Source organism: Myotis lucifugus, unplaced genomic scaffold, assembly GCF_000147115.1.
Source record: "Myotis lucifugus unplaced genomic scaffold, Myoluc2.0 scaffold_124, whole genome shotgun sequence".
In the NCBI taxonomy this organism is placed as follows: domain Eukaryota; kingdom Metazoa; phylum Chordata; class Mammalia; order Chiroptera; family Vespertilionidae; genus Myotis; species Myotis lucifugus.
The window spans coordinates 1,371,115-1,441,895 of NW_005871172.1; the positions used below are offsets into that span (position 1 = coordinate 1,371,115).

The 70,781-nt window shown below is 41.3% G+C and overlaps 4 protein-coding genes and 1 non-coding gene across 6 annotated transcripts; 4 read left to right on the plus strand and 1 right to left on the minus strand.

Moving 5' to 3' along the window:
- Positions 1-1,678: 1,678 nt before the first annotated feature.
- LOC111822965 (serum amyloid A-2 protein-like) lies at positions 1,679-4,358 on the plus strand. The gene is made up of 3 exons (XM_023758176.1): positions 1,679-1,769; positions 3,557-3,695; positions 4,121-4,358. Exons 1-3 carry the CDS (start codon positions 1,679-1,681, stop codon positions 4,281-4,283), a joined length of 393 nt encoding a protein of 130 aa, XP_023613944.1. The 3' UTR covers positions 4,284-4,358.
- Positions 4,359-14,651: 10,293 nt separating this feature from the next.
- Positions 14,652-17,691, plus strand: LOC102418045 (serum amyloid A-2 protein). The gene is made up of 4 exons (XM_006093816.3): positions 14,652-14,698; positions 15,131-15,225; positions 16,846-16,984; positions 17,406-17,691. The coding sequence occupies exons 2-4, from the start codon at positions 15,135-15,137 to the stop codon at positions 17,566-17,568; spliced, it is 393 nt and encodes a 130-aa protein (XP_006093878.1). The 5' UTR covers positions 14,652-14,698; positions 15,131-15,134; the 3' UTR covers positions 17,569-17,691.
- A 1,750-nt stretch (positions 17,692-19,441) lies between these two features.
- On the plus strand, positions 19,442-36,590 carry SAAL1 (serum amyloid A like 1). Of its 2 annotated transcripts, none has more exons than XM_006093818.2 (12): positions 19,442-19,621; positions 21,322-21,435; positions 23,945-24,028; positions 27,079-27,158; positions 29,019-29,078; positions 29,212-29,327; positions 30,278-30,458; positions 32,335-32,417; positions 32,506-32,694; positions 33,491-33,687; positions 35,633-35,725; positions 36,392-36,590. In XM_006093818.2, the coding sequence occupies exons 1-12, from the start codon at positions 19,487-19,489 to the stop codon at positions 36,482-36,484; spliced, it is 1,425 nt and encodes a 474-aa protein (XP_006093880.1). In that variant the 5' UTR covers positions 19,442-19,486; the 3' UTR covers positions 36,485-36,590. The 2 variants fall into 2 exon arrangements, with proteins under 2 accessions (XP_006093880.1, XP_006093881.1); XM_006093819.3 differs by having other exon boundaries at positions 19,453-19,621; positions 33,494-33,687.
- A 13,810-nt stretch (positions 36,591-50,400) lies between these two features.
- TPH1 (tryptophan hydroxylase 1) lies at positions 50,401-68,724 on the plus strand. The gene is made up of 11 exons (XM_006093820.3): positions 50,401-50,491; positions 54,276-54,412; positions 57,608-57,791; positions 59,974-60,074; positions 61,586-61,653; positions 61,785-61,981; positions 63,488-63,623; positions 64,241-64,367; positions 65,105-65,200; positions 66,158-66,291; positions 67,651-68,724. The coding sequence occupies exons 2-11, from the start codon at positions 54,296-54,298 to the stop codon at positions 67,823-67,825; spliced, it is 1,335 nt and encodes a 444-aa protein (XP_006093882.1). The 5' UTR covers positions 50,401-50,491; positions 54,276-54,295; the 3' UTR covers positions 67,826-68,724.
- Positions 68,725-69,461: 737 nt separating this feature from the next.
- Positions 69,462-69,593, minus strand: LOC111827053. The gene has a single exon (XR_002830508.1). It is a non-coding gene; the product is annotated as a small nucleolar RNA SNORA76 (small nucleolar RNA).
- Positions 69,594-70,781: the final 1,188 nt, after the last annotated feature.

A 70,781-nucleotide genomic window follows, 5' to 3' on the forward strand; every position in this document is an offset into this window, starting at 1 on the left:
GTGTGAGCAGGGCCCGTCCTAGCATGGACCAACTCAGTGGCACGGTGTTGGGATGTAGTATCCAGTGAGGGGGACCATGTGAGTGGCCACCGTGGCCGAGAGCAGATACCACCACTATCCAGATGACGACACTCATAGGCTGTTTCCAGGCCATTTGGTCTCCTTTACCACCTCCCTAGCCCTGCCCCTTTGCAAGATGTCTTGTTGGTATTGTAAATGCCTGACCCTCTGGGTGTGAAGATGGATTGGGGAGGATGGAACCAGCAGGCACTGACATGTTCCCCAGCCTCAGTTCCTACCCTGGCCTCACCCCTGCTGGACCCCAGCACTGACCCCTCTCCACCCCCTGGTTCCTCCAGCAGCCCCTGAGGAGCTGTGCTGACCTGCTGACATTCCAGACTCATCATGACCAGGGGCAGACAGGGTCCCCATAGGGTAATACTGGGCACAAAGAGCACGCCCCCTCCTTTCCCCTGACTGGGAGCCTGGCACTTCCCAGGCGGCCTGACAATTCATCATACAGCATCTCACTCCCACTGTGAGGGGTCTCCAGGATTGGGGGAGGGGAAGCAGAGGACAGCCATCCACTGACCCCAGTCAGGAGCCAGCTCAGATAACACTCTTCCTTGTGGCTGAGCCAGCTGAGTAGGCCTTTCTGTGCCCTGGAGCTGAGAGCAGAGCATATATAGTAAGAGTGATGGAAGCACCTTCCAGTGCACCTGGGAGATTTGGTGAGCTAGCCTGTCAGCTTTGAAGCTCAAGAGCTTTAGAATGAACTCAAAGGGATTTCATTTCTGGCACATCTGCCAACTGGCCCAGCAGGGACCATCCTGAGGGAATGGCCAGTAAAGCAAGGTCCTGACTGGAGGAGACGGCCCCTAACTGCACACCTTCCAACAGCCTGGGTGCCCCATGCTGGAGCCCCTCACCCTTCCTCTCCACATCCAGGGGGCCCTGCCTTGGCCCCTTCAACTCTGACAGCAGAGCCACCCCTGACATGTGGCTGCGGGGAAGAGCAAGTCTACTGTGTTTCTTCAGGGTTACACAACAGGGAAATGACCTGTGCATGAGACTGGTCACTGCCGTCCAGTAAGTGTCCTTTGCACCTTTTTAGGAGAAATGATCCAGAGGGACTTTCCCCAGGTACCAAATCTGGATGCTCTCCTGCCCCCTTCCTCCCCCATGATCCAGCAGGGAGGGCTCAGCATCAATAAATAGCAGCCAGCTGTCCCCAGCAGGCAGGGACCAGCAGCACGGCTCCACCAGAGACCAGGTGAGGGGCCACTCCCAGCAGGGCCTGCTCTACAAACCTTACTCTGTTTTCTCTTTCCAGCAAGACTGTGCATTCATTTAAAATAATTACTCTCTTCTGCATTTGTGCTGCATGGGGTCTGTGCCGGCCAAGTGCACAGGGTAATGCTTCCGGTCTCATTACAGGCTGCTCAGGGGGTTTGGTCCTAATTGGCCTGTTGCTCCCTCAGTGCCACCTTGGTGACTCCTAGACAGTCTTGGGTTCAGGGTTGATGGGTTCAGCATTGTGGCTCTGAGTGAGGTCCTACTGCAATGTTTCCTAGATGGGCAGCCAGCGTCTCATGAGAACAAATGGAAATGCACAATCAAAAAGAGGTGTGCCAGTCCTGCCTGTGTCTACCTGACCCTCCCCTTTCATTTCAGCACCATGAAGCTTTTCACGGGCCTCGTGTTCTGCTCCTTGGTCCTGGGAGTCAGCAGCCAGGGCTGGTTTGAATTCCTTGGCCAGGCTTTTGACGGTAAAGGCACTGGAGGGAGTGGGGGTGAGGGGTGGAACACATGACCACTAGGATGCACCCTGAGTGCCCTTCAGGGTTGGAGCTACTGTGTTAGCTTGTGTTGCCCAATGTGGTGGAATGTGCCGGGTGTTTTGGGAGCTTTTCATCGAACAGATGGAAAAACCATAGGTCTTACTTCAATCAGTTCATAGAGAAAGAACAATCAGCTGAAAGGTAAGTTTGACTAGTATACACAGACTAAGACTTGAAATGGTATACTATTCCCCTCAGACCAAACTGCACAAAGTGTAATTAAAGCCACCCATCTTTTCTTCCCCTTCTCCCCTCCCTTTCTCTTGCTTCCTTTCTCCCTCCCTTCCATTTCCTAACTGGGTAGTTTAGTGAGACCTGCAGCTTAGCTCTTGCTGGGGCTTCCAGTAGTTGGTGACAGTGTCCCTGTTTTAGTCCGTTTCCTACCCTTTTCCAGCTTTTTTAACTGACCGAAGAGAACATCCATAGAGCCCCCTCTAGGAAGTCAGCACTTCCATGAAATTTAGGGCGCCCAACTCTCCTGGTGTCCTGGCTCTGGGGAGTTTTCCATGACGCTTTCAGTGCTAACTGGGACACTTCTAGGCAAACAGGGACAGTTCTGGTCAACCTGGGACAGTTGGTCAGCAGTCTAAGTGGAGAATAACTTGGTGGGCAGGCATCCTCCCCTACTTTGAAGCTGAGAGCAGCTGACTCAGGGGACCAGGGACTACCTGCCAGTCAGCACGTGGCAGGGCAGAGTGTGAACCCAGCTGTGCAGGAGGCCACAGCTCTTGCCAGGCAGATGTGTCTGAGCACCGCTTCCTAAAGCTCAGGGGTCACCTTCCCATCTACCTGCTGGAATCACCTGGACACATTAAAAACGACAGAGGCTTGCGACCCACCCCCACAGAGTCTGAGGTGATGGGCCTGAGATGTGGCATTGGCCTTCCACAGCCTCCCCAGGCATGAGAAGGTGCAGCCAAGGCTGAGATACAGGCCTCTGCTCTGGCACTTGCCTGCTCACAGCCTCAGTCCAGTCTATGTAGGCGGTTTCCAGGATGCCACGTATGCCCCTCACACTCAGAGGGACTCATGTCAGGATTCCCTGCATTCTGTCTGTGAGACTCCAATTCTTAGGCGTCAGGCAGAAGTGCTGTCCGCCTGTGCCTTTCTCACAATCTGCTTTCCATGTCACCACCAGGCTCACTGAGTCCCCTGAACACTAGCCTATGTAGCTTTGCTCCATATACCAGAGGTTCTTGATCCTGAGCCCTTGGTGCCCGGGGACATGTGGCCATGTGGGAAACACTGCTGGTTGTCACATGGGGATAGGCTGCTGCACCTACTGGGCAGTGATGTGGGGATGCTGGGGAGCCTCCCACCTTACTCAGGAAGGCCCTGAACACAAAGAGTTCTCTGGCCTTAAATTTCAGCAGCGCTGACATTGAAATCCTGTTCTGTAATGTGGCCTCCTTGTCTCCTTTAAACATATGCCCCAGAGACCTCAGTGAGCTGGAGCCCACAGATAGCATGACAGGCATCAGACCACCAGGTACAACCTAGCTGTGCCCCCACCAAAATGTCTCTCCTTAAAGTCACCTGGGGAAGCCAACTGGTTCTGGAGAATGTTCTTCTCAACCTGTGGACTCCAGGGTGCTTAGACCACAGGGTGAAACTGAGTCAGTGGTCCATTTTCATTCCTTGATTCTTCTCTAAGGGATGTCACGGTTCTCGGATATTTCACCCGATGTCTCAGTGCCATGTCCTTTCCTTTCCAGGAGCCAAAGACATGTGGAGAGCCTACTCTGACATGAGAGAAGCCAATTACAAAAACTCAGACAAATACTTCCACGCCCGGGGGAACTATGACGCTGCCCAAAGGGGACCTGGTGGTGTCTGGGCTGCTGAAGTGATCAGGTAACCTGGCTCCTGGGGATGCTGGATGCGTGAGCAGAGCTTGGCTGACATTGGGAAGTGGAGGGTAAAGGCCCTAGAGAAGGACTCTGTTGGGTCTGTGGGCTCCTCCTCATGTTCTTCCTTCTACCTTCTCCATCCCTGCCCAGCACAGGGCCTGGGCTGTCAGCAGAGCCAGAGAATGGCTTGTAGGCCTGTCCCCCAAAAAGAGAAACCAAGGGCCCAGAACTGATTCCCGCCTTCCCCTCCGGTGCTGTTCTCCCAGTGGGAGGGGGTCACCCAGGGCTGAGTGGGCTGTGCCCAGGCAGGGTCAGTGCTTAGCCTCATTCCAGGCTCCTCTCAGAGTCATTAATCCCTTGGAAAGGGGAGGGTGGGGCTGTTTCTCCTCAGCCCCTGATTCACCTCCTACCTGCCCTCCTCCATTCCAGTGATTTCAGAGAGGCTTATCCGAGACTCACTGACCTTCTTAAGCATGGAGACAGCGGCCATGGATTGGAGGACTCACTGGCCGACCAGGAAGCCAATAGATGGGGCCGGAGTGGCAAAAACCCCAATTACTACAGACCTCCAGGCCTGCCTGACAAGTACTGAGCTCCTCTCTGCTCTCAGGAGATGGGGCTGTGAGCCCCCTAAGGGCAGGGACCCCAAGTCATTGAGTTCTACATCCCCAGATGCTGATAGAGGGCACACATATGTGTTTAATAAAAGCTGAATGTTGAAAATGGTGTGTTATTCTTTGTTGTAAGGACTGGTCATTGATACCATGGGGTGATGGATGGACAGCCATGGGAGGATCATGCCTGTGCCTGGGTGTCTGGGTGTAGGGAACACAATCTCAAGTCAACTCTCCCCAAATCAGACCCTCTCCCCTCTGCTTTGTGCTATTTCAGGCCCTTTCATGTCCAGGTCTCTGAACTCCCTGTCAATTTTGTCCAGTGACTGTCTCTGCCCCCAGGGTGTGAATTTCATTAAAATCAAGTCGCTCAGTGGTCTCTGTCTGGGGGGCGGGAGACACAGCCATGGGAGATTAGACCACGGGATCCTGTTCTAGCAAATGCCACCTTGATATTCTGTTCATTTCTGAGCAAATCCAATTGTTAATCAATTTCTGTCCTTGCCATCTACGAAATGCCTCCATAGCAGTTTTCCTCCACGGTATTTTTATTGCGTCATTTCAAACCTAAATGCAGATATAATGCCACCTCACTTGTGAATATTTCCTCCCAGCTTCTGCATATTAACCAGCTCAAAACCACGGAATTGGTAGTGAAGAGAGAGCAGGATAGAGAAAACACCTCTTATCTGTCAGGGTCCATTCAGGAGACAGAAACCAGGTGGTCATTTGAAGAGGGAAATTTTCATAAGAGGATTTTTAACTGATAATAGGATTCCACTGCTAAGGGGTTAAAGCAGTGGTCGGCAAACTGTGGCTCGAGAGCCACATGCGGCTCTTTGGCCCCTTGAGTGTGGCTCTTCCTAAGCCTTAGGAGTACCCTAATTAAGTTGATAACAATGTACCTACCTATATAGTTTAAGTTTAAAAAATTTGGCTTTCAAAAGAAATTTCAATCCTTGTACTGTTGATATTTGACTCTGTTGACTAATGAGTTTGCCGACCACTGGGTTAAAGAATACACCAGGCTGGAAAGTCTGTAGCCCATTGGAAAGCTGATAATGATTGCTGGGAGTCAGAAGTCAGAGCTGGTAAGCAAGAACTCCTCCAATGACACCTGACAGGAAACTGCCCTGGGTTGCAGTTGAACCCACAAACCACGTGTGGGCAGGGACTAGAGAGCTTCTGAACTCCCTAGAACAGGGGTGGGCAAACTTTTTGACTCGAGGGCCACAATGGGTTCTTAAACTGGACCCGGAGGGCCGGAACAAAAGCATGGATGGAGTGTTTGTGTGAACTAATATAAATTCAAAGTAAACATCATTACATAAAAGGGTAGGGTCTTTTTATTTTTTAGTTTTATTCATTTCAAACGGGCCGAATCCGGCCCGCGGGCCATAGTTTGCCCACGGCTGCCTAGAAGCTAGCTGTGAAAGGGCCAGTGCTCTGAATTGAATTATGTCTCTGCCTCCTCCCCCAACCCCCCAGAAAAATGTATATGTTGAAAGCCTAACTTCCTCTGTGGCTGTATTTGGATTAAGGAAGTAATTAAGGTTACATGAGGTCACCAGTGTGGAACTCTTCACTAGTATTTCTCAGGTTTTTTATCCCCCTGGAGTGGAACAGGATAACTAGAGTGGGCTGGAGTTGGTTATTTCCCTTCCCCAGGTCAGTTAGACACATCATACAGTTTCCCCTGAGGGCAGGTCTGGTTAAGATCAGAGTGCACCCCCTGCTGGAAGACAGAGGGTTTTTTTCTAAGATATTTTTTTGTGAGAACCTCGTTGAGCTCCTGAAGGTAAATCTCACAATATTGTAGAGAACCCCCGATAACTGAGTCCCCTAGAGGTTTTAACTCTCAGAGTTATCCCCACTGAGCTCCAGCAATTCACCAATTCTAGTTCAGGTTCCCCAGCGGTTTCAGCTACCAAACTCCAGTGAGCCTGGATCCCTGGATCCATCTGTCTCCAATTACAGGGGCAGTGCCCTGTGTCCTCACCTCTCATATGAATCCAAGAAGATCTGATTTTTCATTGTGTTCAGCTTTTCGCTGTTGTTAGGATGAAGTGGTGACTTCCAAGCTCCTTACATGCAGAAGTGAAGCTGATCTTATTAATTTGGCAATTGAATATTTTATCAATTTTCCATTGAAATTTGACAAATTCAATTTTTCTGCACTTTCAGCTTCATGTGTTGTTGCTCTTTATGATATTCTCTGTGTACTAGTTTCGAAAAAGGGTTGTGGGGCAGTGGCCCACCCACATTTCAATTTGCTGGAAAGTTGTAGAAAGGGTGCATTCCTGAGCCTCCTCTCATAGTTGTATGGCCCACCCACATTTCACTTTGCTGGAAAGTTGTAGAAAGGGTGCATTCCTGACCCTCCTCTCATAGCTACTGAGCCAGGATCTCGGAGGAGGAGTGGAGCTAGGAATCAGCACTGAACAAGCCTCAGATTATTTTGTGCATAATACCAATGAGAACAGCTGTCTCAGGTTTCTCTACCACCTAGTGAGAGGTACTTGGAGAAAACGCCCCATCTATCAGGGAAACATGGAATGAATGTCAAGCAGCCATCACAGAAAGAACAGTCCTTATGCCCTGACACAGAGAGACTATTCCATAGAATCATCAAATACTAAGCATATGAAATTATTAGGAAAATCTCCATAGAACAAAGCACATAAAGAAAAATTAAGACATCATGATCTTTCTTTTTTCCAAATGAGTTAGTTTAAAGAAATCCTTGACATGTAAGTCCTAGCAGGACTCAGTAAATATTTATTGATTGAGCAATTTAGGCACTGGCAGCTCTTCCTGACTTACATGTGCTTTCAGCATCTATTTTCCCACTAATCTTATCCTCACTCATGATATTTTCTGCATTGATTTTTAGAGAGAGTAGAAGGGATGGGGAGAGACAAAGAGAGAGAGAGACATCCGTGTGAGAGCAACACATCGATCGGCTGCCTTCCGCACCCACCCTTACCATGGCAGGGGATTGAGCCTGCAACTGAGGTATGTTCTCTGCACCAGAATTGAACCCAGAACCCTTCAGTCCAAAGGCTGATGCTCCTTCCACTGAGTGAAACCGGCCAGGGCCCACTAATCTCATTTTTAAACTTTTTTTTCATTGAAATATAACTTACAGGCTCAGTGAACTTTTGTATGTCTAAAAGCCCATGTTCCTACCATAAGATGAAGATGTATTATATTTCCAGCACACCAGAGGATGCCTCCTGCCCTCTGCCATGTAAGATCCCCCACCAAAAGCAAGACCCATTCTGACCTCCATCACTATAGATTAGTTTTGCCCGCTTTTGATCTTCAAATACAAGAAATTAAAAAAAAATTTCTTTTGTATCTGGCTTTCTTCCACTCAACATTATATCTATTAGATTCGTTCATCCATTTTGCTTATATCAATAGTTTGCTCTTGCTCATTGGTGCATAGTATTCCATTGTATAAGGATACCATGCTTTATTAGCCCATTCTATGTGGTTGGATAGTTAGGCTTTTTAAATTTAGACTGTTATGGGTAAGTCTGTAGTAACGCCGGTGTACATGTACTTTGGTGGACATAGCACACATTAATGTTGGGGGAATGTCATGTAAAATAAAACATTTTTAAGTCCTGTAAAATGAAAGCTTAATCTTTAAATCTGTCATTCTGATCGGTAATCTTATTTATTAATGTATTAATAATGTGTTACTGTAATAACACATAATTACTCTTTCTGACTTCTGCAAAGAATAAATTAAGAATTTTCTTGGTTAAATCACAAGAACTAAAATTTGTGGTAACATTACTTGTGCCCAGAACAGATCCAAACTCCTTTCAGCATTAATCATTTCATCCTGACCACAACCCTATGAAGCCAGTAACATTACTTTCCTCATTTTATATTCATGGAACTGCTCACCTTTCTTCCTACTGTACCCAGTCTGGGTCTTAGTCCTCAGGTGCCATTCTTGGTCATGGAATCTTGTGGGACTCTTCAATTTTTTTCATTTAGTTTTCCTGACACTTAGTAGCCTTGGTAATCTATTCTTTAACTTTAATTAATTGTATCAGGTGAATGGAGGTCTCTTGGGCCTCTCAACTGCCTGGTCACACATGATTATTAGAGGAGGGGTACTGTCTAATTCACTGTATAAACAAGGTCATTTTTGAGAGTGAAAAAGGGGTGTCACTATTAACAATTAGGCTGGGACAATAGTCACTGAGACTGTCCCAAAAAGCAGGACTCACTGACTCACAGAGTCTCTTGGGACATCCATTTAAGGGCTGGAGATTCGATATCACCATGACAGGATGGCTTTATTGTACATCAGAAACAAGTGAAAATAGCTGGCTGCCACTACTGTCTATTGTTCTAAGAGTGGCCCTTCCCAGAAGACAGAATACGTAAGTGACAAAGGAAGACGACTTGTGAAAGTCCCTATGAGGAGTTGGTTCCTCTTGGTGTCTACAAATTGTACTTGCTTTCTCTCCAGTGATTCTATCAAAGAAGAGAATGAGTAGAATTCATTTTAAAAAAAAGGAGGTGGGGAGTGCATATCTAGCATTGATTGGCGTCAAAGAATTATAACAGAATGTAATCACTGGCCCACCATTTCTGCCCTGAGGAAAGCAGGAGAACAAGGCTGTGGACACCACATGCCCTCCTTTAGGAAACAGTCCCCCAAACACACCCATGACCAATGACTGTGCAGGGCTGACAACTGCCCCCTTTCTCCATCATGTCTACTCCTAGGACCAAGTGAGCCAAGGCAGCTCAGGTACCTGGACTACCCGGACCTCAGGAACCTACCTTTCCCAGGAAAGGAAGTTGTGCGGGGAATATCTGAATGTTGCTTAGATTGATTTTGATAAGGACCAAAGGCACAGTGAAGCCCTCAACAGCTAGCTTCCTTATAATTTTCATCTCATTTTACCTATTAGAATTAAAAGATGACCCAGCCCTAGCTGGTTTGGCTCAGTGGCTAGAGCGTTGGCCCGTGGACTGAAGGGTCTCAAGTTTGGTTCTGGTCAAGGGCACATGTCCAGGTTGTGGGCTCAATCCCCAGGAGGGAACATGCAGGAGGCAACTGATCAATGATTTTCTCTCATCATTGATGTTACTATTTCTCTCCCTTCCTCTCTGACATTAATAAAAATATATATTTTTTAAAATGACTCAGACCCAGAAAGAGGCATCTTTTCTAATTTTGGAGGCTCAAATCTAAAAACAAGGATTTCCAAACACTAGTGTAATCTTGGCCTCATTTGTTTCATCTTGGGTCACCACTGCTCTTTCTATCGTCCTACTTATAATCCTTCTAGTCTTGTGCAAACGTTGGAAGTCCTCCCACCTTCTTCTTCTCTGGGTCATTGGTGGAGCACAAGTCCCACCTGTTTCCTGGCTGCTGTTTACCATATTCCACATCTCAGTGCTATACTGTCCATGCCTTCTGTTATTTAAGCTGTAGAGAAAGTCTTTGCAGTTCTCAGTTGGAGAAACCGAGGTTTAGAGATACCTGCTTTGGTCATAAAAGGGGCAGAGTTAGGTTGCAGGCTGGTATGTCTGACTCCAGAACTTGAATGTGCTGTATAAGGCCAAGAGGATGGGCTGTGGAAACTCCCTCCTTCCCGGATCTCCAGCACTCGGTGTAAATGGTCAAGAGAGCACTTACACCGGGAGATGCCTGACTTGTTAAAGGACAGGCAGCACAGCTCATTCATCCTTGTGTACACAATGCCAAATCCAGGCACTCAAGAACTGCTTTCTCAAATGACCGCACAGAAAACCCTGACATTAATCCACATCACTCTTCACTCTTGACATTTTCCTCTTCTTAAGAGTCAAACATCTTGAAAGAGCTGCCTTTTTTGGTTCCTCATTTGTGACTCACGATTGAACCCACTCCAGCCTGGCCTCTGCCTTCACCACTCCAGCTAAATAATTCATGTCACCATTGACCTCCATGTTGCCAAAAACAATAGACGTATTTCTCTCCTCTCATCAGTAGGTCTCTGACCAACTTTCAACAGTTGCCCTCTCCCTCCTTCTTAGGAGGTTCTCTGTCTTGGCTTTATAATATCACACTCTCCTGGTGTTTCTTTTTTTTCTATTTTTTGTGGGTTTTTTTGTTAATCTTCACCTGGGGATATATATTTTTTAAAATATGTTTTTATTGATTTCAGAGAGGTAGGGAGAGGGAGAGAGAGATAGAAACATCAATGATGAGAGAGAATCATTAATTGGCTGCCTTCTGCATGCCCCCTACTGGTATCAGGCCCAAAATCCAGGCATATGCCCTGACCGGGAATTGAACCCTGACCTCCTAGTTCATGGGTTGACACTCAACCACTGAGCCACACTGGCCAGGCCCAAAGATATTGATTTTTAGGGAGAGTGAATGAAGGGGGTTAAGAGAGATAGAGAGAGAGACATCAATGTGAGAGAGACACATCTATTGGTTGCCTCCCGCAGAGAACCTGACTGGGGCCAGGATCGAACCTGCAACCCGGGTACATGCCCTTGACCAGGAATCAAACCTGAGACCCTTAGGTGCCTGGGCTGAATCTAACCACTGAGAAACACAGGCCAAGGCTACTTTCCTTCTCATCTCCTTAGCTGGGTCTACCTCATCTCCTCCAAACTCTAAGTGTCCTCAGACTTTGTTCTGGGCTCTCCCTTTTTATTTCTCTATACACTCAAACAAATGTAAATAGTATCTATATGCTGGTGGCTCTTCAATTATATCGCCACCTCAGAACCTCCTTTCTGAGCTCCATGCTTGTATATCCAATGGTCCTCTTGACATGTCTGGTTGGACAGCTTCCAGAGATCTCAAACTTAACATGTCCTAAAGTGAACTCTCATTTCAGTCCAGAGCTTTCACCTAGTAGGCTTCTCCACTTCAGTAAATGACAGGACCATTCTCCCTGTTGCTCACTCCAGAAATTAGAGAATGTGCTTGATGCATCCCTTTTCTTCAGCCTCATATCCAATCCACTGGCAAGTCCTGATTCTACTTACAAAATTCATCTCTGATCATCGGCACTATCCCATGTACATCCATGCTACTGGCCACATCATTTCTCACTAGGCTTAATGCAGTAGCCGCCTAACCAGTCATATAATATATCATCCAAACCAATTCCTTTTCCAGAATGAAAAGGGGCATTATTAATAATTAATCCATTCTAGATTAAGCCCACAGGGGTTAATCTAGAATGTCCTTGCAAAACAAAACATGTAGTTAACCTACCTCTCAGTCTAGCATACAGTAATAATCAGATCACTTCTCTGAAAATTCTTGCTTAAAATCCTTCAGTGGATTCCAATTTCCCGTACAATAAAATCCAAGTCCTTATCTTGGCCTACACAGCACAGTGTTAGCTGTTCTTGAAACCCTTCAGCATCACTTGATGGCACACCCACTCATGCTTACAATCCTCAAATCCCACCAGCAAACCAAGCTCTTATTTGCCACAGAGCCTTGCACATGGCATTTCCTCTACCCAGGACACTCTTCTGCTTGCTCTTGACATGGCTGGACCTTTCTCGTCTTGTAGGTCTTTCCTAAGTCACTCTTTCTTAAGAGATACCTTCCCTGATCACCCTGGCAGGCTTACCCTGTGTAGTCTTTCCTTAACAATTTCTGTAAGTGGGATTATTTTATTAATTTTTTTGGTTATTCTTCTGATTTTTGTTTAGATTACCTTCTGGTACACCTTCTTCCCTGGAGTATAAAATCAATGAGAGAAGTGACCATTTCTGTCTTGTTCACCCATAAATATCCAGTACCGTGCCAGTGCCTGGCATATAATGAATCTCAACAAATGCTTATTGAGTGAATGAATGATTGGATTAATTTGTTAGTTACTAATAAAATGGTTTTCTTTCCTAATAGGTCAATATAGTTATAAGGAGCTAATAAAGAGGGAGACACTAAAGATAAAGAAGGGGGAATAACACCAGCTTCAAGGGGACCCAAGAGGCAGTAGGTTTAAGCCCACAGGGGATGGTTAACCCCAAAGCAAGCAGGAACGTCTCTTGCTCTGAGAAAGGGAAAAGGATATTGAGAGTGAGGTCCTGGGATGAGACCATTTGAGAGGGAGGACAGGAGACCTGTGGGAGTCCAGCTGTGCTTGCTGTTGCTGTACTTGATGTCCCTGAACTCGTCACACTCCACTGCGTTGGCTCATTTGCTTGTCTGATTTTAGGGCACGTAGGCAGGAAACCCAAGGGAAAAGGAACGTCTGTCTTTTTGTGTGTCATCCCTGTATCCACAGTACCTGTCACAGCACCTCGAATGTAGTATATACACTTACTAAATACTTGTTGAGATGAATGAAGTAGAGAAGTATAGCTCAGAAGTTGACAGATCAGGGTGGACGATTTGGGAGTTGGAGAAAGCATGCATGATTGATACAATTTTTGATTTGCAGGACATGGTAATGAGTCACTTTATAGTAGTGATGTAAATCCATATCAAAATATCTACTACTATACTAACAAAAATAACGTAATTTTATTTTATCATATAAATTTATGCTTTACATGTCCTCTCATAGAAAAAAAATTAGGACCCTAAAGTGTAATAAAGTACTGTATTAGTTATCATGGTATACGATGAAAAGCCTTGGGAGAAAATAAATACTTGGAATTTCCACTGTGCTGACTATCAGAGGGGTAAGTTAGCACAAAACACTGGGAAACTAGTGGAGGGAGAACAAGGACAGACACACGGTATTTCTCTAAAACACCAGGACTAAAAAACGCATCATTATTTACATACCACCAAGGAAAAAATTGCTGTTAATTCAATTAAGACATAATTCTTACTCAGAATTTTCATTCCACATTTATTGAGAAAATTCTCTTGGACCCACTTAGACATAGATTTTTATCTTACATCACTCTCATGTATATAAACAAAAAGGAAAACCTACATAAATTTATAAGTTTTCCTAAAGCAAATGACAACTATTTCATTAGTATAGCCTGGTCATTAGTGAATGTAAGACATGTCCTAATTTCAGAAATTTATAATCAAAGCATGTGTGTTTTAGAAGTGCTGAAACGTAATATTTAAACTTAAACTACAGATTCTCTCATTATACTTATTGAAAGAAATTAATCAGCTTTGAGCCATTATTGACCACAAAGCGTGATGATGGTGCTCCTGAGGTCAAGTTCAGCTTCACACAGGCCGCTCAGACATGGGGAACCTCCACTGAGCCAAACCAGCTAGGGCTGGGGTAGTAATTTAGTAAAGAAGTAGCAGGGTTTGTATATACAGGCTCTCCTGAACTCTGGTGTTAAGGGTGTCTCTCTCAGCCCCCCTGGAGCAGGGAGGGTACCTTGTACAGGGGAGATTTATTTTTGCATCCAGGGAGATAAGGCAGGGTTGGCGTCCCTTTCTGCATTGGCTGCTTGTCAAGTGACTTTAATTCAAAGGAATTAATACACCATTGTGGGATATTTTGGAGCAGCCTGCCCCAGCCCCTGATAGTTCCTGGCATCTAAATGCTTCCTCTCCCATTATGAGGCGGGGTGATCGGAAGCAAAGGCCCCACCACTTGATTGCCCACAACTAGGAAGCCAGATTATTTTTATTTATTAATGAAAGATTTTTTAAATTAAAGTGTAGTTGGCATAAAATATTAAATTAGTTTGAGGTGTATAGTGATTAGACATTTAGATACCTTATAATGTGGTCACCATAAGTCTAGTAACCACATGTCACCGTGCAGAGTTCCTGGAATAACATAAGGGAGCCCGCTCAGATAATACACTTCCTCATAGCTGAGCCAGCTGAGCAGGCCTTTTTGTGGTGGAAGCATCTTCCAGGGCACCTGGGAGATTTGGTGAGCTAACCTGTCAGTTTTGAAGTTCAGGGCTTTAGATATGAACTCAAAAGGGATTTCATTTCTGACACATCTACCATCTGACCATGCAGAGGCCATCCTGAGGGAATGACAAGTAAAGCAAGGTCCTGGCTGGAGGAGACGGCCCCTAACTGCACACCTTCCAACAGCCTGGGTGCCCCATGCTGGAGCCCCTCACCCTTCCTCTCCACATCCAGGGGGCCCTGCCTTGGCCCCTTCAACTCTGACAGCAGAGGCACCCCTGACCCGTGGCTTCGGGGCAGAGCGAGTCTACCGTCTTTCTTGAGGGTTACACAATGAGGAAATGACCTTTGCATGAAGACAACCACTGCTGTCCAATAAGTGTCCTTTGTACCTTTTTAAGAGAAATGATCCAGAGGGACTTTCCACAGGTGCCAAATCTGGCTTCTCTTCCCTACCCATGATCCAGCAGGGAGGGCTCAGCATCAATAAATAGCAGCCAGCTGTCCCCAGCAGGCAGGGACCAGCAGCTCGGCTCCACCAGAGACCAGGTGAGGGGCCACTCCCAGGAGGCCTTGCTCTACAAACCTTACTCTGTTTTCTCTTTCCAGCAAGACTGTACATTCATTTAAAATAATTACTCTCTTCTGCATTTGTGCTGCATGTGATCTGTGCCGGCCGAGTGCACAGGGTAATGCTTCTGGTCTCATTACAGGCTGCTCAGGGGGTTTGGTCCTAACTGCTCTGTTGCTCCCTCAGTGCCGCCTTGGTGACTCCTAGACAGTCTTGGGTTCAGGGTTGATGGGTTCAGAATCGAGGACCGTGGCTCTGAGTGAGGTCCTACTGCAATGTTTCCTAGGTGGGCAGCCAGCGTCTCTGAGAACAAATGGAAATGCACAGCCGGGCTGTCTTTGACATACAAATCCCAAAAGGAGGTGTGCCAATCTTGCCTGCATCTCTCTGACCCTCACCTTTCATTTCAGCACCATGAAGCTTTTCACCAGCCTCGTGTTCTGTTGCTTGGCCCTGGAAGTCAGCAGCCTGGGCTTGTTTGATTTCGCTGAGCAGGCTTATGACGGTAAAGTCTCTTGCGGGGTATGGGGGATGGAACCCAAGGCCACTAGGATTTCACCTGAGAGCCCTTCAGGGTTGGGGCTACTGTATTAGTTTGTGTTGCCCCCTGTGGTAGAATGTGCTGGGTGTTTTGGGAGCTTTTCATCAAACACATGGAAAAACCGCAGGACTTATTTTAATCAGTTACTAGAGAAAGAACAATCATCATTCCCAGGTGAAAGGTAAGTTTGACTAGAAGACTCAAGAGGTATTGAAATGGTATACAATTTCCCTCAGAGCAACTGCACAAAGTATGATTAAAGTTATCCATCTTTTCTTCCCCTCCTCCCCTCGCCCCCTCTCTTGCTTCTCCCTCCCTTCCATTTCCTAACTGGGTAGTTTAGTGAGACCTGCAACTTAGCTCTTGCTGGGGCTTCCTATAGTCAGGTACACTGCCCCTGCTTTAGTCTGTTTCCTACCCTTTTCCAAACTTTTAAAAAAATATTTATTTTATATTTTTATGGATTTCAAAGAGGAAGGGAGAGAGAGAGAGAGAGAGATAGAAACATCAATGATGAGAATCATTGATCAGCTGCCTCCTGCATCCCCTTATTGGTGATTGAGCCTGCAACCCAGGCATGTGCCCTTGGTCGGAATTGAACTTGGGACCGTTCAGTCCCCAGGCTGACATTCTATCCACTGAGCCAAACTGGCTAGGGCCTCTTCCAGCCTTTTAACTGACCAAAAGGCAACCAGTAACATCCATTGAGCCCCCTCTAGGAACTCAGCACTTCCATGCAATTTAGGGCGACCAACTCTCCTGGTGTGCCTGGCTGCTGCTGAAGGAGGGGCTGAGGGCCTGGGTCACTGGGGGGGCGTGGCCAGCCTGAAAACAGCCATCAGCCCCTCACCCAGGCTGGGCAGGCACCCCAGCGGGGACCCCCCACCCTGAGGGGGGTATGGCCAGCCTGAAAACAGTCCTCAGCCCCTCACCCAGGCTGACCATGCACCCATGGGGTGGGCATGGCCAGCCTTTCTCACAATCTGCTTCCCATGTCACCACCAGGCTCACTGAGTCCCCTGAACACTAGCCTATGTAGCTTCGCTCCATATACCAGAGGTTCTTGATCCTGAGCCCTTGGTGCCCCGGGGACATGTGGCCATGTGGGAAACACTGCTGGTTGTCACATGGGGATAGGCTGCTGCACCTACTGGGCAGAGATGTGGGGATGCTGGGGAGCCTCCCATCTTACTCAGGAAGGCCCTAAACACAAAGAATTCTCTGGCCCCAAATTTCAGCAGCGCTGACATTGAAATCCTGTTCTGTAATGTTTGGCCTCCCTGTCTCCTTTAAACATATGCCCCAGAGGCCTCAGTGAGCTGGAGCCCACAGATAGCATGACAGGCATCAGACCACCAGGTACAACCCAGCTGTGCCCCCACCTAAATGTCTCTCCTTAGAGTCACCTGGGAAGCCAACTGGGCCTGGAGAATGTTCTTCTCAACCTGTGGTCTCCAGGGTGCCGTGACCACTGGGTGATATTGAGTCAGTGGTTCATTTTCATCCCTTGATTCTTCTCTAAAGGGTGTCACAGTTCTCAGATATTTTACCTCATATCTCTGTGCCATGTCCTTTCCATCCCAGGAACCAAAGACATGTGGAGAGCCTACTCTGACATGAGAGAAGCCAATTTCAAAAACTCAGACAAATACTTCCATGCCCGGGGGAACTATGACGCTGCCCAAAGGGGACCTGGCGGTGCCTGGGCTGCTGAAAAGATCAGGTAACCTGGCTCCTGGGGATGCTGGATGGGTGAGCAGAGCTTGGCTGACTTTGAGGATCAGGAGGGTGTAGGCCCTAGAGAAGGACCCTGTTGGGGCTGTGGGCTCCTCCTCATGTTCTTCCTTCTACCTTCTCCATCCCTGCCCAGCGCAGGGCTTGGGCTGTCAGCAGAGCCAGAGAATGGCTTGTGAGCCTGTCCCACAAAAGAGAAACTGAGAGCCAAGGACTGATTCCCCTCCCCCAGGTGCTGTTCTCCCAGGGGGAGGGGTCACCCCAGGACTGAGTGAGCTGTGCCCAGGCAGGGTCAGTGCTTAGCCTCATTCCAGGCTCCTCTCAGAGTCATTAATCCCTTGGAAAGGGGAGGCTGGGGCTGCTTCTCCTCAGCCCCTGATTCACCTCCTACCTGTCCTCCTCCATTCCAGTGATTTCAGAGAGGCTTATCCGAGACTCACTGACTTTGTTAGGCATGGAGACAGCGGCCATGGATTGGCGGACCGAATGGCTGACCAGGAAGCCAACAGATGGGGCCGGAGTGGCAAAGACCCCAATCGCTACAGACCTCCAGGCCTGCCTGCCAAGTACTGAGCTCCTTCACTCTGCTCTCAGGAGACGGGGCTGTGAGCCCATTAAGGGCAGGGACCCTGAGTCATTGAGTTCTACATCCCCAGATGCTGACAGAGGGCACATAATGGATGTCTAATAAATGCTTAAGAGATTGAATGTTAAAAACTGTGTTGTTATTTGCTATAAGGACTACCTGTCAGTACGAAGGGGTGAAGCATGAACACCCACATGAAGGCAGAGTCTGTGCCTGTGTGTTTGGGTGGAGGGAACACAATCTCAGTGTCAAACAGGACAGACACCCTGCTACAATCATTCCCTGAGTCAGACTCGCTCTTCTCCAGGCCCCTCTGGTTACCTTGCTATTACCAGGCCTTTCGGTGTCCAGGCTTTGGTGTACATTTCTGTCAGCCCCCAAACCTTTCACTTTAACAGGAAATGCCTCCATAACACGTTGCTCATGCCTTCTTGAAAATGCGTACCCATCCTTGTGAGTTAGTCCTTTTGCTCGTTGTTTTTAAAGCTCTTTTAACACCAGCTAGTAGGAGTGGGATGTTAATAGTCAGAAAATTAGCTGTGGGTCAGGTATTTCTCTAAGTGTTTTCTTGTGTTATCCCAGGGGATCCTCGCATTTCATAGCTGAGGAAACTTGAGGCACACACTGTTAAAATATATATCCAAGTTACATTGCTAGTTTGATGTAGAACCACCATTCTTAACCATTTGCTATCACTCACATTTGTATTGAAGTTTAGAGTTTATAAAACACTTTTATCTATATTAGTTCACTTAGTCATTCTTTAAGTGAATGTATTCCATGTACCACCCAGTTTATCTATGGGGGTAAATTTATATGGGGGGCAGAGGTAATAAAGGGCTGAGAAAAAAGCAAGCAGCAATTTGGAAGAAATTGCATCATTGTGTCAAGGCGACGGTACAAAGAGGTAAATAGCCATTTCCTTAGAGAATGGCATGAGCAGAGTTCCTCCCCAAACTTGTCAGTTCTGGGGACAGATGGAGACCTAGACCTTAGTTCTGAACAAGGACAGCATTGCACCCAGCCCCTTCCCCACTCCAGCGTTTGGATATCTCTGGGGAAATTTTCGGTTGGCACAATTATGGGGGCATTTAGTGGACGGGCCATCCATTAAACCTTACAATTTACAGGACAGTGCTGCAAACATAGAACCATCCTGCATTCTGCATAACTTTTGCAATGTCCTATCAGGCATGCATATAGGCAGCGTCAGGTTTACTGTGAAGCTGACAAAGCTTCAGCTTCAAGGGCTCTTCACTTATATGGGACCATTCCAAGACCCTGGGAGGGACTCTGAAAAAGTGTTTACATGGTCGAACCCCTTTGTAAAATCTAAAAGAGCAATATTTTAACTCTAAGCAGTGAATGCCACAAACTCTGTCCATTCCAACATCCCACCATTACATTTCTCCGTGTGTTGAGTGACCATTGGGGTGGTCATAGACATTTTGGAGATTTAAGAAGTTGAATTGGGATTACAACTTGTTTGCATTTAGTGGGACATTTATGTGGTTTTCAGCCACTTCCTAGTATAATTGAGTTGTTGGTCGCCACCCTGGAGTAGGAATGGCTTCTAGACTGCCTACTGAGGTCATATGGCAAAATGAACATGCCTTGTACAGTCCAGCAAAGCATATGTAGGAGATGAAATACACGGTCCAGTGAGGGTGACCAATAACAATTATGACTGTGACCATGCCTGGTAGAGTGGCGGGAGTGGGAGAGATGGAGTCATCTGGGCTCCTATCCCTGACGGGAATATTGGGCGGGCATTCAGCCCAGCAGGGCTCTGGGCAGCAGGGGGCGCTGTGGCGAGAGCAGCGCCGGGCCCTCTGGCGCCAGAAGGCGTCTCGCCTCCTCCGGCGGCTTCCGGCGCGGCCCCTGCAGACCTGTAGCGGCCAAATCATGGACCGTAACCCCTCGCCGCCGCCGACGCCGCCCAGGGACGAGGACGAGGAGGAGGGGGCCGGGGGAGACTGCATAGGGAGCACGGTGTACAGCAAGCACTGGCTCTTCGGCGTCCTCAGCGGGCTCATCCAGGTGTGGAAACTCGCGCCTCGCGTGGGCTCCCCCTTCATCCCCCGCGCCCGGCCCGCCCCTCCTGCCCGGGGCCCGCGGTCCCCACGGCGACCCCTCTCCCGGCGCGCGCGGCCCCGCGCCCCGCGTCCTGGCAGCTCTCCCGGACCCCCCAGCTCTAAAGGAGGCAGAGACAGGACTGCTGGAGCGCTTGCGGTTAAATTAACATATTTTCCTTTCGCAAGTTTTCCAAAAATATGTGGCCATGTAAAGGCGTTGCCCGGGTTTTTGCTCCCCATTTCCACGGTCGTTTCCGAAGTCTAGGCCCTCATAATCTATTTCATGGACTTTTGTTGTAATACAGTGTTGATTTTGGAGTCAGAGCTCTGATACCAAATGCGCGGCTTCGTCGCCTCCTTGCAGGGTGACTCTGGGCAAAGCTGCTAAGCGCTCAGAGCCTCGGTTTCTTTCCCAGTTTCTCTACAGTGGGATGGTAACGTCTGTGTTGTGGGATATGGGGTTATTGTGTAGGTTAAATAAGATCATGGCCATCGGGTGCTTACCCTGGCCTTTAGCTTATGGGAGGCTGCGAACATTTCTTTCCCTACATTTCCCCAGCTGTTACCTACTTCTAATCTCGGTCCTTTCCAGTCCATCTCTACACAGTTGCCAGAATAATCTTCCTTTTAAAAAACAAACAGCCCGGCCGGTGTTGCTCAGTGGTCGATTGTCGGTCAGGGTTGGATTCTAGGTCAGGACACATGCCCGGGTTTCTGGCTGGATCTCCAGTAGGGGGCGTGCAGGAGGCAGCCGATCAGTGATTCTGATCATTGATGTCTCTCTCTCCCTCTCCCTTCCTCTCTGAAATCAATAAAAATATATTAAAAAACAAAAAAAAACCCTCCTCATAGTTCCCTTTGCCTACAGGAGAAACATGCATATATTTTAGCTCAGAATCCAGGGCCCTTTGCAAACTTTCCAAGTCTCATCTGCTCATGACACGAAACTGCTCACATTCCCAAACATGCTAGGTCCTTAACTCTGAACTCTCCTACTTTCCTCCTCTTCTTCCTCAGAGATTTAGCTTAAATATCACCTAAGAGAACTTTTCCCTAATTTCTCCCAGGCATGGGTCATTGGTCCCTCATTTCTGCCCTCACAACTTTTTTTAATTAAAAAAATATTTTATTGATTTCAGAGAGAGGCAGGGAGTGAGAAGGAGAGATAGGAACATCAACGATAAGTGAGAATCATCCATCAGCTGCCTCCTGCACACACCAGGAGTCCAAAACCCTGGGCATGTGCCCGGACCGGGAATCGAACTGTGACCTCCTGGTTCTTAGGTGACACAATCACTGAGCCACGCCAGCCGGGCTGCCTTTACAACTCTTTGTCCACAATTCAGTTGAATCACTTGGCCTTTTCTGTTCTGATGATCTGTTTACCCGTCTTTTACCCACTATACCCTAAGCTCCTTGAAAGCAAGGGATTAAATCTTACTCATCTTTGTATTTTTACCCCAGTGCCTAGCAACAGTTTTTACTCTATGAATGTTAAATGAATAGATCTCCATAAGATACTGATTTTTAAAAAGGTTTTTGCAAGAGAAAACACTTTGAGGGTAGTATCTTTGTGACTTCTAAATGATTATGGGATAATATTATTTGAGGAGTACTGTGGACAACTTTCATTCATTTCTCTTTTTTTCTTTTGTGTTTCTGAAGATGGTTAGCCCTGAAAACACCAAATCCAGCTCAGATGATGAGGAGCAGCAGATGGAGCTTGATGAAGAAATGGAGAATGAGATTTGCAGAGTATGGGATATGTCAATGGATGAGGTACGGGGTAGGAAATGAAAGTGAAAGACCGTTGGGTGATTTTTTTCTTAAAGGTTGGTCTTTAAATCTCTGGGGAAAGACTTTAGTGTCTGTCATCACTCCTGTATGTGGTACAGGGAATGAGGTTCCAGGAGCTATAAATGCTACAGGTTTGTCTTTTAGGTTTGTGCCAAATATAGGGTATCCCAATACCTGGTTTTGTATACACACACTAATTATAAAGATAGTGTATATTAAATACAGTTTTTTTTCAAAATTGAGCTATCAGCTATTAAAGTGTATACATTTTTTTTTTGGACACCCTGTATATAGTTTTTATGAAGGCCAGAACTCTTGTAGCCAGGAAGGTTCTGATACTTACATACCTAAAGAGAACACTGACCTTGTATTTGAGAGCAGGGTAGGAGTTAGGAAACCATTGATGTACCAGGATTAAATTAGAGGAAAGGGACAAGAAGGAATTGCATGTATATAATTGCAATAATGTTTTAACATTTGTATTGTACTCTATAACTCAAGCATTTTCATGTATATAATTCCATCTGTTGTTCACAATAACCTTGTGATACAGGTGGTACTCTTACTGGTAAGAGAAAAGGCAAAAGAGATCGACTCACATAAGCTCTCATTTTATTACTTGGTCTTTGCGATAGATTTCTGATTAAAATCCTGTTTTAGTCTCTTTCACTTCCTTCTGTCTTTCAAATTGCCACCCAAATTATCTTTTTCCTAAAACACAATCTAATTATATTCTTCTGTCTTAAAAATTGTTAATGGCTATTCATTGTCTTTAGCCATTTTTTAAAACAGCTTTATTGAGGTATCATTAACACAAAATATACTTGAGGCATAGTTGATGAACAAAAACTGCACAGCCCTAGCCAGTGTGGCTCAGTGGTTGAGTGTCGGCCCATGAACCAAGAGGTCACTTGTTCGATTCCCAGTCAGGGCACATACCCAGGTTGTGTGCAGGAGGCAGCCAATCGATGTTTATCTCTCATTGATGTTTCTATCTATCCCTCTCCTCTCCTCTCCGAAATCAATATAAATATATATATTTTAAAAATGGTCAGATTTTTCCCCCAAAATGGTTTTTACATTTAACATTAACATAAGCAGTATGTGATACTATTCCAGTTCTACTTTCTCCTCATCCAACGTGGTATGGTCAGTCTTTTTAATTTTAGCCATTCTGATAAGTGTGTGTTGATTCCCATTATAATTTTAACTTGGATTTCCTTAATTACTAATAATGTTGAATGCATTTTCATGTGCTTATTTGCAGTGTTATCTTTTTTTGGTGCAGTGCCTGTTTGAATCTTTTGCCCATTTTTAAATTGCATTGTTTTCTCTTTTTTTTTCTTTCTTAAAAATGGTATAATTTTAGGTTTTATTTATAAATCTATGATCCATTTTGAGTTAATTTTTGAGTATAATGCAAGGTATGGATGGAAGTTCTTTTTTTTCTTTTTGCATATGGGTGTCCAATTGTTCTAGCTCATTTGTTTAAAAGACTGTCCTTTTTGCACTGAATTGCCTTTACACCTTTGTTAAAAATTAGTTGTTCACATACATGTGAATGTGTTTTTGGACTCTTTTCTGTTCCATTGATCTATTTGTCTATTTTTACGCCAATCCCACACAATTTTGACGACTAATATAATAAATCTTGAAATCAGGTAGTGTTAATCCTCCAACTTTGTTCTTTGTCAAAGTTGTTTTGGTTGTCATTGGTTCTTTGTATTTCCATATTAGTTTTAGAATCTGAGATTGAGTTGAATTAATAGATCATTTAGGGGAAGAATTGGTAAATGAGTCTCTTAACCATGAACAAGTTATATCTTTACATTTATTTAGGTCTTCTCTAATTTCAGCAAACTGATTTAGTTTTGGGGCCCACATTTCTAACAAAATGGGGTCACATGCTCACTCCAGGTTCCTTTACCTGTGTAGTGTGTCCCGTTAGGTGCCGTGGACAGGGCAAACTCTCTAGGAAGGAAGTGTGAAGCTGCTGCAGTTACACTGTGATCAGAATTTTTTTCTGTTGAAGATTTTGAAAGCACAAGTTCTGACTTTGGGCATAACCCAGTAGGAGTTTTCACCTGTTTCCCCTATTGTGTTTTTTAGCTCTTAGAAGACAGAAATTAAGAGTGTTACTTGTTCTTTATTCCCAGCTTCTAGCATGATACCTGCCAATCAGGAAATGTGTTTGAATGAATGAGAATGCCTGGTGTGTAGGAAGATCATTAATGTTAATATATTCAAGGCAGGAAAAGAGGACAGTCTTCTGGAATATCACAAGTAGTTTAGATTTGTTTATGGAATTGTTGCATGGCCTTGGGACCAGCTACCACAAAGACTTTCTAACATTAATGTTGACACAGTTCCTAACTTTTTCTTATGCCTGAAAGTAGGTATATGTGGAATTAAAATTTTTTTACGGTTGCCTAAGCTATGGGTTTAAAGGGGAACATTCAACATCCATGTTAATTATCATTTTTATTTTCAGGATGTGGCTTTATTTCTCCAAGAATTTAATGCTCCTGACATATTTATGGGTGTATTGGCCAAATCCAAATGTCCTCGATTAAGAGTAAGTATGTATATTTTTATGGCCTCCTCTTTGGAGCAATAACAGATAATGCTGGACAGTCTTTAATTTTTCTCACTTTAATTTTCTTACTGGCTACAAATCAGTTGCAAATGCTTATTGAACATTACCAGGTACTAGGTAATGTGCTATTTAAAATTATTAGAGTCCTAGAATTTTAGATTTGGGCTAGACCAGGGAGATCAATGCTTTCAGATAAGCATAACTGAAGTTATGCTGCTAATATGTGGCAGGACAGGGAACAGTGCCTGGACCTTCCATTTCTGTTTATTGCCCTTTTTTAGGCATAAAATCCTCCATTGCTTAAAAATCTTCATTCTAAACTCAGCCTGTTATTCAAGACTTTCCATAACCTGAATCTAATTCATCTTCCTAGCATAAAATCTACCCTTCAGATTTCCTCCTAATTTAGCATCTCAGGAGCTTACTGTGATCATCACCATCTCAGGGCCTCCCTTTCCATCCCCTCTCAATGTTCACATCTATTATCCAAGATGATACTTTTCTTCCAACATTTCCCAAAGAAGTAAGCTCTCAGTGGCCATTGCTGATAATAAACTCCCAAATAATTACCTGTACTTCTCATTTACTCTTTATGTTCTGTGCAATGTATTTTGCTTTAGTGCCATTTAGGTTGCTATGTGTTATGCATATTGTAGGTGACTAATGTCTGTTAAGTAATTATAATTATGAATAACTGAATATTTGGTTTTACTACTCTATGAGTTAGGCATTTATCTCTACTTTACAAATAAAAGAATTAGGTCTCAGCTTAAGAAATTTGTCTAAGGTCTTACAATTAGGAAAGAATAGAGTTGGGGTTTGAGCCTAGCCTGCCATTCAGTATAACCACTTTATTTATTGTCTCTCTTTCTTTCTCCCTTTGAAATTATGAAGTGGAGAATTTTATAGCAAGTTTTTACAAATTGAATGTTGAATTAAAATTTTATTTAATACAGTGCTGTACTGGTGGGGTCCCTCAGCCTGGTCTGTGCCCTCTCATAATCTGGGACCCCTCAGGGGGTGTGGGACTGCCAGTTTCAGCCCAATCCCCAGCAGTCCAACATCCCCCAAGGGATGTAGTAGTATGTGAAGCAGCAGGAGGCTGGGGAGGAGGAGGAGCCTCAGCCTGGGCCAGGCGCCATGTTGCTCCCACTCCTGCTCATCGGCCCCAGAGCAACTGCCGCTGCCGCTGCTTGGTAGCGCTGTTGCAGAGGCAGGAGAGGCCTGCACCGCCACAGCTTCACTCGCCAACTGTGAGCCCAGTGTCTGGTGCCCATTGGTCAGCTGAGCGAACTGAGCGACGCTCCCACTGTGGGAGTGCACTGACCACCAGGAGGAAGCTCCTGCATTGAGCGTCTGCCCCCTGGTGGTCAGTGTGAATTGTAGCAACGGGTTGAACTGTCAAACGGTCGACTGGTCACTTAGGGTTTTATATGTATAGATAAAGACTTGACAGTTATATGATTTTCTCATATTTTTCTAACTTAAATACATTGATTCATGATTAGTACTTAAAATAAACATGTCAGGAATGGCACGTTTCAGGAATTAGTCATGTCATTATACATGTCTGTAAGCTACTTGGCCACACGTTAGAATCACTGAGGATGGGGACTCTCAAACTTCAACATATCCCAGGATCACTGATTACTGGGCACACCCCCGAGTTTCTGATCCAGTAGGTTTGGGATAGGATCAAGGATTTTGAACAAGTTCCCAAGTGATTCTACTGCTCTGGACCAAGGCCCACATTTTAAGAAGCTTTGCCCTAAGAAGCTTTTAAAAATCCTGACCCTGCCTCTGAACGGTTTTGCTCAGTGTTTAGAGCATCAGCCTGTAGACCAAAGGGTCACGAGTTTCATTCCCAGTCAAGGGCACATACCTGGGTAGCAGGTTCAATCTCCAGCCCCATGCTTAGGCTTTTATATATATAGACGATACATAGAAAGTACTTAGAGTAGTGCCTGGGCATAGTAAGTGCCAAATAACGTTAGTTATTATTACTGAGTTTTTAAAGTTTTTTCAATGCATTTTGCTGCCAGAGTCATCTTCCTTAAATATCGTTGCAGTATATTGTCCCCCTCCTTGAGGATTTCATGGCTCCACTTAACCTCCTAAATTAAATCTAAACTCTTCTTGGCATTCAGGACCCTTAATCCTGATCCTTTTTACCTGCTGTATTTATCTCATGCTGTTCTCTCACTTTATGCAATAGCCAGACTGCTTTCCTTACTGTCCACTGTATTAGCCATGCACATTATTCCCTTTTTGCCTTTCCTGATACTTTGCCCCTTGTTTAAATGTCTTCCTTATTTGCATATCTAAATCCTTCCAATTGCCCAGCCGGTGTGGCCCATGAACCAAGAGGTCACTGGTTCAATTCCTGGTCAGGGCACATGCCCAGGTTGTGGGCTTGATCCCCAGTAGGAGGCAGCCGATCGATGTTTCTCTCTTATTGGTGTTTCCATCTCTCTACCCCTCTCCCTTCCTCTGTCTCTGTAATCAATAAAAATATATTTAAAGAAAAATAAATCCTACCAATCATTTAAGATTCAGTTTATACATAAGATTTTTCTTCCAGCCCTAACTGGTTTGGCTCAGTGGATAGAGCGTCGGCCTGGGGACTCAAGGGTCCCAGGTTCGATTCCAGTCAAGGGCATGTACCTTGGTTGTGGGCACATACCCAGTAGGGAGTGTGCAGGAGGCAGCTGATCGATGTTTCTCTCTCATCGATGTTTCTAACTCTCTATACCTCCCCCTTCCTCTCTGTAAAAAATCAATAAAATATATTTTTCAAAAAAAAGATTTTTTCTTCCATAACTTCTGCCTGCCTTTGATCTTCTTCTCATGTCTCCCATCCCTTCCTATATAGTCTGAGCTTGTTAAGATTGGGGTGCAGGCAATATACTTCTATATGCTGCCTTCTGTTCTATTGCCTAAGGTTCAATGAAAGTTTTTCTTCCAGTGTTTATTCTTTTATGTGTCTGTCAACTTAGAGCTATTGTGACCTGTGAAATTTGATTTGACAGGAAATCTGTGTGGGAATTTTAGGTAATATGGCCTGTTTCCAGGAGATATGTGTTTCCATCAGCAGTGATAAAAATCTTGGGTAAGTTTTACTACCTAATAAGCATGTTTAATAACATAGATTTGTATTTCATATCCCTAAGGAACTCCTGATACATAGGAGAGATAGGAAAATATTATGAAATGTAGTACTTCCTTTCTCTTGATGAACACTCTCCAGAAATGTCATTGTGTGTATGTTTTTTTAAATATATTTTTATTGATTTCAGAGAGGAAGGGAGAGAGAGAGAGAGAGTAAAGAAACATCAATGATAAGAGAGAATCATTGATTGGCTACCTCCTGCACACCCCCTACTGGGAACCGAGCCCACAACCTGGGCATGTGTCCTGACTAGGAATTGAACCGTAACCTCCTGGTTCCTAGGTTGACACTCAACCACTGAGCCACGCCAGTTGGGCTCATTGTGTTTTGATGGTAGCTAGGAGCTTTCACACTATTTATGGTCATGAGTCAAGATTTTTATAGGAAAGGGATCTCTATCATCAGCAGGTGGTAAATCAGATAGGATAAGAACCAGTGAGTCAGAGCTTAGACATAGGGTACCTGATCAGAGTCCAAAACAGTTTAGGCTCAGGGACCCAAAGGCTCAGAGAGTCTGATAAACTAGACTTGTTGACAGATTTACCCTGAGAACTCTGACTTCAACAGACCAGAACACACAGGATTGCCTCTGTGGTTCAAAGGCTTTTGTACTGTGCTTGGAGGCTAGTTGTCTTCTCCAGGCAGGAATATTTGGGGTAGAGGGTTTTTTAATGGTGGAAACCCTGGTTGCTTTAAGAGGTTTGAGAACACATCTATCTAGCCCTGGAAATATATGCTAAATTTTGTGAGTGAATTCATATTCTAGGCAAAGGCTTCATGGCTGTTAATCAGAATCGCAAATAAATTTGTGCCCACAATAGTTTAGAAACCTGTCTTGGGCAGTATTGCCAGTTAGGGCTGTAGGGTTTATTATGGGATTCAAGTGATATAACAGAGGTGGTTGATTACCTCTTCTCGGTGTGGAGGGACTCAGATCCTAGCTATTTATCCCTCAGTAATTGATAATCATTCATGGAGTATATGACTCAGGACTGTGCTTGGTCTCTAGTGGTCTCCATCAAAAATCTGAGAATGAGTAATGTTAAGTTTTATTAATTCAATAAATGCTTATCTTAAAATTATTCTGGAACAGTTTACATTGATGACAGGATATGAATTTGTTCAACTACTTTGCAACAGTTGGGCATTATCTAGTCAAGTTGGTAGGTAGGCATATATTGTGACCCAGCAATGCCACTAGCAGATATATGGTAAGAGAAACCATGCACACATACATTAGGATGCTCATATAAAAAGTATTGTAGGAGCATTGCTTGAAATAACCACAAATTGGAATTAACCCAAGTGTCCATCAGTAATAGGCTGGGAAAATACATTGTGTTATATTCATACAATGGAATGTTCTGCAGCAATGAATCAAAGAACAGTAGCTACAGGAACAACATGGGTAGATCTTAAACACATGTTTAAGTGTCTTATTTGCATATCTAAACTAAAACTCACAAAAATGCATGCAATATAATTTCATATAAAGTTTATAACCAACATATTAAATAATAATATAGAGTAAAGCAAATAAATGACTGCTGGAAAGTCAGGGTAGTAATTTCTAGATGGGAAAGAATTGTGATTTGGAATGGGCACATGGGCTATGGAGATGCAGCACTGTTCTGTTTTCTGCTTTGTATTTATTCATTAAGTGTAGATTTTATCACAGGCTTTTACATATATATGCTATATTTCACAATTAAAAAGTTTTAAAAGTTAAATGAAAACTCTGCTTTGATATTTAAAATGAGAGAATTAATGCATATTGGTTTAACTATTTTGTTTTTGTAGCCAGGTATTATTGCACTGTTTGTATGATTCAGACCCTCCTACTTTGCTGGAAACAAGCAGGTATGTTTTCCTCTTTTTATGGATTTTATGTACTCACCCAGAAGGGAGGCTAATAGAGTTAACTCTTTATTCTTGAATTTCCTTTACTGTTTTTGAAAGATAGATATTAAGCTCACATTTATTTATCCTGTAGATTGTTGCTTACATGCCTTTCCCAGACAGAAGTGGCCAGTGTCTGGGTTGAAAGAATCCAGGAACATCCAGCTATTTATGATAGCATTTGCTTCATCATGTCAAGTTCAACAAATGGTAAGTCACCATGTATGTAGAAAAAAATGAAAAAAACAAACAAATCTTTTTGTTTTAATCCTCACCTGAGGATATTTTTTCCGTGGATTTCTAGAGAGAGTGGAAGGGAGGGAGGAGGGGAAGAGAGAGAAAGAAACATCGAAGTGAGAGAGACACATCAATTGTTGCCTCTCACATGTACCCATACTGGGGCGGGGGACCGTGCAACCAAGGTACAAGGTATGTGCCCTTAACCAGGAATCAATCCTACGACCCTTCAGTCCATGAGCTGATTCTCTATCAGCGAGCCAAACCAGCCAGGGCTAGAAAAAATTTTTGATTATTTTTTGTTAGGAAACCAGGTAACTATTTCTGGAGGTCATCTAAAGGCTAAGTGTTAGGAGAGAAAATACTTCAACACAAGATATAAAATTTCTTATATAATGTTAGATGGGTACTAGATTTATCAGGATGATCACTTTGTAAGATAAGTAAATATCTAATCACTATGTTGTACACCTGAAACTAATGGATTGTATGTCAACTGTAATTTAAAAATATTATTTAGAAAAAGATACAAAATTCTTTTAAAATTTTTATTCATTGATTTTAGAGAGAGAGAAAGGAAAGGGGTGGGTAGAGAGAGAGAGAGAGAGAGAGAGAGACATAAACATAGCTTTGTTGTTCCACTTATTTATGCATTCATTGGTTGATTCTTGTATGTGCCCTGACCAGAGATCAAACCCGCCACCTTGGTGTATCTGGATTACACACTCTGACCAACTGAACTACCCAGTCAGGGTGTAAAATTTCTTCTTAAACTCCCAAGCAAAGGAGGCAAACTTATTGCTCTTGGAATAAGTAATGCTTTGGCAAGATTGGCGTTGTTCAGATAGCTTTAGGAATTTTGATTAACATTACTGCTTTTAAAATTTTGTTTCTCATTTCAATATCTGATTTTTTCTCTGCAGTTGACTTGCTGGTGAAGGTGGGAGAGGTTGTAGACAAGCTCTTTGATTTGGATGAGAAGCTAATGTTGGAATGGATTAGAAATGGGGCAGTTCAGCCTCATGACCAACCCCAGGAAGATTCTGAAGAGCAACGAGTGTTTAGAATTGTGCCCTGTGTGCTTGAAGCTGCCAAACAAGTACGGTAGGTGAGCTTTTTTGTACAAAATATTCTGGGAAAATCTAGTTGCTCGAAGTATCCTTAGATAATAAGTCATCTTAATTTCCTTCCGACAGGATGAATAGCACATAGCTGATCTTTGTCAGGCTTGGTTTACTACTAGTATTTGTGGTGACAGTATATTTGGTCTGTGCAAGAATTGTTAATGGTTACAAAGTACCTGTTCTAATACTAATTAGCTGTAGGCTATTGTCAGCATTATTTATCTTTAGTGTCTTAAAATCTTGAGCAATTTTGTGTAATATAAATCAAGTAGATAAGATTTTCCCGTGCTTTATTTTCCATTGGACATTTAACAACTTCTTCAGCTAATGTCATATATTTGTTTTCTTCTTGTAAATATATGCCAGTCTTGGATAAGTGACTGGCTTTTGGAATCTTCCCAAGAGTGATTACTAGGTCTTGTAGGTTATTGAAACTGTTTATTGTTAGTGACTAGAAAATTAATTTATGAATTGATCTGTTTAGTGGTCAGTTGTGCATTCTTAGTGCTTAATAACCCACATTAAAGCCTATTAATTTTATGACTTTTATCCAAATGAGGATTAAATTCATCATTTCCTCCAAATTTTCTTCAGTATTCTCAATCTCAGGGAAGAATGTGGAAGCTGTTGCCAATTCTTCACCATCCCACTCTTTTCCCATGGCCACTCAACCTCCAAGCCTTGGTCCTGACTTTTTCTGGGATCCCATCAAGCCACCATCAGGCCACTGTCTCTCACCTGCCCAACTGCAACATTCTTACCCGAGTTCCCTGGTTCGAGGCTTGCTCCTTGCAGAGCACACTGTAGTGATCATTCCACCTTCATGCTTCAAACTCTTCAGTTGCTTTTCTTAGGAAAAGGTTCAAAGTTTTAAAAAATTTGACTTAAAAGTTCTTGCATAGAGCTTCTCCATACTGACTCTTTGTACACTGTGTTTCAACCATATGAAATTTCCTTTATTTCTTCAACGGAACCAAGCTCTCGTAACTCAAGGCTTTTGCACACTATGTCTCCTCTACTTCAAACATTTCTTTGCCCCTTCAGGTTTCTGTGTTGACAATATTTCTCTTAAGATACCTTTCCTGATTCTCCAAAGTAAATGAAGTTTTTTTGCTATGTGTTCCTCTGATACCTTGGACGTCCTCTAGAATTACATTCTTATTACTTTGCTATTGCCCCTTTATCTTCTTTCCTTTTAGACTGTAAACCTCATGAAGGTAGAAACAGTGTTTTATACATCTCTGTTTTCCCAGCCCCTAACATAGTACCTGTAAACAGTAGGTACTTAAATATTTGCTAGACCATCTTTTAATTACTATGTTTTTACATAATTGTTTGGTTGAAGAACTAGGATTGTGAGTTTCTAGGAATCCAAGCTGTTGAACACAAAAATTATACTTAACATGGTTTTAGTATTCTGAGCGAGGGAGCTAGGATATTTCTGTGAAGTTTTAAGAACTTCATTATTGTCAATGCTTGGTGTAGTGGACCTTACATTCATTCTATAAAAGTCATTTTCCCCCCTCCTGATTATTCAGGTAAACCAGAATGATAAAGTATCACCTCTCAGGTTTCTGTATTGTTGTTTTCATGGGACAAGGTGAAAAAGTATTTTTCTTCTTGTCTTGTTCATGTTGATTATATTACAGGATATTTGTTTTTTTACTGATTTCCCCATTAGAACGAACTAGTAAGCTCCAGTGAGTACAGAGATTTTGTCCTGTTCCCTGTTTTTTCTTTAACACCTTGGGGAGTGACTAGTACAGTGATGAGTATTTGCTGAATGAATGGATGAACAATTACAATCCTATAGATAGTAAAGTTGTTGATTCAGTGCTTTTGCTTTTTATATTTAGTTCTGAAAATCTGGAAGGACTTGATGTTTACATGCACATCTTACAGCTACTTACTACAGTAGATGATGGAATGAAAGCAATTGGTAAGATGTTATATGGGGAAGCACTATATCTATTCATTTAATTGTTTTCTGTTTTTAAAGTACTATTTTCTTTATCATTTTTATTAAGTACAGTGTCCTAATACTGGAAAAGACACTTGGAATTTACTTTTTGACCTAGTCTGCCATGAATTCTGCCAGTCTGATGATCCACCCATCATACTTCAAGAACAGAAAACAGTGCTGGCCTCTATTTTTTCAGTATTGTCTGCCATGTATGCTTCACAGGTTGAACAGGAGTATCTAAAGGTAGAAAAAGGCAAGTATCATTTTAGTGCACTAAATTAAATTCTGTCAGATTTTAAAGTCCATGTTTGTGTTGTTCATTTGGTTTTTTTCTCCCTTTTTAAAAAATCCTTACTAGAGGATATAGGTTTTTTAAAAAATTTTTTTAAATTGATTTCAGTGAGGGAGAGAGAGAGAGAAACATCAATGATGAGAGAGAATTATTGATCGGCTGCCTCCTGCACGCCCCCTACTGAGGATAGAGCCCAAAACATGTGTCCTTACAGGGAGGGAATGGAACCGTGATCTCCTGGTTCATAGGTTGATGTTTAACCACTGAGCAACACCGGCAGGGCTTGCCCAACTTTCTAAACTCATCTTGTGCCCTCCTTGCTCACACAGTGTAAGTCACTGGCCTTTTAGTTTTTCAGACCTTCCATGACATTTCCTGTTTGGGGCTTTTGCACTTGTTCCCTCTGCCTGAAATATTTTTCTGGGCTCTTTGCATTGATTCTTCTTATCCTTTTGTTCTCAGCTGGGTGTCATCTCTTCAGAGAGCCTCCCCTGCCAGCTGCTTTATTATAGTCCCCTTTAATTTTTTTCATAGAACTTAACCAACATCTGAAATGAATCTTTACTCATTTGCATATTTGAGAGTATAAAAATATAAGTCTCTTGAAGGCTGAGGCTTTGATGATCTTGTGTGGCACTATAACTGTAGTACCTAAAGTATCTCTAGCACTAATAGGTATTCAGTATGAATGAATGAATGATGAGTGAATAACCAAACTTAACTGGCTAATCTCATGCCTCTTGATTTGTTTGTACAGTAGATCTTTCTCTAATAGACAGCCTGATTCGTGTCTTACAAAATGTGGAACATTGTCAGAAGAAACCAGAGAATTCGGCAGAGTCTAACACAGAAGAAACTAAAAAGTTTGATTTAACCCAAGATTATTTCCACTTGAAAATCTTAAAGGATATTTCGTGTGAATTTCTTTCTAATATTTTTCAAGCATTAACAAAGGTAAGAAAGACATATTAATGGTTTCTTCAGCAAAAGAAAGTATGAATTGCTTAATGTTCCCAACTTTATTATTACTGTTATTATTTTTGGCAAAATGAAAGAACTTGTCACCATAAGCTTATAGTTTTAAACCAGCAGCTGATGTGGTTTGGTATATTTTTATATATGTATATGTTTTTCACATATTTATAACCTGTATATACAGTTTTCACTTAACATTACATTGTAAGCATTTCTCCTGACTAGATCAATTCACTGAAAGACTTTTTACCGAGCCAGTTTAATACCTAATTTGCCAAAAAATCAATTTATAAAATTGATTGTAAACTTTTTTTAAGGAATAGTTTTCCTAAATATGTTCAGGTTTATTAGCCTATTCTTCCTTTGAGCATATCCTTATTGTCCATATATTTTAGGGTAAAAATATATCAACATAACTCGACTATATATTCATATTCCTTGAAGTTTTTTCAAGAATATTTATCAAAACAAGTTTCTGTTATTCTGGTGATTTGTTTTACCTTAGCATAGGTTTTCAGAAATTAGGTTACTAGGTTTGACATTATAAATGTGAAGATGACTGAGGCATAATGGCTACATTTTTTGAAAAGGCTTTTGACATGTGAAATGTTGATTGTACTTGATCCTTATTATTCGGTATTATAATTTTATGTCAAGTAAAATTCAAGAAGTGATTAAATTGTACCTTATTTTGATTGGCATTTTTTATTATTAGTGAGTTTGAATATCTTTACATATATTTGTATATTGGTTGTGTTTCATGCTTTATACATTTATTAGTTTTGATTATTGGCATGGAATTCCATGGGTAATACTATATCTTCTGAATATCCATTGCAAGTATTTTTCCCATTGTTTGCTGTTCCTTCTGTGTTTTTGGAGAGAGGGACGTAGATGTTTCTTAATTTTTAAGTGGTAGAGATATAGGAGAAAGGTGGGCTGAGACTAAAGCAGGATGTGACATGAAAGTTCCTACGTGTCATACTTAATGGAGTTTGGACTTAATCTGGAGGAAACTGGGGAACTACTAAAGGTTTTTTTAAAAAGCACCAAGGGGTAAGATCTGTTTAGAAAGATTACTCCAAAAGCAAGAGAGAGAAGATTAGAGACAGTTGAGGCTGGAGACCCAGAGACCAATCAACAGGCTTTTGTGACTGTAATCTTCAAGAATAATCTGGTACATTAGTAATTTTTATTACTTTTTATTATTTTTAAAATTTATCTTTGTTGTTGAAAATATTACAGATGTTCTCCTCTATTCCCCCTTCATTGTCCCCCCTCTACCCTCACACTCCTACCCTAGATGTTCACTACACTATTGTCAGTGTCCATAGGTATGCGTATATGCATATAAATTATTTGGTTAATCTCTTTCCACGCCTACTTTCCCTCTGAGATTCATCAGTCTGTTCTATGCTTTTATAATTGGCATACAGTAAACTATACATATTTGAAGAGTGCAATTTGAAAAACTTTAGCCTATGTATACATCTATGATACCATTACCCAATCAAAATAATAAATATATATATACTCAAAAAAGAAAAAAAAGAAGAATCTGAGAAATGAGAGCCTATCTAAACAATGAAGTGTGGGTGGAGAGGAGGTGTAGGATAACAGATTATTAATAGAATGAACACTGAAGGGAAGGGGTCAGCAGCAGAGGAGGAGGAAAAGTCTTGGCTGTATTCCAGGTTTTTGGTGTGTGTAGTAGGGCAGGTAGGTATGTGGTGGTAGCCTTCACTAAAATAAGGACTGCAATGGAGCACGTGTTTGGGTTACACAGGGAGGAATGATACTGGGTTCAGTTTGGGACATTCGAAATGCCTGTAGGATCAGTGGAGAATTGTATAAATGGATTTGTATTTATTCACCAGATACAGCTTTAGAAATTTTCCTTTCTTTTTGTTTTATTTTGTTTTAGGAGACTGTGACTAAGGGACTGAAGGAGGGCCAGTTAAGCAAGCAGAAGTGTTCCTGTGCATTTCAAAACCTTCTTCCTTTCTATAGCCCTATGGTGAGTGTGAGTAAATGTATAGGTGACTGAGTTTCAGAGGATTACTTGATTTTTGAGGCCATTGTCAAAAAAGATAATGCATACAATTCACATGACTTACTGCCTTTGCCAGACAGATGACTGCTGGATAATTCATGGGAGTATCCTGAGGAATAGTTCAGGTTTTAAGAGAAAGGAATCAACACTGAATTTACAGTATTCTTTTCTGTTAGGAAGTAGATTATATATATATTAATCAAAAATAAGGTTCTTAGATAAGTACAGTCAGTAGGTTTTTCTGGTTCTTCGAATTACATCACATTTGCTTGCTTTCATTAGAGGCAATTTCAAGATAGGAACTTTTTTTTTAGGAAAGTGAAATATGAAAATATGAGAGTGAAGGGACATGGCGAGAAGGAGGATGGAAATAAAATTTAATTAATGGACCCTAAAGGGGAATCAGTGGGAGGATAAATACTAGTTTAAGAGTAAAATAAAATAGTAAGATCTAGTCACTTCATTGATGTTTCAGGAAGTTCTATTATTGTCATCTGGGCATATATCCTCATTTCTTTTCCTCTGGGCTATTTAAAAATCACAGGCAGAGCATTTTTATAGTTAGTAATCAATATCTTAATTCACCATTTCCTCTACTTATGTTATTTGATTCTTTTGTTTGACTCACAGGTGGAAGACTTTCTTAAAATCCTATATGAAGTTGATAAGACCCTTGCTGGTGACCTAGAAGAAAGCTTCCCAAGTTTAAAGGTTCAGACTTAAAAACTGAATTGTAATTCCCTCTGCCCAAGAAGTAAACTTTATTTTTGTTACTGACAGTTGAAATTGATGTATAGGAAGTATTAGATAAAGCCTGTATAAGACCATAGTTGTTTGGTATTACATTCATGCACTTCTTCCTCCCCCGGCCTGATCTCACTTTTGTTTAATATTGGAGTCTGGAGTTTCATCACCATCAAACACCCCTGCCCCCTTTTTGGGGGGGTATTGGTTATGTGGTATTTGTTATCTTCAGGTAAAAACAAAAATACAAGCTTGTCATTGAGGGGTTTTTTCAAGAATATTTGAAGGGTTGGTGAGGATTTTTTTCTATAAGTCTTAATTTGATTTTTATGTGAGAATTTTATATTTGTGTCCACTACAAGCATATTCTGCTGCACCAATAGAAAACCATACTATAATAGCTTTTATGCATTATGCAATAAGAAGTCCAGAGGTAGGTAGTCCAGACCTGATATGGTGGCTTAGGGGTCCTAGCTCCTTTCACCTCCACGTGTTCTGCCATGTAGACCTGTGTGCTCATGTTTATTGTCTTGTGGTTAAGGGGACTATACGATCTCTAGTCCTTTCATCCACATTCAGGGAAGGAAAAGAAGAAAGGCAAAGGGGCTATCTTTGTTGACAGTCAGTTGACTGTGTGTGGGTTTATTTCTGGGCTCTCTGTTCTGTTCTATTAGTCTATGTCTGTTTTAAAACAATCCCATTATATATATATATATATATATATATATATATATATATATATATATATATATAAAGCCTAAGCGACCGTTATGACTGAACGACTGGAATGACTGGTCGACCAGTCACTATGATGCACACTGACCACTAGGGGGGCAGACACTTAACGCAGGAGCTGCCTTCTGGTGGTCAGTGCGATCCCACAGCCAACCTCCTAGGATCCCTCCCCCCGGCCGTCCAGCTCCCTGATGGGCCTTGATTGCTGGCCAGGCTGAGGGACCCCACCTGTGCATGAATTCGTGCACCAGGCCTCTAGTAGCTATAATAAAATGAAATGCTTACAAATAAGCTTAACCAAGGAGGTGAAAGACTTATACACTAAAAACTGCAAAACATTGACAGAAGGAATTAAGGGAAGCACAAATAAAATGAAAAGACATCCCAAGATCATGAATTGGAAGAATTAATATTATTAAAATATTCATACTACTCAAAGTAATCTACAGATTCAATACAATCCCCATCAAAATCCCAGTGGCATTTAGAAAATAGAAATAGAAAGAAAACAATCCTAAAATTCATGCGGCACCATAAAACACTCCAAATAGCCAATGCAATTTGAACAAAAAGAACAAAGCTGGATACATTACACTTTATGATTTCAAAAAACAGGGCAGGGCAAAAGTAGATTTACAGTTGATCTATGGAAAATAATACAATAATTTATAAATAATAATACAAGAATAAACTGTTTTGAGTACTCACAACTATAAACCTACTTTTGCCCCACCTTGTATATTATAAAGCATTTTAGGTTTCCTTGAATAAGATCTGAAAAGTCTCAATAATCTGAAAATTCTACAACCACATTTATTTTTCACTAGAGATGAATTAAGTGAAGATATACCACACGATACTTCATTGCAAATAAGATTTTTACTTAGAACATTAGAGCTCTTTAGCTACAGTCTTACTGTATACCTCTTGCTGCCTCTAAATACCTTTCCTTGTGAAATGGTTTTATTTTTATTTTTTAAAAATTTTATAATTATTTATTTGAGCCCTGCCAGAGTGGCTCAGTGGTTGAGCATTGACCTATGAACCAGGAGGTCAAAGTTCAATTCCTGGTCAGGGCACATAGCCAGGTTGCTGGCTTGATATCCAATGTGGAGTGTGCAAGAGGCAACTGATCAATGATTCTCTCTCATCATTGATGTTTCTCTCTCTCTCTCTCTCCCTTCCTCTCTGAAATCAATAAAAATATGTATGGGGTTTTTTTTGTGTGTTTTTTTAAAAGAATTTATTTGAGCCAAACTGATGACATGCTGGGAACCAAGATCACAAGTGCGCTCTCCTTATGAAATGGTTTTAGATTAACTTTTAAACTCTAGCTTTCTGTGTTCCACTGCTAAGGCTACAGCATATATTTATGAAAACTTTTCTGCTCACTAGGACACCTCGTTAATTATACACTGAGCTTATATCAATATTGGGCTTGTTGCCCTGCAGGATTTTGAGAAGTGAAGCCTTACCAGACCATCTGTCAATCCCTGTCATTGGAAATGCTTTTCTCTGTTACTGTAATGAAATCACTAAAATCATTTCCTGTTCCTAGTCCTTGTTCAGATCTTCTATCTATTGTCAATAAGAGGATATTAAACTCAGCAAAGTCCACATACCCTTTTCATACTGGTTCACAGTGTAGCACATGGCTTTGTGTTTTAGTGTTGGAAATAGTAAATAATGACGTCAAGCCTATTGTAATAAAAGAAGGCTGCTTATTAAACTCTAGCTGTTTTTCCTTTGACATCATGGGATCTGTTTATAATGATTTTGAGTTTTTTCTCCTTACAAATCAGGGTTTGTATGATTACATTAGAAATTGAACCGTTTGGGGGAACGGTCCTTTCATAGAATTGACGTCAGGCCCTTTGGGCATGCAGACTCCAACAATGGGATTACGGGAAGAAAGGATGAAGAGGCTTTCTGTATTCTCCTGGAGGAGTTTGACTTCCTGAAGTATGAGCTTGCTTCCAGGAAAGAGCAAAAGCAAGGTGGATGGGTGGGTGGGGGACGTATATTCTCATAGTCCACAATTCCAGATAATGCCTAGTCTCTTTATTATAAGTCACTTAACGTGGGAGCATGTAGTTTTGCTTTAAATGGTGCTTGTTGATCCCATTCCATTTGGCATCTCTGGAAATTCACTCTTCCTTTGGGACTGTACTTGGGGAGGCTGGTTGCCTTTATAAATCCATGAGTGTGCCTTCTTCAAAATACAATTGATGTTGGACTTTTCCTACATGTTCCCAGGAGCAAGCAGTCAGTCACCTGGTCAGTCAGCAAGCACGTCTCCTGGAGGAAACCTCAGTCCTTTAACTTGTCACGGAGAAGTCTGTACTCTATTTCTGTCATCATTGGTAGAAAAAGAAATCTGATGATGTGGACCCTGGAACAAAGTCCCTAAATTGAATTCTTTAATTTATTTTCATGTGTGTTTTAGGTTTGGACAAATCAGGCAGCTCTCCTGTTTGTCCTAAATAAGTTATTTCAATTTTTATGATTATAGTATTCAGTATTTAAAGCAATTTTCGGGGGGGAGGGGGACGACAGGAGTAAAGCAATTTGGAGACTTCTTGCTCTAAATGCACCCATTTGCTTGTTGCCCACATCAAGTGATCTCTGGTCTTTAAAGATCCACATTTTACCTTTTTAGATGAGCCTTGAGTCATCTGAAAATCTTTGATTTCTCTCTTCCACTCTATTTGGACATATTTCTTAGAATAAAGTTTTCTAGAACAACTCACAAAGCACTGAAGGATTATTTTATCTTTTAGAAATTGCCCAGATTGCACCCTGAGCACTTCTGGCCCCTAAAGAAACCTGGAGGATCGTGCTGCACAAGCCCTTTGGAGGAACGTGCCAACTGCTCCGTAACCACGAGTTGGCTCTTCTTTGATGAGAGATTAATAGTTTCCATAATCATATCATCCTGGTTTCTGTGTGCCCAGAGTTTACTCAGACTTGAAACAAATGGAAATTAATTGAAAAAAAAATTTTTTTCTTGTCTCACCTCCAAGTCTCTCATCTGGAGAAGTGAAGAGAAAATGATTCAAGGTTTTGTTGTCAGAGGGAGCCAAAATGTTTATTTTCTTTTGCAATTCTGGATAAAAGAAAGCAGTTGGAGGATGGGGAGGGTGTAGGCAGGGGAAGAAGGGTACAGCTCTGCTGCCTAAATAATTCCAAATAGAACTGAAACACTGGAAAGTGGATCCAGGATACACTTGGAAGGTTGTCTGGTGAGGCCATGAGTATCTGGTCCTGGAAATAAGTACAGAGGAAACAGAAAAGGGGTTTTGTAGCTGTTATGATTGTGATTAGACCAGTTGGATTGGTCTATTGATTTTTATGTGTCTACTACTATGGAGGAGCTGCCATGAGTTTATTTGCCACACCCTGCAGTTTGGGAAACACTTATCTTGGGTTAAAATCTATTATTTACTGGCTCTGAAATTTGAGCTCAATTCTTTTTAAGCCCCTACCATCCCTCTTGACCACTTCTCACCCTAGTGTTGGTATCTCTAATGTTGTTGTTGAGCCTTGGAGGATTTCATGAGCAGAGGGTTTGGTCTCTGGGAGAACTGGGATTTGTTAATAGAACACAGGACTTTTGTCATATCTTTAATCAGATAAATTTCTAATATGCAATCACTAAGTGCTTTATTAAAGTTGACTGAACCAGTAAGAGAGAAACAATTATAGATGAACACCTACCCCATCATTCTTTCATTCATGCCACAGTATGTTGTAATTTGCCATGTGTTAAGCACAATGCTCAGTGGAAAGCAGAAGGTGACAATTTAAGATAGGAGGAAAATAGGAGCTAGTTAATAGCTGTTCATTCCATTAGTTTCTGGAAGTCCACATCCCTTCCTTTGACATGATGTACTTTCACTCCAGGTGACACGCTAATCAGAGATTTGGGGCTCTCTTGAAGCTTACCTAGCTATAGGAGATACATAAGTCCTTTGGTGGCTGCCTGTCTCCCTGCACTTTATATGCAGGCCCAGCAGTAAGCACCCGTCCACTATGGCCTACCCTCCTTGACAAGGACAGCAGATAAGTGCCAGCCCTCACTTTCTTGTGGGACCTCACAAGGAAATCACCTCTCTAGCTGCTCCCATTTCAGCTCAGGGCTTGGCAACTACCTCAGAGGGAGGCTCTGAGTTTTAGCTCTCCCAAGCTGTCTGAACATCCCATGTAATATCAGTGCTTAATTGAGAGCTGTGGACGTGCCGGAGAGCAGGGCCTGGTGATGTCACAACAGAATCCAGAGGGGAGGCAAGGCCCTGGTCCAGGAGGCCAGAGGAACAATGTGTAAGATACTCAAGGGTTTGCTGCCAGTGGGAGCTGAGATAAGGCCTAGTCAGTCACCCAGGGAGCACTGAGGGGAGTTGACCCAAGCCAAACAGACAAAATCCTGAATTTTACATTCGCGTTAAGACACAGTCTCAAACATTGGCGAAGCAACCAGCTGTCTGGGAGCTAAGAGGTCGGAATGGGCAAGAACACCATTCTCTTCCATCTGTCATGAAGTCTCCTAACTGCCACTCCTCCTGTGCCCCTTATTCCACCGTAGGAGGAAGCTGTCTGAGACATTGAACCTTCTTTATTTTTAAAATATTTTTATTGATTTCAGAGAGGGAAAGAGAGATAGAAACATCAATGATGAGAGAGAATCATTGATTGGCTGCCTCCTGCACGCCCCACACTGGGGATCGAGCTCGCAACCTGGGCATGTGCCCTTGAGCGTAATTGAACCAGGACCCTTCAGTCTGCAGGCCAACGATGCTCTATCCACTAAGCCAAACCAGCCGGGGCGAACCTTCTTTATTTTTTTACAATTAAAGACTGTGCAGTTCTTCAAGGGTCTACTTAAATTATTGGACCAGAATAAATTTAAACGGAATTGGATCTTTGGTTTATTAATTTTCCTCCTACTAACAGATGGGGGAGATTCCAGAGAAATACAAGATTTATTATGGTGGCAAAATGAATCTTCACCTTTCTTTGCACACCTCAGTAATAGTATGAGTTGCATTTTGAGACCCTGTAACATGGGAAAAGAGAGGAGATGTTGCCAGAGTTTTAGCAGATAAGTTAAAATTCTCCCAAACTTACTCAGTATTCCTTCACCTAGATTCATTTCCAAGAAAACAAAGAGGAGGACAATGGATGAAAAAGACTGTGACATTTCCGGAGGCTTGCTGACTGACTTGTTTTGTATCCAGAATGCATAGTGACCACCTAATGTGTATGGTGGAGCCATTAAGCATCTTTATTTTGGGGATAAACCCAGAGTGTCCTGTAAAAGCTGACACATCTAAAGGGAAAGATAAACTAAGCATTCTAAATTCAGTTTATGCTCAGTCACCATGTGAAACAGGAGAGACTGCCTAACTAGTGTTCATTTGTCTTCAACAGGCGTTTACTGGTTGCCAGCTACGTGTCAGGCACAGTGCTAAGTACTGGGGATACAGTGCTTGGAATATGGCAGTTGTTCCACAAATGTTAGTTAAATGAATGAAAACTGTGTCCTCTAGTAGAACCTATGTGGCACTAATGAAGCTTACACTTAAAGCAGTGGTTTCCAAACTCTGATGCACATAAGAATCTCCTAGGAACCTTTATAAAATACTGATGCCTGGGTTTCACCCCCGGACATTCTGATCTAATTGGTATGGGGTGCAAACAGGGCATCAGGATTTTTTAAGCTTCCCAAATGGTTCTAAAGCACAGCAAAGTTAGGGACCCACTGGTTTAAGGGACTCTCACTTCCTAGGGCCCCTTCCAAGATCCTAGGAGGTGCCTAGCACTTTTGAATTTGAAATTTTATATTCTTTTTCTTGAACAGGGCCCCCAGATTGAATAAGTTTAAGGTGCCACAAAAACTGAATTTGACTCTCTATCCTTGAGAAAGTCTTAGTCCAACTCATTGGAATCCTTAGTCAGCATGAGCTTTTCCCAGAAGTGTAATTTGGCTGAAAGATGGCGGTTAACAGTCCTCATGGCTGGCTACCACCATGTGAAAGCTAAACCATTACAAGTAACAGATGCCACCTTTTGTGGTCTTGTCTCTTTTTTGGTCCATGACCATAAGAGTGATTTTTGCAATGCTTTCAAAAGGAACGCCATGTTGGAGTGGAAGAATTGGTTGCTACAAGTGGTAAGGTGCTAGGTAGTTTTATTGGGTTTTGCATTTATATTGATTGATTTCATGGTCAGTACTAAGTTTATGACTAGCATTTCTGGTGCAAGAAACACACTGGTTAGCTTGAGTGTCCCTGGAGTTCGGTTCATCGCCATCCCTCTACCTTTCCTGGAGGAGTTGCCTGGCGATGCTTATGAGGCTGATGTAAAGCTCTACAAAATTTACTCAATGATTTTATTACAGAGGCAAACAACCATTTCTGCTGCACAGGTGGGCCAGGTGCACAGCTGGGCGTGTCTCCAGGACTCTCCATGGGGGGAGCAGAGCACAGCCTGAAGAGGAAGAATGAGCAGCTCACAGTACAAGGAGCTGCTGAGGGGCTCTCCCAGCTCCGCAATGTTTTGAAGTGGCTCTGAAGTTGCTAAATGGCCATGTGCTAGGTTCCCTGGCCCCTCCGTGTATCACATAACTACTTAGCAGTTCCCATCCAGGCTGTTTATACATCTGATTATAAGTGGCTTTGTTGCCCTCTGAGGAAGAAGTTACATAAGATGTAAGCCCAGCCCCCAGTGATGACTGCAGGCAGATAGATGAAGGGCATGGCTGCTTCTCTGTGAGGCAAGGCCTGTTTTGTTGTGTTTGTTTTAATTAATTTCTGCCACAATGCACTCTGTAAAGTCTTCTAATATTTGGCACCTAAGAAAACATGCTCCAACTAACCTCTTCTGGGGTAGGGTTCCTGGCATTTCCAGGTAGATAGGATTTTCTGAAGATGAAAGGACAATCTCTCCTTTCTGTCCACTTGGATTTCCAGGAATGGAGTTCTTTGTCTTTCCACATGGTGTATTTTCTTCTCCTGACCCTTCCAGGTGGTCACATTTAGATTCTTTCAGAATCTTCTGATTACTGTAAAAGCTTGGCCACCTGCCTTGAGTACAGTTGGAGATACAAAGAAGAAGGGAGGTTAAACATCAAGTTTGCTCATTGTCCCTGATGTAGACTTAGTGATAGCCTTTCATAAAAGCGCCAGAGATCATTAATAGTACTGGCTTTGCTTTCTGCAGCTTCAACAAATGCTGTTTGACTTGTAGCAAAAATGACTAGTTGCATTGAGTAAGAAGGGTGGCAATGCCTCTTTAAACAGTGCAGAACAAACAGTAAGACAGCAGACCTGGGGGGAAATCAAGTGTGTCCAGGTAACAGGGCTGTTTGCCCCGGCACAATTGTCTCTCAGGCTGTGAGTCTCCCTCTTCCTCAAAATCTGAATAGCCAGCACTTCCTAATCATTCAGAACTCTCTGTATTTCCATAGTTAGTGGCATTTTCTCACAGTGTTTACTTTATTAACCTGAGCAGGAATGCTGTACTGAATAACTCTAGGGAACAAAATTTCCATTATCATTTATGTAAATCACATGCCCTGGACCTAGAATGTCTTGGCTTACCCACATGGTATTGAGTGCTTTAAAAAATTTTTTTAATTAAACTTGTTGGGATGACATTGGTTAATAAAATTATATAGGTTCCAGGTATACAATTATATAGTACATCATCTGTATATTATATGGTGTTTTCACCACCCCAATAAGTATCTCTTAATATTGGATTAGGAGGTCTCTATATGATTTAGAACCCAAAGTCAAAGGAAGTCTAAAAACCTGAAGAAATTAAAAAAAAAAAGAAATCCTTTGGGTTCCTTAACCTTTTAAAAAAAATTGTGGCACATTGATGTGAAAATGCCCTGGGATAAGTGAGGTCTTGGATTCTGGTCTCTGTCACTTACTGTCTGACTTTACGCAAACTACAATACACAGCAAATGAAGGCTTTGTCATGACTGACACTAACTGGGCTGTTTTGCTCAGTGTGTCCAAAATGATCACAAGCCAACATTTCTTGGAGTAATGTATTGAAGCCAAAATGTGCAAATGATAAACAGGGTTTCCAATGATAACTTAAAAAAAATGTAATTGAGAATTGGAACAGATTTGGAGTGAAACGTGCATAAAGTTGTGTATAAACAGACACGGACACAGCTCTTCCCATACACCAAGTATTATCGGACAGGAGTGCTCACTGAAGGCATCATGGTGTAAAGATTACTGTGCTTTTGGAAAGAGATTTACTAGATTTGGATCTTGAGGACTCAAGAGATTATGTCCTGACCTGATCTCTGTCCTTCATCCCTGTGTCTCATCAAATTACTTTCCATTTGAACATGGGTAGAATCATCTGAGGTCTTGTAAAAACAGCCCTGTTTTGTATTCAGACACATAAATGGAGCTTTGATCTTTCTGATTAAGGATTACAGAGAGCATTTTGTTTTATTATCATGTCTTTAATTTCTCTCACATAGACTTACTCATTTTTATATTCATTCATTCCTTCTCAGCAAACGTGTACTCAGTAATTATTTATTGAGCACCTTCTCTATAACAGGCCCTGTGCTGGATTCTGGGCATAGTTCTCACCCTCAAGAGGTTTATGGCAAAGGAGAAAAACAAGGAAACACATAATTATAATGCCACGGACAGGTAAGTTCAGGGAGCATTTCCATTGCGATTGTGGTTTCTGGAGGATGGTTGTAGCTTGCTTCAGAGATCCCCTTCAATAAAAACTAAACACATATTCATTCTCTAAGGTTCAAACCAAGTTTTCTCTTAAAAATGGAAGCATGACTATGACTCGAAGCCTCAGTACTGTACAACAGAGTGTGAAGGGAAGCTTTTTCCTCTGTATAATTGGTTTTCCCAGGTGTGCTTCTTGAAGAAAAGAAAGTCCAAGTGCTCAGGACTTTATACCTGTTCCACTGTGGCTTGGTTTGAGTGGTTTAGTTTGTTAACCTTGTAATGGCCAAGAATACTTGACTTAAGGCTCAATAATTGTAGTTGCAAATATGGATTGTCCTCAATTTTTAAGATAAAAACAACTTGTAAATGTATCTGTTTGTAAAAATTGTATATAGTTTTACAGCAAGTCTATTTCTTTGAAATGTAAAGAGACAGTCAAATTTCATTAGGGTGTTTTTATTACAATGGCTTTGTAGTATAGTTTGATATTTAGTATTGTGATCCCTCCAACTTTGTTCTTTCTCAAGATTGCTGTGGCTATTTTGGATCTTTTTTAGTTCCATAGACATTTTTGGAATATTTATTCTATATCTGTGAGATATACTGTTGGTATTTAATAGGAATTGGATTGAATCTGTAGATTGCTTTGAGAAGTATGGACATTTTAATAATGTTAATTCTTCCAATCCATGAACATGGTATATGCTTCCATTTGTTTGTATCTTCCTCTATTTCCTTTTTCTTAGTATAGGTCTTTTACCTCCTTGGTGAAGTTTATTCCTAGGTATCTTATTATTATTTGCAGTGGTAAATGGGATTTTTTTTTAGTTTCTCTTTCTGAGATTTCATATTGGTATATAAAAATGCCATTGATTTTTGGATGTTAATTTTGTATCCTGCTACTTTGCCAAATTTATTTATTAAAGCTAGCACTTTTGGGGTGGATTCTAAGGTTTTCTATGTAAAATGCCATGTCATCTGCAAGTAATGACAGTTTGACTTCTTCCTTTTCAATTTGGATGCCTTTTGTTTCTTCTTCTTGTCTGATCACTGTGGCTAGGATTTCCAGTACTATGTTGAATAAGAGTGGTGAAAGCAGACATTTCTGTCTTGTTCCTGATCTTAATGGAAACACTTTTAGTTTTTTCCCACTGAGTATGATGTTCTTTGTAAGTTTGTCATATATGGCCTTTATTATGTTGAGGTATGACCTGTCTATTCCCACTTTTGCTGAGAATTTTTATCATAAATGGGAGCTGGATTTTGTCAAAACAACCTGCATCTATTAATATAATTGTGTGATTTTTATTCTTCATTTTTTTATATGATGTATCATGTTTATTGATTTGCGAATATTGAACTAACCTTGCATCCCCAGAATAAATCCCACTTGGTCATAGTTTATGATCATTTTAATGTATTGCTGGATCTGATTGGCTCTTATTTTGTTGAGGATTTTAGCATCTATGTTCATCAGGTATATTGGCCTGTAATTTTCTTTTTTTTCAGGGATTTTATCTGGTTTTGGAATTAGGATAATGCTAGACTCATAAAAAGAGAACTATCCATGTGAGAGAAACATTGATCGCCTGCCTCCTGCATGCTTCCCACTGGGGATTGAGCCTGTAACCCAGGCATGTGCCCTGACTGGAAATCAAACCAGTGAGCTCTTGGTGCATGGGCTATGCTCAACCAACTGAGCCACACCAGCCAGGGCAGTGTCCTGTTTCTTGATGCCTGCATGACATCTTCATTTAGATAGCTAAGAAGCATCTCAAAACTGAGTACGAAACAAGACTTAATCCCCTTCACCCATTCCTGTCTTCATCTTTACTAAGATTAATCAATCTATTCAATTGTCAAGTAAAGAGCTTAGGGATCATCCTTGAAACTCCCTTTCCCTTTCAGCCCCTGCCATCAACAGATCCTATTAACTGCATCTCCAAAGCATATGCTCAATTTGTCCTTCGTTCTCATCCTCTCCACTCTACCCATATCTATCATTATATCTCAGCTGGACTCCTTCGATAGCCTTTCAGCCAGTCACCCTGCTTCCACTCTTACTCTGCCCTCACACCCACCACCGCAGCTCATCTCCTCTTCACCTGCCCATCTTGGAAGGAGGCAGAAGGGTGTGATTTGTGGGCCTGTTAAACTGCAGAATAAAAGATTGATTTAACTTTGTAAAAACAAAAGAAGTTGTGAGGTACAAGACATCTTAGATGAAGTTAAAGACAAATGAAAGGCTTAGGTGATAGCAATGCATATAGTTACTATCCACAATATCCACAGAACTCCTACTTATAAATAAGAAAAATAACCTGATTTAAAAATAAGCAATGACATAAGAAATTCACATGTGAACTAATGTCTGAAAAGATGCTCAGCTCTGCCAATAATAGAAAAATGCCAATCAAAGAGTAGATACTTGTTTTTGCTATTCAGATGATCAAAAATTAAGATGGCCCTGGCTGGTATCTGTCAGTGGTTAGAACATTGGTCCATGCACTGAAGGGTCACAGGTTCGATTCTTGGTTCAGGGCACATTTCAGGTTCAATCTCTGACCCCTGGTCCTGGCATGTGTAGGAGGAAACCAATTGATGTGTCTCTCTCACATTAATGTTTCTCTCTCTCTCTCTCTCTCTCTCTCTCTCTCTCTCTCTCCCCCTTTCTCCCTCCCTCCCTCTCTCCTTTTCCTCTCTTTCACTGTCTCTAAAAAAGTCAATGGGAAAATTATCCTCAGGTGAGGATTAACAACAACAACAACAAAATTAAGATGAATACTATCCACTGTTGGTTAAGATGAGGATGATGTTTTGTATTCTTGAGAGTAGGAATACAAGTTTGGTATATTTTATTTGGAAGACATTCGGGCAGTATTCCACATCTGGGAATTAGTTCTCCAGAAATGCTAGACCGGATGCATACATGCACACATATTGGAACATAGTTCTGTCATCCCATTGTCATTAATTTAACAAATATTTATTGAGAAACTACCATGTGCCAGGCACTGGGATAGCCAATGGAGATTTTACAGAGAAAAAGTTTCCTTGCCTGTAAAATAAGGATAGTATTTACCTTATTAGACTTGTTGTTCAGATGAAAGAAAATATGCATGTGAAAGCCGTAAGTGTCCGGAATTTTAAAGTACATCTAGCCCTGACTGGGTAGCTCAGTTGGTTAGAGTGTCATCCCAATATGCCAAGATTTTGGGTTCAATCCCTAGTCAGGACACATACAACAATCAACCAATGAATGCATAAATAAGTGGAATAACGAATTGATGTTTTTCTCTCTAAAATCAATAAATAAAAAATAAAGTACATCATACTCAGCAATGAAAAGCAACAAATTACTGATACATGCAACAAAATGGATGAAGTTCAAGAGCATTATGTTAAGTGTTTGAGCCAAAAACCTATACATACCGTATAATTCCATTATGTGACAGCCTGGAAAAGACCACACTAGAGGGACATAAATGGCATCAGTGGTTTCTAGGGGCTATATTTGGGGAGAAGATTGGGATGGGGAACTGTTTTGAGGGGATGGAAATGTTCTGTGTTCTGATTGGTGGTTACACAACTGTATACTAGTATGTTGGTCAAAACTCACAGAACTGTATGTACATCTCAGAAGGGCGAATTTTACTGTAAGTTATACCTCAACAGATTGACGTTTAAGAAATTGAAAAAAAAATGTCCTACAGTATAATGTGTTGTATATATTGCCCTTTGTGGCAGAATCTAATGGACTGAGCACTCAATCAGTAAATAACCAGTCCAAATGTTTGGTTTCTGGGCCGTTTTGTTCATATAGCATGTAACATGATTTTCTGCTAATATAGCATGCTCATCTGCTTGCAGCTTTAAAATGTCTCTAATGGGAAGGATACGGAGCACTTCCCTTCTATAAAGTTCAAGGATTGCTCTGCTTCAAGGAACAAGGGAAGCCACCAAAAGAATGATGATGAGGCAGGTCTGGACTCTCAAATAACCTAGAAGCACAGAAGAAAAAGAGGGTGGGGTGTTCCTGCTTTAGTCGCCAACTGGAGAAGCAGTACAAGCCTATAGGAGTCATCATGCTGTTATCAGATGTTATCTTGGTTTGGAGGGAATTTCCAACTCTAGATATTAGTCAGATTTCTGTATTTCAGGATGGCCTAACAGCTTAATAAAAACGCCAGTCAGAAACACCTAAAGGCTAAGTAAGGCTTGCAAGTCTCAGACACAGGCTGGCGCAGACGGTCAGGACTCTGCCCACGCTCCCCCCCCCCCCCCGCCCGCCCCGCCCAACTCCTCTTCCCCACCAGCAGGCGAGCTCCCTTCTTCTCATTGGCCACTGCCCAGCTGTCTCGAGCGCCCACAGGCCCGCTCAGACGCCAGCTTCTATAAAAAGCGGGCAGTGCAGCCCCAGGGCCGACAGTTTACCTCTAGCAGCGCTACAGTGGAGCAGGTTGGCTCCATCCTATCGGGACCAGGGATACCTTCCTGGATTTGGGAGCGCTGGGCCGGCGTGAGTCAGAGGTAAGATTGCCCAAGAATACTTACATTTTATAAAAAACCTTTCCATGTGCTTGCTGCTATGAGAAATATACCAAGGGTAAGAAAAAGTCTTAGCCAGAGTTGTTTAAAGCGTCATTTTAATTACATTTTTTTGAAGCCTGGGAAGTTTGGGATTTACTAGAGTTAATATTAATTGAGTACTTAGTGTAGGTCAGCAACTGTTCTAAGGGTTTTATATATGATCCTTTTATTGCCTTGAGATTGGTGCTAATTATCCTTTCAATTTTGCAAATAAGGAAATTCATCCACGTTGAAATTATAGCTTGCCTAGATGGTGTTGTAGATAGATTTATTACTAGCAATCTGCTCTATTATTTTACATCCCTTTTATTGTTTGCATGCTATAGGACAGTCACCCATACTCCGTGTGGAAAAAAAAAGTCCATGATCTTTGAGTGATCGTTAAACAAGAAATGTTTCCAAAGCTTCTCACATTTCTAAAAACAGCCTGAGACTGCATATCTGAGACCACCCCTCAACTGTTAGCCTCAGAGAACCAAATCAGAATTTCCTATGTATAATTAAGTTTATGTTAAGAAATGGTTGAGTCCGTTGAAGCTGAAAATTTCTATTTGGATCTCTTGCGTCTCATCCATAAATCCTTTCTGATCAGAGACTTGTGATGGGCCAGAGCTATCTCCAATCATCTTTAGAATCTCATGGGACATCGGTCAAGGGTGGGGTAAAGGGGGATAAGGTGTGCTCTGCAGATATCTAGTGTGTCCTATTTTCTTCTTACTATTTGTACTTATTAGAAAGTCTGTGTCTCCTCTTCCACCTCCCTCATACATAAGTCCGTGAATTCCTTGGAGGCAAATTGTCTTCTTTGTTTTTCATCTTTACCACCATACACTGACTGTGGTACTTTATACATGTGAATGAATTGACATTTCATTTATTTTACCATTAGTAATCATTTGAGTCATAGAAAAACCCACATTATTATTATTATTAAGTTTAACTGGTCATTTTGTTTTTAAGCATTGACACAGAGATTGTTTTAGTTGTAGAGATAAATTGACTGATATATTAGAAAGTTTAGGACCAGACCATACTGATAAACGTCAGACCAGTGATTAGATAAGTCTGATTTCATGTTCCAGATATTTCCTTACACTGTTTTGTGGTGTGAATAGGTGGTTGAGAAGATGCCAAAGTAGATATCTAGTCCATCTTCTGAGAAAACAGGTTTTAGCTGGATGCCATGAATTTTGTCCTACTTTCTGTGTTTCTGAACATATTTAGGGCAGTCCCTGTGAAATCAGATCCATATGTTGGCATTCACATGTTCAAGGACACAGTTTTAAATATGTGTTCTTGTATTTGCTAGCTCAGTGTCAACAGGTTAATTTCTCTAAGCTTCAGTTTTTTCATTTATAAAATTGGTATGATTCCTATCCCTCCCATTATGATTTTATGAGAATTAGATGGGATAATATTAATACATGATATGTATAGACATTTGACAAATGTCAGTTCCCTCACCCACCTCTGGGATTGCTAAGAACGGATGGAAGCTGCTATCACAGGAATTTCTTTCTTTCTTATCTCCATACTCTCTGAACTTATATGTAGAAGTCCTTCAACTTAGTATGTGCCTGATAAATATTTGTTAAACTAAGTTCCAAAGGTATCATAAAGACTGAATTCTGGAACAGAAAACTGCATTCCATTGGTACGTTTAGTAGCAGACTATTGTTTATGACCATATGGTTGAAAGCCGTATTTGGTACTTTGTACCCTCTGTCAAGCCAGATGGATCTCTTGGGGCTGCCTTTTATAAGTGGCCCCAAAATCTTATACACTATGGGTTAAGAGAAGAGCTTTATGAAAGAAAGACAAAACTCACAAGATCTGTCTAGTCAGAAAGACAGAAATGCATAAAGTCCTTCATTTGCATCATCCTATAGGAAGATGTTTCAAAGCCAGGACTTTAGCTTAAGAAAACTACCTTGTCCTTACTTTTCTCATTTAGCCTTCAATTACACAGGCCATGGTCCTTTGATGGGTATTTGCATGGGCATAGAAGATCAAGACGAAACTCCCCTGCACTACCTACACAGGGCCTTTTAAAGGGTCTGGCCCACTTACCTTGCCTACATGAGTCCTCACTGCTCTCTATTGGTTGGTCATGTCTCATCTTTATCTACTCCTTCCCCCCTTTTATTTAAGATCTAATTCAAACACATCTTCTTCAATGAAACATCTCTGAACATGTACCAAAATAATCTATTCACTGCCACCACTATGCCATCTGTGTTCCCGGTTGCAATGCTTATCTTTCTGCACTGTCACCCTCTCTCTACCAGACTTTCAGTTCCCTGAGGTAGAGACCATGTCTTTAAGAAATCTTTTTCCTTTTATTCACTTAATGACATCTATGCAGTGCCTATTATGTGCAGGGACTGTGCTAGATGTTGGAGATACCATGGTGAGTATCAGCGTTTGTGATCTCTGCCCCCATGGAGCTCACAGTCTAGTTGGATAGGCACACAGAAACAAATGCTCACTGAAACAGAGCTACCACTGCACCAGTGACTTGTTACGAATGGGAGGTATATGGTGCATTGCCAACCAACACTAACTGGAATTGACTTGGGGAAGTCAGGAAAGGCTTCCAGGAGTAAGTGAAGTTTGAGCTGGGCAATTAGAACACTGTATCTGGCTTCAAGCCCACAACATCACCACTACACCTGTACTGAGTGCTCATGCCACAGGCTTGTGTCAATGAGTGATGTGAAAAACAGTGGAATCAGCAATATCAATTTAAGTTGTTAAAGGTTAATTCCACTAAAACTACAATATGAAATTGGGTAGTTAAGAAGAATTAATCATCAAATTTAAACTATTAAGAATAAATCCAAATATGCTGTTTCCATTTATTAATCCAAACCTTATTTTTCAAGTGTGTATTTCTCAATTGAAAGTCACCAATCCAAAGTTATTGTGCCCTACTTCTATCTCCCACAATAGCCTCACCTCTCCCAATACACACACACACACACACACACACACACACACACACACACACAGTTGAATTTATAATCATATAGCTCTTGAAGGCCGATATTGATTGAAAAGGCGTTAAGGGCCCATGGCCTAGGGGATTCCATAGGCTGAGAGGAAAGGAGATGCTAATATGGAATCAGAATTCTCTCAGCTAGCAGTTATCCTTCTAGTCTACGTGTGTCTACAGCTTCGGAGGCTCATAAATTTACAAAGAAAAGAAGGCCTTGTCCTTGTTCTGAAGGAGCTTGCTGCCTTATTAGAAGACAAGGCATGTATGAATAAAACATTTGGGGAAGCCATACAAGACCCAGTATAATAAAGTGCTAAAACTGTGGGGTTGGAGCCGGGGGAGAGGAGGTAGACTTTCATAGGGGAAGAGCTCCCAGTTCAGGCTACAAGTCAGGAAGAGGGCAAGAAGCCGATGGGCTGAGTCATGCCCCAAAAGAAGGATTGAATTAGGGAAGAAAAAAAAAAAAGAAAGAAAGAAAAAAAAAGAAAACCACTAAGGTGTATTATATACCTATAACATTCTAGGGATTATGTCTGACAATGTTTTTTCTTATTTTGGCCTCATTGTAGTGTTACAAAATATATAAGCATATCCATGTTTTACAGGTGAGGAAACTAAAGCTTGGTTAACATTATCAAATATTGTCGCTGTTTCAAAAGTTATCAAATATTGTCTACATTGCACTTTTTAAAGACCTTTTCCTGTATTTTCATACTTTATTTTTAGAGAACTATACCAAATTCATCATGATTGAAGACAATAAGGAAAACAAAGACCATTCTTTAGAAAAAGGAAGAGCAACTCTCATTTTTTCCTTAAAGAATGAAATTGGAGGACTTATAAAAGCACTGAAAATCTTCCAGGTAAGCACTCTCCATATCTTACATAAAACTCTCTAAAACGAGTCTCTAAAATTATACTTCAAATGTAGAATATTGTAAATTCTTCAGAGTTGAACTACAGAAATTTCTTAAGCACTTAAATTTCTAAACTATTGCTCAATTCTAACAAATGGGCAAGGGATAAAAACAGTTTACAGAAGAGGAGGTACAAATAGCTAATAAAAAAAAATGGGAGGAGAGCCCTAGCAGGTTTGGCTCAGTAGATAGAGCATCAAACTGCGAACTGAAGGGTCCCGGGCTCAATTCTAGTCAAGGGCACATGCCCGGGTCGTGGGCTTGATCCCCAGTGCGGGGCGTGCAGGAGGCAGCCAATCAATTATTCTCTCTCATCTTTGATGTTTCTATCTTTCCCTCTCCCTTCCTCTTTGAAATAAATAAAAATATATTTTTTTTTAAATGGGGGAAGAAAGATTTACTTCTAGATTTTGGAGAAGCACATTTTAATTTTAAAATATTAAAATTTTAATGATATTATTTAATGGTGTATTAATAATACAGTTAATGACATTTTTATATAGCAAAATAGCAAAGATTTTTACAGTTATACTGTTTCCTATTGTCAAAGCTTGAATGCATTTGGCCCTTAAGTACACCTTTGGTGTGAGGCCAAATCAGTGTAATGTGTAGGGAAACAATTTGGTAATACTGTGAGCCTTGAATATTCACATTTTCTTTTCTATTTATTTATTTGTTTATTTTTGGATTTATTTTTATTGTTAACATTATTACATATGTCTTCATTCCTCTCCTTTCCCCACCTTCACCCAGCCCTAACTCCTTCCCCCCCATAATGTTCACATTTTTTGACCCAGAAATTCCACTTCCATAAATCTATGTTAAGGAAATAGGGGTCAGTGAGGCAGACCATGAATATTTATTAAGTAGTTACTATGTGCCAGGTACCTGAAGGATGTGAGCCTGAATAAAGTAGACCCAGTGCCTGCCCTTACAATATGTATTCTCTTTGGGGTTAAGCTTGTAGGCTCTGGAGGTGGACCACCTGAGTTCAAATTCTTACTTTGTCACTTATTAGCTGAGTGATCATGGGCAAATTCATCCTCCTCTCTGTGCTTCAGTCTTTACATCTATAAAACGAGAACCCTACCTACCTCATAAGATCATCGTGAGAATCAATACAGTTAATATATGTAAATGCTTTGGATGGTTCAAAGTACTTTATCAGTAAACGTTAGCTATTTTAAATATATTTTTATTGATTTCAGAGAGGAAGGGAGAGGGAGAGAGATAGAAACATCAATGATGAGAGAGAATCTTTGATCGGCTGCCTCCTGAATGCCCCCTACTGGGGATCAAGCCTGGATCAAGCATGTGCCCTGACCAGGAATTGAATCATAACCTCCTGGTTCATAGTTTGATGCTCAGCCACTGAGCCATACCGGCCAGGCAAATGTTCAGTATTTTAAAAATGAAGTTTATATTCACATGATGTACTATTATGTAGCCATTTGAAATAATATTTGAAAAAATTAAAAATTTAAGATAGACAAATAGTCTAGAAGAGTTTGAAAAGCATTGTTTAAAACCCGACATATTATAGCCTCAGTCCCACTCCCCAGAGGCAACTTCTTAATTGTTCTTTTAAAAAAATATACTTTTATTGATTTCAGAGAGTAAGGAAGAGAGAGACAGATGCATCAATGATGAGAGAGAATCATTTATTGGCTGCCTCCTGCACCACCACCACCCCAACCCACTGGGGATTGAGCCCACAACCTGGGCATATGCCCTTGACTGGAATAGAATCTGGGACCCTTTAGTCTGTATACTGACGCTCTAGCCACTGAGCCAAACTGGCTAGGGCATTAATTGTTCTTTTCCTTTCTCTTCCTCTCTCTCTAAAAATCAATGGAGAAATATCCCCGGGTGAGGATTTAAAAAAAACCAAGACATAGTTTAGCTTTATATTTATTCAAGTTACCATTCAGAAAGTATTTAAGAATATATTCTTATTGTAAAAATCCATAAGAAATATATTCAATAAAACTCTTTACTCCTAATCATGCCAGTATATTTTGTAACTGGCTTTCTTCTGTTGATTCCATGATCAATTCCATGTTCCAGGATGAACCCTGCCTATTTTAGTTTCCCAACCTCCCTTACACTCACTCTTTCCTTTTGATTCATATTCCCTGGTAACTCTCATTTCATCTCTACCTTTGCTTGTACAGTTCTCCTGTTTGGAATCCTCCTTCTTCCCTTTGCCTTCCTAGTCTATCTGTTCTTTAAGACTCATGTTCGTTTCTATCTGCTCATGGAAACTTCTACTCTCTATAACCCGTGATGCTTTGTCCCTTTGCCGAACATTTCCTGCACCTGAACACTCACCACTTGTATTTTTTCTTAGTCTTTTGTGTGTTAGACAACAAGGTATAAATTCCTTGTGTGTCTTACCCTTCATTTTATGCTTCACAGCCCTTACCTGGCTACATAGGTTGTCACTAAGTTAATTTAGATTGAAGTGGTTGGTATTGCAGATCAACTACTTTAACCTTCTCATATTTTAGATGAAAATCTGTTGGGTGCCTGGTTCTTACGTTTCATTATGTCACCAGTGCTTTCCCTCAGCTACCCAAATTGGTAAGAGAAGACCCCTTCCTCCCACAGGTTTGCACATATGGCACCCTCAGCTCAGAGTGTCATGAAGAGACCAGAAGAAGCAATCTGGTTTAGCTGGTTACTAAGTTTGTAGCTTAAGAGATTTGAGGTATTAAATACTCTGTGTTCAAGCTGTTCATCTAATTTTATTGGATGCAATTTTACAAAGGAAACTTTTCTAAAGGCCTAACATTAGCATCACTGTTTGAAACCGGCCTTATTGGTGAAAATTTTCAAAAGCTTCTTCTTATATAAGAGACTTTGTATTTCCCTTTGAAGGACAATCCATTCTGGCAATCCAATCACTTCTGATGAGTATTATTAATTTCGGGAGGATGTGACGAATTTCTCAAACTTTTTTTGAATAGTACCTAATATTTAGGGGGAATTATTTTGCGACTGCAATCACTAAAAACAGCCTTTTCTCCCTTTGGCTATTGTGGCAAGTATGACTTGGTTTCTAGCGGTAATGAAAGCAACCTGCTCCAAGACTGTCGCCATTTGAGGTCCTACCTAAGCTTCACCCTCTGCTTTCCACAGGAGAAGCGTGTGAACCTGTTGCACATCGAGTCCCGAAAATCCAAGAGAAGAAACTCGGAATTTGAGATTTTTGTTGACTGTGATATCAACAGAGAACAATTGAGTGATATTTTTCATCTATTGAAGTCTAATACTAATGTTCTCTGTTTGAATCCACCTGATAATTTTACCATGAAGGAGGATGGTAAGTTTGAAAAGTGAAAATACTGCTCTGAAGATTAAGTACATAATATGTGTCCTATCTTTTTTATAAATGTGTGATTTTTATTTATTTATTCACTTAAAATGTTTTATTTTTCAATTAAAGTTGACAATCAATATTATTTTGCATTACTTTCAGGTATATAGCATAGTGGTTAGACAATCATATACTTGATAAAGTGTCCTCCCCAATATTTCCAGTACCCACCTGGCATCATACATAGTTGTTACAATACTAGAGGCCTGATGCACAAAATTCATGCAAGAGTAGGCCTTCGCAGCCACGGCTGCCTCGATCCCACGGCTGCAGCCCCGGCTTTGTTGGGAAGGTCGTCTGGAAGGTTGTCCAGAAGGACATCTGGATGGCCATTCAGTCTATTTGCATATTACCCTTTTATTATTATAGATTATTAACTGTATTCCCTATGCTGTACCTTATGTCCTCGTGACTATTTTGTAACTACCATTTTGTACTTCTTAATCCCTTCACTTTTTTCAGTCCGTCTCTGTCCAGTCCTATATTTATCTTGAAGAATGAAAGTAAAAACAAAACACTGTCTCTATATTGCTTATAGTCTGGTAGCGAAGGGAACAAAATAGAATTGCTCAAAATTCTAAATAGAAATGATAAGGCAACACTTTATCAAGTATGAGAGAAGTGAAAAAGGAAACCTTAAGTATATGACAGAATTCGGGATAGTTAGAAATCTATTAAGTTGTCTCAGTTTCCAAATCATCAAGCATTTCTTGAGTTCACAAACCTCCAATTCTGTATTCGTATGGTGGTGTAAATTACTAAAACGCTGAAATACTTTCATTTTGGCTGTCAGGTAGCTGCTTCCCTGAGTCCTTTGAGTGCTTCCCACCTGTTGCTCCAGATGCTCCCCTAGGACTCCCCTGCCTGCCACGGAGACAGGGTGACACCTGGCAGAGCAGGAGCCTAGGCCTCTGCTTGTGTCTCTTTCGAGTGATGTGATTGGTGCCCCTGTTGTATTTATTGTTATAGCTCTTGAATATCACGTCTGGGTATGTTAGAAAGAGCATTCTACTGAAGGAAGAAGGATCCAGTTCTAGTCCTCTCTCCTCTCTCAGGGAGGGATGAGTTCCCTTGGTAACTTACTTTACCTTTCTGGACTTCGATGACCTTTTCTATAAAATTATGAGTTTTATAGAGGCTAACTGGTTCAGGTGATATTAACGGAATACCAATTTGTGTCCAATATTTCTATTAAGAAATGAGGATACAAAAATAGATAGTCCCTACCCTAGAGTGTTCCCATTTTTTCCTGTAAGATAGACATGTTACAGGTACATTATACTAAAACATAAAGCTTCTAGAGAATTAGAAACAGTGTGTCACGGGAACCCAGATGACAGAGAATTAGCTCCACCTCCAGGGTCAGGGACGGCTCCTTTAATTTGGACAGAGGAGGATAGTCTCAGGAGAACAGGAGGATCGGGTGGAGCAGGAAGTGGGAGTGGGTTAGGTGTTTCAGGCAGAAGAACAGCATAAGCAAAACCCAGAAATTCTGGGGGATGGTGAAAATTTCAATGTGGCAAAGGCATAAATGACCTCTAAGATCCTTTTCATCAACAAAAATAAACATTCACATTTCTTATTAAATTTACCCCTTGTTCTGCCTTTTAAAAAATATATATATTTTATTGATTTTTTACAGAGAGGAAGGGAGAGGGATAGAGAGTTAGAAACATTGATGGGAGAGAAACATCAATCAACTGCCTCCTGCACACCTCCTACTGGGGATGTGCCCACAACCAAGGTACATGCCCTTGACTGGAATTGAACCAGGGACCCTCCAGTCCGCAGGCCAATGCTCTATCCACCGAGCCAAACCAGTTAGGGCAAGATTCTGCCTTTTTATGGTGGTCAAATATGTAGCTTAAAAATGTTGTTTGTTGTTGACCTTTTGATCTATCAGCAAAGTATAGCATTTTTTCAACACTTAGGAAATCAAGCCTTATAAATTTTAAGCTAAAATAATTTGAATACTTATTAAAAATAGAGAAGTTTACTTGTACAAATTTTGCCTCAATGTACAAGCAAAAATTAAAAATCTTATCTAAATGTATGACTTTCTTAATTTCTTCTTCCTTAGTGCCTTCAGATGGCCTCTTTAGGTGTTGGTGGTGTTTCTGTTTTGCAGGTATAGAAATGGTTCCTTGGTTTCCAAAGAAGATTTCTGACCTGGACCATTGTGCCAACAGAGTTCTGATGTATGGATCTGAACTGGATGCAGACCATCCTGTAAGTATTTTTAATAAATAAAAAAATTTTCATGGCAATAATTTAAAGCAAACTAAAAATCAAGTGCAACCTTTTCATTTTTAAAGAAAGCGCTTATTCTAGATTAAACAACATCTTGTTTCAATTGGAATTTCAGGGAGTTTAGTAGAGCTCCCTGTTGGTGGAATTGAGACCAACTGCCCGAAGAGCATCCGACTTGTTGGCTCCAAAGCCTCTGTTCAATGCCTGACATTCCCAGTATTAAGAGCTATTCAAAGAGTTATTCCAAAATAAAGACACGAGCTGCAGTCAGTTTTTATTAAAATGGGCATGGTTATTGGAAAGGGGAGCGAAGACAGGATGGAAAAACGTATCACCTACGCTGCCCAGCATAATTGGATTATTAGGCAGTTGACTAATGAGGACATTCTTTCCTTGGGAAATTACAAGGGGGTACAGTATAGGCACGAGTTGGAGAATTAATAAACCAGAGTGTTAGGACTACGTATGGAGCTCTAAGATCCTGGGAGGGGAGGGGAGCAGAGAGTGCAGTTGTGAAGTCTCATAGACCAGGGTTTTAATCTAGCTTCTACACTTGTTAGCTCTGTGAATGTGCCTGCGTACTGCCTTAGCCCCCAGCCAGTCCCTCCATTTATTCTATAGTATCTTATTGAGTAACTATTGGAATTTATAAATGTCATACCTGCCAGGTGGTTTACAGCCCAGTTGAAAAGATAAAGCACACGTACAAATAAACATATATGAGATTGAAATGTGGAAAGTGTGCTAAGTAGCATGAACAAATGTGAAAAGTGTGCTAAATAGCTTTAAGATATACACAAGACAGCAAACATCTCTAGCTAAAGAGATCAGTTGTGTGATTAAGAAAAAAATCTTATCCTTGGGATAAAGCCTGCATTTAATTAAATGGTGCTTTTATTTTTCAAACTATTTTATTTTTTGTAGCCACTATGGTATTTTTGTATCTTTGTATCTATAGTATCTTTTTTTTTCAATCCTCATGGGAGGATGTGATTTATTTTTCATTGATGAGAGAGAGAGAGAGAGAGAGAGAGAGATTGAGATTGAGGGAGGAAGGGAGAGGGAGTGGGGGAAAAAAGGCAGAGGGCAAAAGGGAGGGGGAGAAACATGAATGGGAGAGAGAAACATCCACCCATTGCCTCCTGTATGCACCCAGACTGTGATTGGACCCCCAACCTGGGTATTCACCCTGACCAGGAATGGAACCCGAGACCCTTAGGTGCATGGGTCGACATTCTAACCCCTGAGCCACATCAGCCAGGGCTGTATCTGTAGTATCTTTCACCTTTGTAGCCACTATGGTATAAAGCTGTCATGTAGCATTGACTTTAAAATAAAAATGATCATAAACTTCTAAACAATGCCTGCTCAAAATAATAGTTATGTAACTCTTTAATATAATAGCTCAGATAATAATAAAATGTTTCCCAAATATCATTTGTCAAGTTTATTTTAGTATGAATATTTAAAACCTTTTCTTTAATTATCAGGGCTTCAAAGACCATGTCTACCGTAAAAGGCGGAAGTATTTTGCAGACTTGGCTATGAACTATAAACAGTAAGTGTATTACAAAAATAACTTATCCAACTTTAAAATGATAAAATCAATGAAGAGAGTAAATTAAGCTCATTTAGTAAATAGAGAATAAGTGCTACTGTTTATTGAATGCTAATTCTTTATCTCGCTAGCGGCAACCCCATTCCTAGAGTTGAATTCACTGAGGAGGAGATTAAGACCTGGGGAACTGTGTTCCGAGAGCTCAACAAGCTTTACCCAACCCATGCCTGCAGAGAGTATCTCCAAAACTTACCTTTGCTTTCTAAGTATTGCGGATATCGGGAAGATAATATCCCACAGTTGGAAGATGTTTCAAACTTTTTAAAAGGTAATAAGCTAATTAAATTTTTTCCTAAGGGGAATGTTGAATTCTGTGTGGGTCATGAGAGAATTTTTAAAAAATGATTTTATTGATTTCAAAGAGTGGAAGGGAGAGGGAGGGAGAGTTAGAAACATCAGTGATGAGAGAAAATCATCCATCAGCTGCCTCTTGCACGCCCCCTACTGGGGATCAAGCGCACAATCTCGGGCTTGTGCCCTGACCAGAAATCAAACCGTGACCTCCTGGTTCATGGCCAACGCTCAACCACCGAGCTGCACCAGCCGGGCATGAGAAAATTTTATTTTTTTATTTTTTTTATATATTTTATTGATTTTTTACAGAGAGGAAGGGAGAGAGATAGAGAGTTAGAAACATCGATGAGAGAGAAACATCGACCAGCTGCCTGCTGCACATCTTCTACTGGGGATGTGCCCGCAACCCAGGTACATGCCCTTGACCGGAATCGAACCTGGGACCTTTCAGTCCGCAGGCCGACGCTCTATCCACTGAGCCAAACCGGTTTCGGCGAGAAAATTTTTAATAGAGGAATAATGTCCAGTGATATGGGAGATGAGAACTTTCCAGTACTCTCTCCTGGAGTATTGGATTCTGCATAGGGCACCACATTTGAGGAGGGACAATCAGAACAGTGTCAATGTAGAAGAGGGACAATGTAGAAGAGAGTGAGCAGAATCTTAAGGGGATTGGAAATGGTAGTTCCCCAGGCACACTAGCCACATTTCAAGTGCTCAGTAGTCACATATGGCCAGTGGCTACCCTATTGGGTAGCCTAGATGGAGAACATTTCCATCCTTGTGTTAAGTCCAATGGGACCGTGAAGTCTGCCTGTCAGAGTGGGGGAATCCAAGTACAAAGCAACTGGTTGTAGCTGGAGTACCAGAGTGTGAGGGTTTGAAATGACGGGCAACATCAGAGCTTGTAGAGGTCCCTGAGCCATGGCTGCCTCCTGGCAGGCACTTTTGCAGTGGACATGGAGTCTTGGCTGTTGGGGAATGGGAGACCACAATCCAATACTGATCAAATAAAGAACCTGCTTTATAAGAGGCAGTACTAGCTAAAAAATGGCATAGATTCTAAAAATGATTCTGATCTAAATTAATAGATTCTGTCCAGTGGATATTCTAAACTCTTTAGGGAGCCAACAGGTGTAGAGTAAGGAGACCTGGGTTCTGATCCTACCTTTACCATCCACTGTGTGGCCTTGGGCACATTACTGAGCTGCTGAACCTCAGTTTTATAGTTGTTACAATGAGGAGAATAGACTTTAACTCATGCTGGAAACCTGAAAGAAGGTGATATGTAGCAGGTGTAATTCATTGTCGGGCCATGGTAAGTGCTTAGTAATGATTATTTCCCCTAGTCCACGTAGGATACATTTTAGCTTTCTGTCCTCTCTCAGTGTAACTTGGTGCCACTGGCCGAGTTGCAGTGCGGCAGTATGTGGCCTATGCTGGTGAAGACTGACTCTGTGTTTTCCCGCTTGCTTTGCAGAGTGCACAGGTTTTTCCATCCGTCCTGTGGCTGGTTATTTATCATCAAGGGATTTCTTATCAGGTTTAGCCTTTCGAGTTTTCCACTGCACACAGTATGTGAGACACAGTTCAGATCCCCTGTATACCCCAGAGCCGTAAGTACTTCTCCATCATTCAGTCACCAGATAGCTGCTTGTAATATTGATATCTACCCCATGAGACTGTTGTGAAGATGAAATACATTAGCACATGTGAAATAGTTAGAATGGTTCCTGGCACATATACATGATCTATGCTTTATATATGTTATCCATCGTTGTTGTTGTTTGACAACCTGTTAGGTGACAGGTGCTGTTCTAAGTGTAGAGGATGTACGAATGTCTAAATACTGAAAAAAGTCAGGCAAAAATTCCTGCCTCATAGAGCTTCTATTCGTGTGTGTGTGTGTGTGTGTGTGTGTGTGTGTGTGTGTGTGTGTGTTATTGCTATTTTGAAAAGGGTGGTCAGAGAAGGCCTTCTAGGGAAGGTAACATTTGAGCAGAGACCTGATTTGGGGTAGAGGAGTATGTGGATGTCTGTGGCTAACTGTATGTACTTACATGTGTGGGTTTGCGAGTGGCCAAGGTTTTGAAGCAAAACTGTTTCTTTATTTGGTTAGTGTCCTTTTGATCAATTTGAATAAAACTAAGATCTGATTTTAATTTCATTGAATGATTGATGAATGCATTTATGTTAAGCATCACAGTTTGACAAACTTGTACCTCCTTTTCAGCGATACCTGCCATGAACTTTTAGGTCATGTCCCCCTCTTGGCTGAACCTAGTTTTGCACAATTCTCCCAAGAAATTGGCCTGGCATCCCTTGGAGCTTCAGAGGAGGCTGTTCAAAAACTGGCAACGGTATAAAACTGGAAATGACTGTAGAGATCAGTAATTCTTGACTGGGGTGGGATGTGGGTATTTGCATAGTTTAAAAGTGCATATTCAACATGACCATCAGAAAATGTGTCTTGGCCCATCTTTAATTTAATTTAAATAATATTAAAGGAGGATGTAAAATTTTAAGGTCAAAGGTCTATCAAAAGACATGAGCTTAAAAAAAGACAGAGAAACATTAGAGCACAATAATGTTAATAGTTTCTATATCTTCTTTTTCCAGTAAAAATGATAGGTTCCAAAAAATGATGCTAAAAACATTTTTGAGTACTAGGTACAAGACATCATGCTGCAAATACAAATAATGAGGAAGGTCTGGTTCCTGCCTTCCTGGAATTTATCACTGCATAACATGTTATTTATGTTACCATAAAATGGTTTATTATATTTTAAAATTAATTAGGAAACATTTACATATTTTCTCAGTTTTAACTTTTAATATGCTAAGTATAGGTAGCTATAACCCATATAAATAACAATTCTTTGGTGTCCTCGGTAATGCTGAAGAGTCTATAGGATCTTAGGAACAAAAGTTTGAGAAGTGTTGGTTTAGAATGAGGCCAGATTGTAGAAATACTTGTAAGCTAGTCTGGGGGTTTTGAACTTTATCCCAGGATACTTTGGAACAGTGACAAAGAGTCGTAATTTGTTTTAAATTTAGTCATTCAGGATGTGAAAGTAATATTTCTGTCCTTTTGCAGTGCTACTTTTTCACTGTGGAGTTTGGTCTGTGTAAACAAGATGGGCAGCTAAGAGTTTTTGGTGCTGGCTTACTGTCTTCTATCAGTGAACTCAAAGTAAGAGTTGTAAATCTTTGCACACACCATATTCACTTAATATCACTTATATGACCTGAAATAGTTCGTGGATTTGAACAAGAGCTTAGTATGGAAATTACTTAGGGTGACAGTAAACATTATTTAAGGGATACTTTGTTCTATTTCCCAAATATTCTGGGGTGTGTGTGTGTGTGTGTGTGTGTGTAACTTTAAAATAAAAAAAAAGTATTTTAAAGCTTTTGCTTACGAAGTCTTGATGTTTCCTCACCATTTTATGTGCTAGCAAGAATTTCTGTAATTTTTAGGGAGTTCTTTGAAATTCGTTATTTAGCAAATAAAGGAATAAATTTAGGCTGTTGAAAAATGAATTTGTATGGCACAAATCCAAGGCAGTGTCTTGCTCTCAAGGAGCCTGCCACCTGGTGGTGGGTACAAGTCATGCATAGGAATAACTAGTGCAGGTAGAAAGTAGGTAACGTAATGCAGAAATAAATAAATATTCTTGGGTGTCTCCCTCATGGAGAAGAGTGTTAGAACAACGGAGATGATGTAGAGCGGCGGTTCTCAACCTGTGGGTTGAGACCCCTTTGGTGGTTGGATGACCCTTCACAGGGGTCGCCTAAGACCATCCTGCATATCAGATATTTACATTACGATTCATAACAGTAGCAACATTACAGTTATGAAGTAGCAACGAAAATAATTTTATGGTTGGGTCACAACATGAGGAACTGTAATTAAAGGGCCAGAAGGTTGAGAACCACTGAGCGGCATTTATAGAGAATGGCAAGCCATTTGTTTTGCTGGATAATATTGTGGGTTAAATAGAGCTGTAGGAAATTACTGTGAAATTGTAGGTTGGGACCATTGCATTAGTAATACATCCAGAGGTGTGCTGATTCTGGCAGTTGTGTGTAGAATGTGATATATGAAAATGGATAGTATTCTTTGATTCACTAACTCTTTGTCTTCCAGCATGCACTTTCTGGACATGCCAAAGTGAAGCCCTTTGACCCCAAGATTACCTGTCAACAGGAATGTCTCATCACAACTTTTCAGGATGTCTACTTTGTATCTGAAAGCTTTGAAGATGCAAAGGAGAAGATGAGGTAAAGTATATCTTCCTCATGCCTTCATTTCCCCCGCAACACATAGGTCCATTAGTAACCAATCAGAAGTCAGCAACTGGATAATTAGAAGCCTACTAGGAGCCTTCTGCTTATAAACACTTCCCTTTTGCAACAAATATTTAGAGTATGTCCTTTACAATGATAATTGTAAATTATGAGTCAGATACATCAAGAAATTGGTTTCTTCCCATTTCTTCCAATCAGAGAGTTTATAATTTAGTAGGGGAAAAACTATACACAAATTATATATAAGGACAAAGAAAGCCTTATAAGTCATATGTATGAAACATTGTTCTGCCTTTTATTCAGGAGCAATTCATTACAGCTGGGGGAAAAGAGAAAGCTAATGGCATTTTAGAAAATACATGAAGGATAGACAGGATTTAGATATGTCAAGTTTTAGGCTACGGGGCAGCATTATAAAAAAGGCAAAAGGTGGAAAAACATCAAAGCTACGCTTTAACTATTAACCAGCTAAGTGTGTTGTTTAAAAAAAAAAAGAAAGAAAAGATCATATTGCCGGCAGAGAAACTGCTTAGATTCTTGCAATGCTTCAAGTGGAAATAAAAGCCTGAAGTAAGATAGAGGTTGTAGGAAAGGAAAGGACTGTAGAGGCAGAAACAGCAAAACAATTTGGTGGAAGGGGTCATGAGATCATATTGTGACAATGGAGACAGATAGAGGTTGAAGACATGCTCCTTGTCTTTTAGGGATTTCCTTATAGTTGGGGATTGAAGCCATGCACAGAGGGCTTCCTCTAACACAGGTGGCACCTTTGCACAACTAGAAGAGGGGTCCCCTCTGGGTAGACCAGGTGGATTGCAAACTGGATTTCATCTTCCGCTCGTGTATAATTGTTCTGAGCTGTACAAGTATCCCTAGGGATCTGAGCATGGTTGTTCCTGGGAGTGCCAAACGAGAGGTTCAAATTTTGGCTTGATAAAGAAGGCGGAGCTTTCATGTTTGAAGAAAGGGTAGAATTTAGTATAATTGAGTGGACTTACTATGTGGCCAGTGTTATTGTTTACAGATAAAGCTACTGTAGATGGTCTCCTTACACTGGTTAAGAGATGTGTGAAGTAATACATTGTTAGTGAAGCCATCCACAGGATCTTTCCCTAGTAATGCAGGGTAGCTGTGTCCCTGATGACTTCAGGTTTTCTCCCTGGGTGGGATTAAGGGTGCCTCTGCACAGGCAGTGTAGGGAAGTAGGTCAGATTGGTTGCATGAATGTCTAGATTTGTCTTTTGCCTAGTGTGTGAAATAGGTTTGCTGTTATTTAGTTTTCACTGTTTCTCCCCTAGAAATTAATTGCCTTTTATTTGTGTTCTTAAATAGAGAATTTACCGAAACAATTAAGCGCCCATTTGGAGTGAAGTATAATCCATATACACAAAGTATTCAGATCTTGAAAGACACCAAGAGCCTAACCAGCGTCATGAATGAGCTGCAGCATGATCTTGGTGTTGTCAGTGACGCCCTTGCTAAGGTCAGCCGGCCGCCGAGCATCTGACAGTTGCCAGTCCTAATCCTGAGAGCGCATCTGAGCATCAATTCACAAGCCTGGGGGCCAACTCTTGCTTTTCTTAAAGATTTGGTCATGGAGGGATAGCAGCCAAACAATATTTTCTACTCCCATTCCTTAATGGCCCATTAGTCTTTGAAAATTTGTACTTGGATATGCTAGCCACCACCTGTTTTTGTTTTTGGTGTCAGTTTTAGTGAAATATTATTCACATATCATACAATCCATGACTACCTGTTGTTTTTATAGAGAAGTTGTTTGACCCAATAGATATATCTAGTCCCAGCCTTCTATTTTTCCCAATCTTTCTTGAGTAAAATGACTTTTATGAGCATTTAAAATACCTTCATAGGATTGTCAACAATAAAAAACAATACCTTTATAGGTATTATGGAGCTGGTCCATGTAGTTACCTAAATCGTCTTATTTCTAAGCTATCTTATGTATCACTGAATTTGTGCCAAGCTCAATCACATTCAAACCCCTGATTTTAATAGGAGACCAGCTGCTAGCATGCACAACAGTTTAGAGGGCTTTGCACATGAAGCATACCCAATAAAGAGCAAGCTGTCTAGCTTCAAGGGTACATTCTTGTAGGGATAGGAGTAGCTAAGTCTGGAAAGGTCAACTGGGGTATAATCTTAAGACCAGGCTAAGAATTTGGGGCTTTTATTTTGTAGGCACTAGGGAGCCCCTTCCCAAATGACAATTCTCTTTAAAACTTTCTTTTCAATGGCATTGCATGACACTGGTTTTATTTTAGATGATCTGTCCCACTCATGGGGCCAAGGGAACTTGGTGGGGGTGCTACTTGCAAGGCCCGTACTCAGACATGTAGTCCCAGTATTGTGGCGGATTGTCCTTGGGTTAGCAGAAGACAGAGTTGGGAAAGGTAATTCATATTTTTACATTGCTTATAAATTTTAATAGCTGATTAACTATTAAATATATTTTTGATATTAAATTGATCTAGGCTAATCTAAAATCATTTAAAATATTCATTAGCTAGTTTATAGTTAGTTGTTTGATTGCAAGGACATCTATTATAAGCAAACCATGATAGATGGCAAATAACAGCAAATTATGCATAGTGTATCTATTTTTTAAAGTGTTTTTATTGATTTAGGGAAAGAGGAAGAGAGAGGGAGAGAAACATTGATGTGAGAGAGAAACTTCAATCTGCTGCTTCCTGCACACTCCTTATTGGGGTTCAAGCCCACAACTTGGGCATGTGCCCAGACTGGGAGTAGAACCGGCGACCTGTTGGTACATGAAACTATGCTCAACCCACCTGCCGGGGCTGTATCTGGTTATTTTCATACCACTTTGATTATGGTGAAGAATCATAGTTATTGAATTGTAAAATGATAGTATTTAAAATCACTCTATGACTAAAGCACACAAATAAATATTTAAAGGTACAACCATTATAATTCACAACTTCAGAATAATGGAAATATTTAAGGATAGATTTCAATTCTTCTAACCTCTGGATTTGTGATATTTGGTAAATCAGGAATCCTGAGAGTCTTAGAGTTTTCATGCACTTAAAATATATATCTTGAAAGCATCTAGGAAGAGAATTGAACCAAAAGTTTGGTTCATAATTCTTTTGTTTCCTCTGCCCTGTTGCTCTTGCTTGAAAGGCCGCCAGTGGAGAGCGGTTGGCCCCAGTTATGCGCAAGCATGTGCTCTGGTGCTGCAGCCTGAACCCCGGCACCATGCGCAGGCGCAGTGGTGGTTCATGATTCTTAACCAGTGGGTTGTTACTCAGACATTATGGTATGCATTTTCCTGACTTTTTGAAGAAGCTCCAAAAGCTGGTCGTTAGAGTGCCTACATTTTTAATCTGCCTACTCTGTCATTTGGAATTGTACAGTAGTAATGCTCTACCAAAATATACAGAATTAGAGTTAACTTTTAATTTGGCTTCCAAATGGAAAAAAAAAAATCCTGGAACTTTTTAAAGACATATAATAGAGTGCATATATTTAATTTCTAGGAAATATATGAAGATACTGAGGTCTATTTCAGTGTAGTCTTTGTTTTACTATGTAATATATATTTATGATTTGCAAGTTTGTTATTCAACTGGATAATAAATGGATACAAAATTCATGTTCTCAGCAAGCATTTATTTTTTGGTCAAACATGTTAACTCATTTAAATATATTAGCAATTGTATTAGTTTAAGAAATCTATCACATCCTTATATATTTTTTAAAAGCCCATGAATATCCTATATAATAAAGCCCAGTGACCATAATGGCAGAACGACCAGAATGACCGCTTGACCAGTCACTATGAGGTGCACTGACCACTTCTTGGTCCCTTTCACTGTCCAGCAGGCTCCCATCGCCCAATGGCGGATGGGGACCGGGGTTGGGTGGCCGAGGATGCGGGCGGCGCCAGGCCAAGGCCCCCATCCTGCCGGTTGCCCCACACACAGAGGGCGACCCGTGGCGGGGGTGGGGCCAGCAAGGGGGCAGGACCGGCTGACCTCTCGGTCCCTCCCCCGGCTGTCAGGCTCCCATCACCCGATGGTGAACGGGCTGTGCCTTGCTTCTTTATTTTCTTGCTCCTCCTTCCCCACTCTAGGATGCCTCTGGCTCCTGCAGGGTTTGGGAATGGTGGTGAAAAGGAGAGGTAAGGAGTAGACATTTTTTTTTTTGTCTGATACTGTTGTGAGTTGGCATCAGTGCTTTGTACACTTGGTAAGTATTTAGTGCTGACCCATTCTCTGTGGGAGTTTTGGAAGCCTTATTTCTTGGAAATCTCTTGATGTGGGTAAATGTACCTCTCTGTCTGGGCTGTTGAACTCTTCTCCCTGAGCCTCTAAGAATCTAGTGGTCAGCTATCTTGGAGTGTCACTCCAGCCCTCCAGAATCCCCTGGGATGGGGTCTAAGACTATTGTTCATGCATGGAAAACACTCACATGGCAGA

Coding starts and splice junctions, on each gene's coding strand:
- SAAL1 (XM_006093818.2), top strand. CDS start 19,487: ATGGACCGTAACCCCTCGCCGCCGCCGACGCCGCCCAGGGACGAGGAC. Junction 32,418..32,505: donor TGATGGAATGAAAGCAATTG/GTAAGATGTTAT, acceptor ATTTTTATTAAG/TACAGTGTCCTAATACTGGA. Junction 35,726..36,391: donor TTCCTTTCTATAGCCCTATG/GTGAGTGTGAGT, acceptor TTTGACTCACAG/GTGGAAGACTTTCTTAAAAT.
- LOC102418045 (XM_006093816.3), top strand. CDS start 15,135: ATGAAGCTTTTCACCAGCCTCGTGTTCTGTTGCTTGGCCCTGGAAGTC. Junction 15,226..16,845: donor CGCTGAGCAGGCTTATGACG/GTAAAGTCTCTT, acceptor TTTCCATCCCAG/GAACCAAAGACATGTGGAGA. Junction 16,985..17,405: donor TGGGCTGCTGAAAAGATCAG/GTAACCTGGCTC, acceptor CCTCCATTCCAG/TGATTTCAGAGAGGCTTATC.
- TPH1 (XM_006093820.3), top strand. CDS start 54,296: ATGATTGAAGACAATAAGGAAAACAAAGACCATTCTTTAGAAAAAGGA. Junction 57,792..59,973: donor TTTTACCATGAAGGAGGATG/GTAAGTTTGAAA, acceptor TCTGTTTTGCAG/GTATAGAAATGGTTCCTTGG. Junction 64,368..65,104: donor CTGTTCAAAAACTGGCAACG/GTATAAAACTGG, acceptor GTCCTTTTGCAG/TGCTACTTTTTCACTGTGGA.
- LOC111822965 (XM_023758176.1), top strand. CDS start 1,679: ATGAAGCTTTTCACGGGCCTCGTGTTCTGCTCCTTGGTCCTGGGAGTC. Junction 1,770..3,556: donor CCTTGGCCAGGCTTTTGACG/GTAAAGGCACTG, acceptor TTTCCTTTCCAG/GAGCCAAAGACATGTGGAGA. Junction 3,696..4,120: donor TGGGCTGCTGAAGTGATCAG/GTAACCTGGCTC, acceptor CCTCCATTCCAG/TGATTTCAGAGAGGCTTATC.